This window comes from Microchirus variegatus, assembly GCF_963457635.1.
Source record: "Microchirus variegatus genome assembly, chromosome: 18".
Classification (NCBI taxonomy): domain Eukaryota; kingdom Metazoa; phylum Chordata; class Actinopteri; order Pleuronectiformes; family Soleidae; genus Microchirus; species Microchirus variegatus.
This window is the reverse complement of record NC_139819.1, coordinates 17,758,244-17,830,332: the sequence shown is the minus strand read 5'-3', so window position 1 is coordinate 17,830,332 and position 72,089 is coordinate 17,758,244. Positions and strand designations below refer to the sequence as shown.

The window sequence follows — 72,089 nt, the reverse complement described above, 5'->3', positions numbered from 1 at the left end:
AGGAGGGTCAGGGAAGAGGTGGTTAAACAATACAGTTAAAAAAAATGCTCCAGAAAGTGATCCCCCACCCTACCTTTAAAGATCGTAGACATGATACCCAAAATGTTGTTTTTAAATCAGGTTTGACTGCTGCTTCCATATACGTCGTTTTTTAAGACCATTAAAAGTGAAATTATGGCTGACTGAGATGGTTATTGGAAAGTCTGTTAATTTGACAATCTGCATAAAACAGGTATGTATAATATATAATTTCAATAAATAAAGGCAATCAAATGAAAGAAAGAAAACTTTTGAATAAGATTTTAAAACACTGTATGGACTTATTATTACTTTCCCCAGCTATGCTTATGCTGTCGTTCAAAGAAAACATAATACAATTGGAAGAGTGTGGCTTTGCTGCAGATGACCACTAGGTGGAAGTGTTCATCAAAAAACACGTGTTGTGTCTCAGTGTCAGAAATGTATTTGAACAATATTATAGACTCAGTGCAAATGATAACTATGTTAGTGTGTATATCTGCATATATATATATATGTGTGTGTGTGTGTGTGTGTGTGTGTGTGTGTGTGTGTGTGTGTGTGTGTGTGTGTGTGTGTGTGTGTGTGTGTGTGTGTGTATGTGTATGTACTGTATGTGTATATTAGGGTGCATCAAAAAACACAATTATTTCATTTTGATATGTTACAAGGGGTGGGCCCACGGTTGATGTAGTGGTTAGCACTCTTGCCTTTGCAGCAGGAAGACCCGGGTTGCTGGGTTCGAGCCCCGTTTGGAACAACTTCGGAACAATGGCCTTTCTGCAAGGAGTTTGCATGTTCTCCCCGTGTGTGCGTGGGTTTTAGCCGGGTTTACAAAAAACATGCGATATGGGGATTAGGTGAATTGGTCACTCTAAATTGACCGTAGGTGTGAGTGTGTGAGTGAATGGTTGTTTGTCTATATGTGTCCCTGCGATGGACTGGCGAACTGTCCAGGGTGTACCCCGCCTATCGCCCAATGTCTGCTGAGATAGGCACAGCACCCCCCGCGACCCTCTGGTGGAGGATGAAGCGGTAGATAATGGATGGATGGAAGGATTTTTTCCCTGGTAGTTTTTCCTTACCCTGGTCGAAGGTCTAAAGACAGAGGATGTTACCAACCCTGTGATGTCCCGTGAGACAAACTATGTTTTGTAAACTGTGGGCTATACAAATAAAGATTGATTGATTGATTGATATGGCTGCATAATATTTTTCCAATACATGATGATTTAGGGGTGCCAGCTCAAACAAGACTGCAGCTCAAGAAAACTGAGGTGATCTTTCTGTTTTTGTGTATGTATTATTACATACTATCATATCTGTAGTTGTGTCTTTGTATACTTCAGTCATATTTATAGGTATTTGGTGCTCATTATATCTAGGTAACGTTAGCTTGCAACAGTATCTATGTTAGCTATGGTATTAAACTTAACATCAACAGTATTCTACAGTGGACAATGTCATATTCAGAGTCTCATGTGTCTGTTTATTGACAGTGGCATTGTAGTTGTTGGAGTAAATTAACATTTTAAATATAAGTATATATGTGAGCACAGGGTGGCCTACTCTGGTAGTACTGTAACGGTAAGTTATGATGAAGTTAGACTACAGCTAAAATGTGAGGCTTATGTAAGCATGGTTTATCATAATTGAGTGATCATATGCTAAGATATGATTTTAAACTCTATCCTTGTCCTTGTATTAAATCAACATTTTAATCATAGGTATATTTGCGAGCACAACTAAATCCTCTGGTAGTGATGTAACAGTAAGTTATCATTGTAATGATGAAGTTGGACGACGTACAAATTCAATTAAAGTTTATATGAGTGTCCGACATCCATCACTGCTGCACAAATCTCAGGGTAAGGCCACGTGAACATGTCCCATTGACATCCATTCATTTTGTCTACAGGACAAATGAATAGAGAATCTTGAAAGTAGAATTCTGAGAAATGCTGAGAACAGTTTTTACACATTTGTTTTACAAACAACTTTTACTTTGATAACCCTATAGAACATGTTACTGTATAAAAGTTCACTGTACTCAACATTTCCAGGTAAACCTTTTGGCAATTAGACTAAAAATGTAAAATTCCCAATTTCAGGTGGCACCCCTAAATCTGAATGGAATTCCTCAAAACTTTGCAAAAGTCATTGTTATGTTCATTGGACAAACAAATGGCTTCCAAACAAAAATGCAATACCAGCCAAATTTATATTTTGAAATAAAAATTTCCCATTCAAATTTGATGCACCCTAGTGTTTTGACTTTCCCATGATGTTACACAAAGAAGCAGTGTGTTTCAGGTGTGCCTTAAAATACACCCACAGGTGTGCTTCTAATTAACTCAAATGTTGTCATTTAACCTATAACAAGCCTCTAAAGACATGACATCATCATCTGAGCTTTCCCAAATTGTTTAAAGGCATAGTAATCATATTGTATGTAAACTTCTGACTTTCAAGAAAGTAATACAAAATTGTCTAAAAAATTATCTTCCTCATTACTCTGGCATTTAGCAAATATATATATTTTTAGTAATCCTAATTGACCCAAAACGTTTAAAAGTTTAATGTGATTTAATGTCAGACAGTGTGAAAAAAAAGGTTATGTGTATTTTTATACACTGTATGTAAACTTCTGGTTTCCACTGTATATATATATGTATATGTGTGTATATACATATATATGTATGCACATATACATACACACACACACATATACAGTATATATATATATAATTAGAAATGGATAATCTCTACACTCAAATCTAGAAACTGAGTGTATTTGGTGATTTCTGCCATATTGATGAATAAAAAGGCTGTTAGTGAGTTGTTAACAGAACATGAGATGAACCACTTCCACCTGCTTTTATCTCCCGTCCATGCTTTAAAGTTCTGTTGAATTGAATTGAATTGAATTGAATTGAATTGAATTGAATTGAATTGAATTGAATTGAATTGAATTGAATTGAATTGAATTGAATTGAACTGTTAACCCGTTTAATATATGCATTATGCTCCAGTCCACTTATGTATCTGGAGGATTTTTCCTATGAATCCTTATTTTTATTCTTTTTTCATAAATATGTTATACGTTTGGCCTCTGAAAGTGAGGAGGGGCAAAAGTGACCTGCTATTTTCTCACTTTCATTTTGAAATGTAATGAAAAACAAGGCAAAGTTGATCCTGGAGTTATTATTTTATATAACATCCATGATGATTCTTTCCAAAAAGTAATTTTGGCTGTTTGCAAATATCAGTGGCAGGGGCAGGTGAATGAATGCTGGTGTTGACTGTTGATCCCCAGAGCAGGAGATGTTGAACCTGCTGCACAGGTTTGTGTGCTGAAAGGTAAAAAAAAATGTTCTGCTGGTGTGAGGTACGAGTTTTCAATAAGACACCGCCTCATCACTTTCTTTATACCTTTAGCTCCAGGCTCATGTTTTCAGCAGCAGTCTCATGGTCATCTCTTCCATCAGATGCATGAACTTTACAATCACGCTCATGTCAATGCTGTCATTTCTTTATGTCAGAACCACAGAGGCAGAAGCAGGAATCACAACCTCTTTGCTGGCAGCTGTACTGTCGTTGAGTTGATAGCAACACTTCGATGCTTTCTGTAAGTTCAGCATCTCTGCAGATGGCTGAGTGCTATTTTAAACTGTTGTGTCATTTTGACACAATTCAAAGACACAGTGCTCAGAAACGGATTGCCGTAATTTCACTTTGGAGATGAAAAGTTGACATTTAAAGGTGCATTATGTAATAAATCTAAAGCAACTGGCCATAAAATCCTCCTAATATGTGACAGAGAGTCAGGAATAATGTTCATATAACAAACTGAACTCACAAACAACAACAGTACAGCCAAAATATTTGCATTAAAAAACATTTTGCAGACTGCAAATCATGTTTATGTTTTGAAATCATGATTTGGCATGTGGCGCCACCTACCGCCGTCTACCAATCATTGCAGTCAGTAGCGTCTCAGCTGCCAAGCAACCACGGGTTGCCAGTTATGTCAGAAAACGAAACCTAAAAGGCCTCGGTATTTTGAATTTGAATGTAGTAACCGTTTTTGACCACATTCTTACATATGGCACCATTAATATAAATAAATACAGTGAAGATGTATCCTCGGGGACCCCTGACTGATCCAATCAGCTCATCATCAAGCTCTGCAGAAACACACTCATTTGATTCAGGTGTGCTGGATCAGGGAAACATCTAAAACATGCAGGACACGATGATCCACTGCCTTGCTCCAACACACCTGATTCAAATAAAGAGGTCGTCTCAGGCTTTTTGTAGAGCTTGCTGATTATGTGACCATGTGAATCTATAGCATGTGGATTGAGAAACCCTGGTATAAAGGATGGATGTTATAACAACTTTTATGAGTTGTTGAGTTCACTCAAAGCCAAGCAAATGTTGGTCTCACTTTGCCGCTGAAGATCATCATAGTCTTGATATTCAGTCAAGAACAATGGTGTCAACTGATGCTGCAAGGCTGTGAGACTCAGGACGATGTCACTCACTATGTTGCTGGTAAAGAAAGGTAAGTGTAACCATGTTGACTCAATGCAGGTTAAACAAAATGAAACTGGAAATCTGTATGTACAATAATTAGACTAGATTGTGGACTAGAATATTACCTGAGGGACATTGAAACATTTGTTCTTTGTCTCACTGTGAATGAAGGAAACCTTTAAAACCTGAAAGGGGCCAATCTGGAGGAAGAGACTGGGACAAATAAATTTTTAAAGACCAGATCTAAAACCTTTCTAAAACCTAAGAGCAGATCTAAAAACTTTCAGTATAAGTGCTGATGATGAAGCTGTGGAACGGCCACTGGAGGGTGCAAGACTCTACAGCACTCCAGCATTAATTGGAACAAGTCTGTCAACGTGAATGTATGCAATGCATGGTTGTTCTGACTATGAAATGAACTATGGAGCGTCTGTCATGTGAGGCAAGAACTAACAGACACTGAGGTCTAAAAGGAATTTAAGAACATTCAGTGAGGGATATATATGGAGGGAATTGTCTAAAGAAAATTGTGCAATGTTTCAAAGACTGTAAAGAAAGTGTCAAGTTTGTACTCTATTCTATGTCAAAATGCAATTTGGATTCAGTCCAAATGCCTCGCCTCTCAGTAATTTTTCCAAAAGTATTGTCCATGACCCAGCTGCAGATCCACCTCAGAGCAGAAAAAAAGTGAGTGAAAGATAAGAAGAGGCAGAGGGGCTTTGGAATGAGAGTGGGGGTTACAGCAGAGACGGGAGGTTGTGACAGGATTGTGTGGTGATTCTCGTCCTGTCAAGCCCACTAATGTCGAGGTAATGCCACTGGTGGGCTGCAGTAAGGCGGTGATAATGAAAAACACCGGGGAAGACAATATCAAACGGCTCCTCTACATCCTACGGTGGAGATTAGTCGGCAGGAAAAGTAGGAAGGTGGAGGCAGAAGAGGCAGCAGGCAGGCTTTAGTGCTGCTGATTGAGTCTCGTCAAGAGCTCCAGGCTTGCAGCATGAAAAGTTACTGTGACTGACACACACACACACACACACACACACACACACACACACACACACACACACACACACACACACACACACACACACACACACACACACACACACACACACAGTCTGAATGTGACTTAATGTACATCCACATAAGAATTCCCTTAATCATACATCAAAATGACCTTATCCTGATTTGCTGCTTATTTTCCATTACTGTGTTTAAACATAATGTACAGAGGCTATAAGAATGTGTAATATAGAGCGTTTTATATCCTTTCCTCAGCACAACCTTAGCAACAAAATAATAATTTTCACCAATTATATTAACACACCTGAGCAAAAAGGACTCAAGAATGTTTAAAATAGGATTGAATTTGTGAAATTTAGAAATACGTCACAATTTTTGTGACTTCTGCACAATTATTGGTACTTTATATAACTACTAAAAATGCGAAATAAAATGAATCATAACTTTGACTCAACAGCACATAAGACAAACAACAACACATTTTTAAAGCCTGAATATGTGACCTATAAACCCAACAGGGTTTAAACAATAATTTGACTGCACTATCTTGTCATATGTTTGTTGTATGTATCTGGTAAAGGTTGTGAAAGGTCTTGATCCTTGGTCAGTTAATAAATAATTGACCTAATATGCTGCCCCTGTCTTTATGTGGTTGCTGGACACATCTTGTTTCCTGTTTAGCTGTTTTACATCATACATTAGATTCATGTAAATACTATTTGTTTGTCAAGTTGCCATCTAGTGGACACAAGGAGGACTGTTAATCACCTAACAAATTGATACTGTCTTGCTTTATGCACCTATTGAATGGGTCACCTTAATCGTTATCAGAAAAAATTGCCCCCCCTGAAATTTTCTTCAGGAGCCGCCACTGGTTGGGGGTAATGAGTTACAAAGTAACGGATTACAGTAATGATATTACTTTTTTGGGTAACAAAGTAAAGTAACGCATTACAGTAGTAAAGCATCGGTAACTACACTACTTTACTTGACTATAGTAACATGCTTTTCTGTGTTACCCATGCCGTGTTTGCCTGTGTGTAAAGTTCTGATTCGTTTCATTCATGGAGATCGATTTGAGTGACATAGCTTCTGGTGCGAAGGAGGGAAATGGAGATGGATATGGAGACGCCGGAGAACAGGCTTTTAGCCAGCAGGGCGTCCGGGCATCCTGGTGCCCTGTACTGAAAATAATAAGAAATTAGGCGCCCTCGTTTTAGGCAGGACGTCCTAAATGTAAGTCCTGCCTTTTCCTCCCGTTTGCCCCGGTAACTAAAGAGATCAGCTGATCTGATGCATCTGTTATTCCCTTGATTACAGCGCTAAAGGTCTTCTACACAAAGATTGAGACCACGGAGTGAAAACAATAAAAAGTGTGCTCTTAAGAATTTGTCAACACGTTTTACTAAGATCTACTTGGATCACCTGTATTTCATCGCGACTGTACTCGATCCTCGTCATAAAGATCATTATGTATGTGTCATATATGGATGTGGGGATATAACTGCGCATAGAGAAATGATCCAGTCTGCGTTGGATCATATGGTTTTACATGCCATTATGTATACATTATACAATAAACACTATGTGGGCAGGCTAAGTGATGTCTGTCCATATATCTACACGGTAAATTAAGAAACAGGAAAGTAAAGTAATAAGTAGTGAAGTTACTTTTCAAATCCAGTAACTAGTAAAGTAATCTCATTACAATTTACAGCAGTAACTAGTAACTAATTACTTTTGCAACCTCATTAGGCACAACACAAATGTTTTCATTTTCGATTAGCATTAGCGTAGCTAGCTGTTGTGACTGTCAGCCACTGCCGTAATTTTGCTACACTCAAAAATTAGCTAATGCTAATCGTAGTCTCGCTAGCTTACCTTTGGAAACAGGTTAGCTGCAATGTAGTAGCATGCTAATGCAAAATAAATGTGTGCTTGCGTATTGGTGAATGAACACCTCTTTGTTTCAGTATAACACCAGCCTCTTCACTCCCACCTCCCTGCTCCAGACAGCGCAGCTGCTGCTGCTGATGAGCCGCTGCCTGCCTGGTGTAGCATGGTAAATCAGCAAAAATTAAAATTCCTCCAAAAAATTTGAAAATCAAGCATGCACACCATCGGACCATGCTCAACCCATATCAAAAGTCTTAGGGCGATGTTGCAGAGCATAGTACAAGACAAATACATGTCTTATTCATGAAACAAACCTTGGAATAGGCGACTCCACATGTTTTCATCTGATTTATATAATATTTCAGATCAGATAATCAGAGAATTTGGCTTCCATTATTGCCTCAACCTGAGCTGTTGCAAACAGGAAAGGCTTAGCAGGCAAATTCCCCGGGGTCCTAAGCAAAATGTGGTCACAGCAACAGTGAATTTTGTGAGAACCTCTTTAAACTCTACAGTGGGTGATGTACACAGGACCACAACAAACCCCCCAATGTCATTAGCTTGTTACAGTTTGGTACAGTGTGTCAGGAACCACTTAACTTAACTGTTGTTGCTCTGGCTGATGTTGGTGTAAAGGTTAGTTAAGAAACTCTCTGATTATAAGGCGATTACTTGCAAACAAGAAAATAAATGATTCCTTACGGTCAAAGATCTTTACTGATATAAATGTTAGTATTCTTTGACAAAAATATGATGGAAAATCCACCAATGACTGTGATTTGTTTAGCAGTGTATATTTATATTAAAAGGCCAAACATCATATTGAACCAAAGATATGATTGCTTTATTCAACTTCTAAATGTTTCAGACTGTACCTTTAATGGAGCTATTGGGAAATCCTATGTAAGACTGAACTGATTGGTTGCTATACTCTTTAAAATTCCCTCTCAAACACCGTTAGTGAAGACTGTTCTGTTATTATTCACTGAGCTCATGAAAATGAATGTCCTTTATACAGCAGTTCATTTAAAGGCCACTCTGGTGATTCATGCAGGAAAATGGACGAAAATTCTCTTTACTGTCTTCAGTGGTGTTCTCTCTCTTCTCCACATTTCCCTTCTTCTGTCCAATTTCAATTTAATTTCTATGATTTTCTTTTAATTGACTTGTTCTCGTCTTCAATCCTAAGCCTTCAAACATCTTTATCTCATATCATCCTCTTTGCCTTTCCCTGTCTCTAATTGTGTGTCAGTGTCTCTCTCATAAACTCATTACTCTATGAGGCTAATCTTGTTAGCACCAAATACACCATGTTCCGCTGTAGCTCCTCTTAATTGCCGCTGTGTTATTAATGAGCGGGGCGCAGGGAAATCACTCTTAATTAGCTTGTCTCATTCAGCAGGCATCTCGACTGAAGTGGCGGCGGCGGCGCTCAGGCACAAACACACTGGGGATAATTAGAGCACTTCACTTGTCGCAGTATTTATCTAAACTAAGAGCAACAAGCCGTTCCCATAATTAGCCTTGTCATTCATTAGAAGCTGAGTGCCATTGATTTGAGTGTTGCTTTGTCATTTTGCCACTCGTTCATGCGGCACTGCTCTGGAACCAGCTTGTGTGGCGAGCAATCACTGCACATTTGTAACGGTTTTGCTGAGTCACTGACCGCATTTAGGATTCAGTATAGATTAGATCAGATCTGACAAACAAATCAGATTATGCATTTTTAGTCCTTCGTTTTTCTGTAAATAATCAACAGATATCTACAAGGATTCTTAAAGGAGTCATATTATAGCCTATTTCTCCAAGTGAACCTAGTTCCCTGGTGTCCTAATGAACATGTCTGTGACATGCTTTGGTCAAAATACCATAAGGATGAAGCACCACAGCAGTTCAATCACCCTGCCAAAACAGCCCTGTTCAGAACGCTCTGTTTAGTAGTATCTCTTTAGGTCCACCTTAAAAAATGTAAAACGAAACTTAAGGGACAGGAAATGACATCAGCCACAGAGGCTACTGGGAGCTAACAGCAGTTAGCATTTGGAAAAGTGATCATTTGCTCTAGCAGTCACATTGCCATCATATATAGCATGTATCCACTGGAGAGATAAATCCTCTGAGGCTGGAAGTTTGTGTAGGACTCTGTTCTGCACTGTGGAGCCAAGAATAGAGCTTTTCGGGGACTTCCGGTTTTCAGAGACCGTTGCCCTCGCCAGCACTCTCGCATGTTTTACGGACAAAGCGGAGCTCCGCAAGATAACAATTCCAGGAATTTAGCGCAATGTGACGTCCCAATGAGTGCGGAAGTCAACAGTGTGCGTTTTATCTCCTGCACTTAGACTGAGGAGGACCACAAAAACATGAGTGAGTTATCTTTTTTTACACTTTGCCAACTGATGGGGCCTCCACAGTCCCAAATATAAGGATTTAAATTATTAAAAATTTTATTTTGCATAATATGGGACCTATAAAATCCGTGGGAGCTACAGCTTCTGTAAGTTGGGAAAACCTAATGAACGCAAGCTTCACTTTCAAAATAATTGTGCAACCGATACACCCCCATTCACACCCTTTGACCCTGTTGTCAAAGCTCCACCCAAGTCACAACACATGAAAAAATCAAGTTAGGTTGTTAGTCTGACAAAAACCGAACTTTTAGTTTTAGTTGTGAGTTTGACTGAGATTCAGAGTTAGGGGACTCGAGTCACTTAAGTCGAAAATTTGAGGACTTGCTTGATTTATGTTGGTAAAAGACTCCTTGACTTAAAGGTCACATAGAGTGGTCCTGTTGCACATAAATGTTAGTAATGGGGGTCTACTTACATATATTAACTTGTTTTTATGGTCAAAAACCTCCTAGTTTCTGTAAACGAGCTGATAGAAATCCTCTTTTCTGACGCTGTTTTTCTGCTGCGAGATTTCAGAGTGAACTTTCACCCCCAGAAGACAGAGTCTTGTGATTGGCCAGTACTATCCAGCACATCCGTTCTCAGAAGCGCAGCGCCCCTTCTGGAACGGTGGATGCACTGCTCCTCATTATCAAAACATTGTTTTAACAGTGTTTAAAAATAGCTTCGTCAAGACTCCCCGCCGCAGTCCCTTTTATGACTTTAAACCGGAGTCAGACCCAGAGTCAGAAGATACTGTTGCTCGTGAAACACCTCCACAACGGACGTTATTCTTCTTCTGCGGTTCAATGTACGCACCCGGATGTGCCCGGACTACCGCCCGGAGCAGGACGATTGGTTGTTCAGGAGAACCGCTGCTTACGTAACTATTACGGGATTTTCAGTGATCTCGTTGAGCCCCGAGATTGCAATAAAACACAACGTTCTCAGTAGTGGCTGAACTGTTTGTTACGAACCGTCAGGGCTTCATAAACAAGGTAATGACGCAGATACACACTAAAAAACAGCGTTAATAGGAACTTCAGGTCTAGTTCCGCTTTAACACTTGTGACTTTAGACTCGAAAACAGTGGGTGTCTGCTTTTGCAGCCTTGCGTACAAACCTGGCAACCGAGTGACAAAAACACCACAATCAAAGGTAAGACAGGAAGTCACTTGGTTTCTATGTTAAAGCTATACTTACCTTTCTTGCATTTTTCCACTTTTCTTTTGTAATCTTAAATTGCTCCTAAGCGTATGGCACTCTAAACGTTAAGATAAACCCACCAGGTTTTGAAACTCATTATTTAATTACCATATTATTATGATAAAAGTATGACCAATTAAAAAATTCGGACCGAATAAACTTATTCGCCGAGCTACCTGTCTGTCATCTGTCGCACGCCACGCCGATCGCTGTCACAGCTTGCGAGTTGCGAGCATCTCTGACAGAGCAGTGTTGCCAACGTGGTGACTTTGTTGCTAAATCTGACGACTTTTTATGGTGTTTGGAGACTCTCACGTAGAAGCACAACACTCTGCAGTTACTGTGTTCAACAAGCTGCGTGTGTTGCCGGGATCACCTCCCAAAGCACGGTAACCTCCGCAGTCCCAGCCTACAGTCAGAGCAGAGACAGACAACCTGAGCACTCTGCCAGTGCCTCCAGGCTGCTAATGAATCACACATGCGCATAGCCGCTGCTGTTCCGCCCTGGAGGGTGGGACTTTGAGGGAGGCGGAGGTGTTCATGTTCAAATTTTAAAGTGCTGTGAGACATGCAAGAAAGGTAAGTATAGCGTTAAGCTAACACTAGTTAATGTCTTGGTGGGTGAAAAGCCGGTTATGATTTGTATGTGATACTTGACATTTTTTAGACTCATATTAGAAATTAATATCCTGTGATGTAATTGGTCAATGGGCAAACACACAATACTAACAAGGGCCATATCGCCACCTAGTGTAACACAGGTGAACGTACTTTACTCCCTGCTCGTGCTTGTACAATATATTGGGGACAAGGACCAAAAGGCGAATTAAATGATAAAAATTGTGCAACAACTTTAGCTCAAAGGATCTGTGCATGGAAAAGGACTCAATGTTTGTCGTGGAGCTAGACATCTAACAAGAAGAGGAACAATTAAAGGGTCAACAGAGGCTGAATTAAATAAGGCTGTTAGTGAATTTGCTCAGGTAACCTGGTGAGTTTCAGAAGTTGTAAAGGAGGCCTGAAATGCTCATTTTCAGCTCTATAACTGCACTCAAGAAACTTGATAATAACGCCTTAATAAAAGAGGCAGTATAATCTCATTAAAAATGCCATCTTTCTTCTGGTGCGGTCACCTTTGGTCTACATGCATACGTGTCCCTGGGCAAGACGCACTGTCTGCAATGTGTGAATGGTTCTTACCAATGTGTGATAGATGTGTTTTATGAATGGGTGAATAGGGGGGGTATGGCTGATTGATCATCAAGACTAGTAAAAGCTTTTATATAGACCTTCCTACTGAGGGTGACTTTGAGAGCAAATCTTAAAGTTGAGTAACAGAACTTAGAAACCATGAAAAGAGCATTCACAGCTGCAAAAATCACTGAAAAATGCCTCTATTTGATAATACTGTGCCCATTTTCTGCTTATTATATTGTGTTACGGCGTAACAATCTAAACCTAAGTTTAGATTTCTAAGTACATAAGGTCTAAGTACATCACTGTCGGCACAAAACGCAGTATAAAAAGTAAGACATTCACAATGCGGAATTTAAAGAAGAAAAAACACATGATTATACAGTAAACATCTTCTAGGATAATTCTTTAAATCTATCTGCTGACAAGCAAATGACAGCTTTATGTTAAACGCAGCTTTGGTCCTGATTGCCGTTTACATCAGGAAACATTGCTGTGATGATGTGATTTCAGTGTGTGCGATGTGCACGCGAGTGAATGCACCTGTCTCTGTCTCTGTCTCTGCCTGTGTCTGTGTGGCCCTGACATGTTCTATGATGAGAAACCATTAAGACACATTTAATTTGCACCCGAAGCAAAGTGAGAACAGGGAAGAGACTTTTTAGGGCAGGACTAATTGATGCCTGGGGATATGTGTGTGTTTGTGTGTGTGTGGGTGTGTGTGTTGTTTCCCTCTCTGCCAACATAAACGAGTGAATATTTAATGCACATGTTTATCTGCATGTGTCTGTCACTGTGTGATAACAGAATGTCAGCAAAGACAGAGGAGTTAATGAGGCCTTTCTTTGCACCCAGGTGTGGACTGAGCAGGGTGCATCCAGCTCTGTCGCCACTATATAATCACAACTGTCATGTGTGTAATCTCTGCTGTCATAGTGCAGAGCATCAGAGCAGACACTCAAATTCATAATCAGCACAGTACAACCGCACGTAACAATCCACTTGCCAAAAATAACACTGAATTCACCTTCTTTTGTGGCGCTACAAAAGGCTTTCTTTGCTGTCACTCCATTTACGCATCAAACAGTCGCTAAATGTTGTCCCAGTTCTCCCGTCTCCCTCTCCAAACACTGTGCCAGATATAATGATCTCCCTACTTCAAAAAAAATCTATCCTGTTAAGCATCGCCTTCATTTCTTAAGTGTGTTAGTCTACATTTATTGGATGTAACCATCTGCCTATTCATTTCTTTATTATATATATTAATATTAGGAGCAAATTATTATTGATTTTTGTATCCTAGGAAATGAAAGGCATTTGTAACTGAACTCCAATCTTGAATAAGAATAAAACATTGTAAGGTGTTTGGAGACTACAATGGGAAGTATTTGTTCCAATACCTAATTTACTGACATTTATTTATGTATTTATGCACAATTAAATCACAGCGTTAGGTGTTTTGGGGTGAAGTACATATACTACTTGTTGTCCAATTCTTAAGATTCAGCCCTGCAAAGCTGCAAATGGTAATTAAATCCCCATTTCTGAAGCCAAGTCTGCCAAACGGCTGATTTTAAAAATGCCAAGCAGTGGGCTGAGAGTGGAGTGAGGGAGAATGGTGGAGCAGTGCAGGGGGCTTGGTCTGTTCTCAGTGAGATTTGACCCAACTGTGAAGATTTGCACCTGGATCACCACATAACATTACCAGATACCCATATACACTGGTTTTAACTGGTTTAGTTACACTTTAAGGATAAAATTGCACGTTTTAATATATTGGAGAATGTTAACTTGCATACCAAACAGATACAATCAGACAATAAATATGAGATTCCTGAGGTCTTAGTATATTAGGTCCCTGTCACACATCGGCACATTTAGTTAGTTGTGTTTTGTTTTGGGAGTCACGTTTTTGTCATTTCCTGTTTTATTTTGGTTCTGTTTTTGTCTGCACTGTCGCTGTCTTTACCGTGGTGCTGTCTGATTTCTCTGATTGACAGCACCTGGTCCCGGTTCCCTCTTCCCTTCTGAAGTCGTTTGTCTCCTTGTGTTTTTCGTCAGTCTGTTGTATGTCTTCACAAAATTTGTATCCGGTATCCATGCCTAGAATTAGTTTCTAGAAGATCAAGTTCTCGTTTTTTTTGTCATAGTTTAGTTTAGAGCCTTTTTACTTGCATTCTTTTTTGTTCTTGTCATTTTTTGAGCGTAATAAAGACTCTATTTATTTAACATCTCTGACTCTGTCTCGTGCCTTTGGATCCATGCCCTGTTGTGACCACCCGGACGGTCTCCTTTTGTGTCTTCATCTACATTTGTGAATACAAATGTCCCATATTATGCAAAATCAACTTTTTAATCATTTAAATCCTTATATTTGGGACTCTGGAGGTCCTATCAGTGGGCAAAGTGTGAAAAAAGATGACCCACTCATGTTTTTGTGGTCCTCCTCAGTCTAAGTAGAGGAGATAAACGGACGATGTTGACTTCAGCACTCATTGGGACTTCACAATGCGCTTAATTCCTGGAATTGTTGTCTCGTGGAGCTCCGCTTTATCCGTAAAATACGCTGGCAAGGGCAACGGTATCCGAAAAAAACAGAAGTCCGCAAAGTCCGCAAAAAGTTCTATTCTTGGCTCCACAGTGCAGCACAGAGTTCTACACGAACTTCCAGCCTCAGAAGATTTATCTGTCCATGGATACATGTTATATATTACGACAATGTGCCTGCTAGAGCCTGTAAATGATCACTTTTCCAAATGCTAACTGCTGTTAGCTCCCAGTAGCCTCTGTGGCTGATGTCATTTCCTGTCCCTTAAGTTTCATTTTACTTTTTTTTAAGGTGGACCTAAAGAGATTCTACTAAACAGAGTGTTCTGAACACAGCTGTTTTGGCAGGGTGATTGAACTGCTGTGCAGTGACTTGCAGTCAGGGTGTCTACCCTATGCTGTCAGGGGAAATTTGAGGTTGAGTTCATGTAAGGTTTGATTTTTTTTTTCAATTTGTATTTTTTAATTTCAGATAACCTTACCACAGTTTTGAATGTGTCTGCATTTGGTGATTTTCATAGTCTAATAAAAGCAACTCAACATCGCTGTTTTCTGGTCAGGCAGCGGCTGCACAAGCCGTTCACCATATCGTTCTATTACAGAGCAAAGGCACAGACCTCCTCTGCCTTTCTGTCTCATAAGCGTGTATGTGACTGTTTATATGTATAGTTAAAAATGTACGTCAAATCACTACGCTGCCTATTGACGTTACTGTATGTTTGTGCTGCATTTACGTTCACATTGTTTTTTTACATCCAGCAATTTAGCAGGAGGTGTAATGATGGTTCTACAAGAGAGGCTTAAACATTTCTTAAGGCTGGCATTTGATGAAAAACAGCAGCTATTATTAGAGGGGAAACCCTCGTCTGAGCTACCGGACCTTCTCCAAAAGAAGGGACAGAAAATTATACATACTTTTCAAAAGGAGTGGTATAAGAAAAAGGACAGAGCAACTGTGAACTCTGTAGACTGTAAACTGAAGGCCAAGTCAGGAGACTTTTATAACTCTGTCATCGACAAATTTGTGAGGAACGAACAGCTCATGGACTTCATCTTCAAATGAATGAAGCAAGTTTTAACGCACACACACAGTTTCTGTTATAGTACAGTACTACAATCTTGATATTTTCAGATTGCATGGTGCACTGTCTGCAACATATGAAATACTAATTTAGTGTGTGTATGTCTTGCTCACCGCACATCACTGCTGTTGTGGTGCTTCATCCTTATGTCATGTTAACTAGGTTAACCTGGAGAAATAGGATATATATGGGACCTTTAAAACTCAAATAATTGATTTATTCTCTCTATCAAAGGAATGTTTCACATTAAAATATTTTAGTGGAGTTTGACTCAGTAAGTGAGTAAGGTAATATGATTCCTTCCCCTGTGAGAACAGCCCAACACACTGTATAATGTTAACATTTCTGTATAGTGTGTGAGGAAAGAAAACACACTGTCTTCTGTGTAGAACTTTTTCTTCTGTGTAATCTCATCTGATGCAGTGCTGTGATGTTTCCTCTCTCTCTCTCTCTCTCTCTCTCATGTCCTCAGCAAGCAGGTTCATAAATTGGACAGCTAAGCCTTTCATAAAGTTTAATAAAGCGCTGTTTTGTGGCTCAGGGGAGCTGGTATTAGTGATGGGAGCTACTGCTGCCATTCTAGCGAATCACATCATCATAATGAGGCTGTACTGTGGGAGAAAGACACCTCCCTCACTGCCCACGCATCAACCCCCCTCCCCCATTTGTTTTCTTTATCATTCCTCTGGCACAATAAGTTGTCTTCACTTCACAGTTTTCATAAGGGAATTTGATGTGGATTGCGTTGTTCAAACGTCGCAGCCAACATGCACAGGCTGGGGTTATTTCACATTAAGTAAAGATCACAGGCGCCGTAAATGCTCCAGCGACGTGTAGTGAATGCCAACGCTGCCGTGATTGGCAGCCTGACGGCAGCAGCAGCATTTGCATGGCATTTAGCTGGGAGGGCAGTGGCCACCCCTAACACCAAGGTGGGTAAATAAGATGATTTCTCTGTTCACACAATGCCCCCCCCCACACCCACCACTCACCACTCACCACTCACCCACACATCCCCGTACACACACACACACACACATGCGCGCGCACGCTAATGTGCTTTCACATGCAATCACACTCCTCAGTAACCCCAAGCCATCATGGTCAGCCAAACCTGGAGCCACTCATAATTGTGTGGCATTTAGTCAGAAGTGAGGGACGTATAGTTGTGTAGTTGTGTGGGTGAGTAGACGATGAAAAGTCTGAGCTTCACAGTTCCACATGTCAGCCTGTTATTTGGGAATAAATAAGCACACTTGCATTTTTTTTCCCTAAGCTTAATTAAGTTGACTGCTGGTGTTAATTCAAGCTTGTGTGTTTTCAGATTAAGAGAACAACGTTTCATATGCGACATGTTAACGCAAACTATGTGTACATTTCAAATTTAATTTAATTTAAAAGTGCATTATGTAATAAATCTAAAGCAACTGGCCGTAAAATCCTCCTAATATGTCACAGAGACTCAGGAATAATGTTCATATAACAAACTGAACTCACAAACAACAACAGTACAGCCAAAATATTTGCATTAATAAAAAATAAAAATATTTTTCAGACCGCTTTTCATGTTTATGTTTTGAAATAATGTTTTGGCATGTGGGGCCACCTACCGCCGTCTACTGATCATTGCAGTCAGTAGAGTCTCAGCTTGCCAGTTACGTCGGAGCTATAATGGCAGAGAAAACGAAAGCTATTTTGAATTTGAGTGTAGTAACTGTTTTTGGCCACATTCTTACATATGAAGCCTTTAACGGTGAAGTAAGTAGTTTATAGTGCCATCTAGAGGAGAATTTACAACAAAGAACTGCTCCTCTGCTCACCCCCTCCCTTCCCTGAGCACTACTGTATCCTCAGCCAGTCAAATGTCGTCCTCGTCGTCTTTCTCCGTGTCAGCAGATGAGGTTCGTGAGGCGAGGGAGAGGGCGAGCTACAGCGGCCGTAGCAGACGAAGCGGAGAGAGTGGAGGCGGGACTTCCGCTACAAGTAAAGCGACGCTTGATTTGTTCTCTCGCGATTGTCCTTACAGGCTCCCATAGAAACATGGCGTCGTGGCAATGCAGTAGCGGCCTGCGACCATGTTATTTTACATGACTTTTTGAAACACTACGAAAATTAAACAAAGAATATTATACAGCAACTAGACAATGCAGGAGCACATAATATGTATACAAAAGTGGATTTTGGGTCATATAAACCCATAAATACTACACAGTGTCCCTTTAAAGGCACCAAAACGAGTCAAATTCCTTGTATGTGTTAATGATGTAGAAATATGTAAAAAAAAATGGCAAAGCATAGATGTCTTATGATGTGTATAATCATGTCTAAATGATGTCTAAATGTAGTAACCCACCATTACATGTCTCCTTGTACGCCCTCAGCCGAGAAACTATAGCTGAATGGTGTGAGCTGCCAATCACACAGTACTCATGCCCCAATACATGCCCGGCTTATCCAACTAATGTTAATTAAACTAATGAATTAGACCATGAACCTCTGATATTTTTTTTTACTGATTTTATAAATGATACATGATCTAGATATACATGCACACATTCACCCTCTTATGGTTGTTTATGAAAATACAGCTTTCAGGCACTTTTGCATTGGCTTCAGTCTCCAGAACCTGTAACTACGTCCACTGGGATTATATATTTTTCTTATTATATATATCCGGCTCAGATTACCACCCCTGTGATTCTGTGCTGTTTAAGAGTGACTTATGGTTGGAAATAATTTAGGTAATTTACCATCTAATTAAATAGCCTATTTTTGATGTTCCGTTTAATTATTCACTCCTTTGCCTGTGAAATCTTTACATACATCATTAATCTCTCCACTCCCAGAACAGTTTAGATGTCAGGAGACTTTTTTACCTCTCCAAGTCATCTTACTTTCTAATATCGCACATTTACACATTGTCCCTCAACTTTTATTCAGCTGAAATGATCGTGAAATGACATTACCGTTGACAGCCAGGCAATAACAAAAGTACCGAAGCTTCCTTGAAAAACAATAAATCAATAAGCCTCGGCAACATATCCTGTTCCATTCCCGACTCCTTGACACCTGAAGCTCATTAAACACAGCCTAACGTCAACTTAGAGGAAGGAGAGTACACAGAGGCTCGCCTTTTCACAGCCTATCACAATAACAGCTACTGAGCAACCTTGATATATTGTATATAGAAATAAATATGATTGTCCTTTAATCTGATTTTATTATACTGGGGACTCCCGCTGGCAAATCTACTGAGGGCTGATGGCCTGTAATCTTATTGCAGGGGAGCGCTGTGTGTTTCATATCCCGTGCTTGATCATGTCAGGACTATCATTGTTCCTATTGTATATGTGTTTCTGAATTTAAATGTGTTGGTGTATGCTAATAAATCGACATATTGCGCATTCTTGTATCTGTGTCTGTGTGTTTGTATGTGGCCGTGTTTTACATGCAGCCACATCTCCCTGCAGCTTGGATGTGGGTGCTAATTCTGCCCTGCAGCATCCTGGGCAGCTCCGAGGGTTCGGCTCAGTTTATGAACCGACCGTATTGACCCAATTTTTGGCCTTGGCCCCCTGTCGCCTCACCACCCCTCCATCTTTGTGTGTGTGTGTGTGTGTGTGTGTGTGTGTGTGTGTGTGTGTGTGTGTGTGTGTGTGTGTGTGTGTGTGTGTGTGTATGTGTGTGTGTACCACCCGGGGCATATTGGCAGCCTGCATGGATGGTGGAATGGGTGCACTCAGACTGAACTAAACGCCCTACACATCATTGAGCAGCATTACCAACCTCTCCGCACTCATCACTCTTCATGGTTGCTGCAGGTGTGTGTGTGTGTGTGTGTGTGTGTGTGTAGAGGACTCTGTTAAGTAGAGGGTCTAATAAATCAACCTGTCTGTCTACAACCTCCTGCCTTTCTTCACTCATACCTATTTGCTCATTACCCTCCTCCCTCCCTCCCTCTCTCTCCTTTATGTCGTGTAATTCTTCTTTTAAAGCTCAGGGGGTGGTGTTGGAGGCATTACGTGCCTCCTGATAAATCACTGTCTGGGACCAGAGCAGAGTAACATGGTCTCCAGATCAACTTACCGTGCGTGTGTGTGTGTGTGTGCTTTCTCTGGATTTTACACTTGCTAAAATGGTGTGCACACGTACATGTGTCTCAGGTTTTCATGACTGTGTATTACAAGCAGTGTGTGTGTGTGTGTGTGTGTGTGTGTGTGTGTGTGCATGAAAGTGAGTGCAGTTTTTGGCCAGTACTGATCTGCCTGTCCTGCTGAATGGTGGCTGATTGAGACACATGGACTGCCTTTGTGCCCTGATCTAGTTGCCATTGATTACCTATCAGGGTTTTTGATTGCATCCTGGAAGTAATTCTTTTAAATAGGCCCTAATGGCCCCCAATCTGGGCTGATGACGACCTCAGAGAGTCCAATCGCAGATCCATTTAGGCCCTTTCAGACCCTTTATGTCCACTCTGAAAATCTGGCTCATTGCTCATGCCCTCCCTCTGCCACTACCGCCATCACTGCATCTTTGCTCCGTTTCATGTCAACGCCACATGTCTACGCCATCTTACTTACATGCAAAAAGTGAAAAAACTAGAGGTCTCTGCAGCACAGACAGACCAAGACCTGGTAAAGAGAGGAAGAGGCTCGGTGATGGTGGGAGGCGAGCGCTGGTAATTGAGAATGACGGCAAGAAAGTGGAGTCAAGACAGACACGAACGGAGTGTAATCCTGCTTTTAACTGAAAGAGACAAAAAGTGAGAGCGAGAAAGTCCAGGTTTTTAGATCGGCAAAAGAGAGGAGGAAAATGAAGCGAGGAGGAAAAAAGAGGTTTGACAGATCTATTAGGGATAAGGACGAGAGAGGCGGGGGGCTGGTCGTCAGTATGTCAGGCTGTGTGATTATAGTCTGAAGGCTGGATGGAGGCATGAGAAGCAGGAGGGAGAGGAGGAAGAGGAGGTGGGTGGGGGGATTGCAGCAGACAGGAAGAGGGCTCGCCGTCTAATCCTCCAATTTTCTTACATTACTGCCCCCCCTCCTCCTCTCCTCCTCCCTCGCTCCCTTGCTGCCAGGGCCTGTCGACAAATGAAACTGGAGGTAGTGGCAGCTTCTGAGAGATGGACTTGAAGGAGTAAAACACACACACACACACACACACACACACACACACTCACACACAAACGCACACACAGACGTAAATCTCCTGCACCTCTATCTCTATTGTTCTGTGCTGAAAACAACAACCGTGTCGGACACATGATGAACCGCAGTGACATGAGCAGGTATATGGCTTAATGCGCCGAAAACGCAGTTGTTATCGTGTGAAAGCAGCGCTGCAGGAGCATGATCAATAAGGACCTGCTGATGAAGAGAAAAACCTGATGACAGAATATTACATTAAAGAGATTGTTTTACACTGGGAATGTATTAATGACTCACTTAGCGGAATTATGAAGCCATGATGACAAACAAGGTTTCCTCTGCCAGGCAGTACTACTTGTTCCTGTACTGAACCTTGTTTATTTATTGACCGTTTTTCTTTCCCTGCAGGACTTTATTAAGCACAGAGATATACTGTACCTGATGGTTGGCAGAGTGAGGTGATGTATGGCTGCTGAAGATCACATCTGAGCGTTTGGTGTGACGGTGCTGAAGCTGAGCTTTTAGGAGAATTAAACTCACAAAATCAAAGTAATCTTACTTAAATAGAACTGTTTTAAGCCTGAAATGGAGCGGACGAGCTGTGAGATGAATCATGAGCGTTTTAATTTGAGCAAATAAGATAAATCATAAAAAGACCAAATCCCTTTCCAAACGGGTTGTGCATGTTTATGAGAGGAGTCCATATAAATAGAGTGCATCCATCCATCCATCCATCCATTATCTACCGCTTTATCCTCCACAGGAGGGTCACTGGGGGTGCTGTGCCTATCTCAGCTGACATAGGCCGATAGGCGGGGTACACCCTGGACAGTTCACCAGACCATCACAGGGCCACATATAGAGAAAAAAACAACCATTCACTCACACGTCTACACTCTTAGAAATAAGGGTTCCAAAAGGGTTCTTCTACAAGGGCTGAGGTTCTACCTGGAACCATTTGCTTCTGAAAAAGGGTTCTTGGTAACACTAATGGTTCCAGTAAGAACTATTTTGATCCAGAGAACCCTTTAAAACCCCTTTCCTGAAAAAAAAGATTTTAAAAAGGATTCTTGGTGGGACCCTACAAAAGGGTTCCAGAACATGCAACCCTCCAAAAGGGTTCCAGGTGGAACCTTTATAAAAAGGTTCTACCTGGAGCCAAAAAGGGTTCTCCTATGAGGACAAGCCGAAGAACCTTATATGGTTCTACTTAGCACATTTATTCATATATAAGAGTGTACGGTCATTTTAGAGTGAACAATTTACTTTATCCCCAAATCTGCATGTTTTTGGACTGTGGGAGGAAGCCAGCGAACCCGGAGAAAACCCACACACACATGGGGAGAACATGCAAACTCCCTGCAGAAAGGCCCTTGTTCCAACCGAGGCATGAACCCAGGAACCTGAGTCTTCTTGCTGCAAAGACGAGAGAGCTAACCACTACACCAACCGTCGGCCCGAGCTCAATTCTCTGTTGCTGAAAATGATCACATGTGACAGTGGAAGGTTTTGCAATATTGTGGCTCATGTGAAGCCAAATGATCACGATAACACTCTTGAGAAAGGTGATTCCTCCACGAGGAACAAACCCACCACCACCACCTGCCTCAATATTGGCCCCAAAAGTCTTTTGTCTGTAATTTTTCATTTCAAAAGACACGACCTCCTCACAATGCTCAGTTCTTCCCTCTCACCATTTCCCCTCCCTTTTAAGTGATTTACATTCCGCTCATTTCTCATTGGGCGAGGCAGAACCCTGACTGAGTGGGACTAATTTGCCATGCTAATGAGATGGCTCCTACAAACAGAGCCAGCTGGAGACCAGAGTAAATGATCCTGTCATCAGTCAAGAACACAAACACGGCTAACAGCTAATTAGCTCACGGCAGTTTGTAGAGGTGACATTCTATCTGATGTGCTCCACGGTGGAAAAAGAAGAAGAGGGAAAAAAAGGGAGGGGGGACAATGAAGGAGAATGACAAGGAGGGGAGGGAGGAGGTCTGCATGGTGATTAATGTGCGTGTTTTGTTTTCCAAACACGCTCCTGCACCACGCAACTTACAGTCAAACGCTTTCAAACTCAACTTCCACCGTTTCCTATGCATCGAGGATGAGAGCGAATGTGCAGTGAGAATGAGGGGGAGAAAATATGCTAAGCAGACAATCAGAGGTGTACCCCCTGGTGCTAAACAGCCAATCATAGCTGTCTCAGTGTATGTCACCAGCCAGCAGGAGGCAGAATTAGTCCTGGTTAGCAGCCAGAGCCCTGCAGAGTGGCTGATTAGTCTTTTAGACTGAAGAGGAGACTGAATGTTAAAAGTCCAACTGGATGTCTGAGAGGCTTCTGCACACCAGACACAAAAACGTTTTGTATGAAAAAGACGTTAGCATGCAGCCTCATGGCTGCTTTGTAAATGAGCTACACTAAACTGAACCGTAATTACATTTATCTGTGCCACACACGAGGCTTTTAGCATGTGTTTAAGAACCTGATCTGGTTTTTCAAGGCAAACATGGATGAGCTGAGGAGGACTCAGGTTCTGTCACCACTTTCCTGGTAATTAATTAATGACTCCCCATCTCTGTCTTTCTCTGCTTTCAGCTTCTCGGCCTGTTTGTCATCTAGACGCTCCAGGCTGTTTAGTACAAATGCTCATATTCATCCATTAGTAATCTAATAAAGAAATGGCAGCAATCTGTATGTTCCTTTCAGGCGGGACTGGATGACTTTGAGCACCAGATGCTGATGTTCCCCAGAGTCGTTACCATGATGGAGCCAATCCTTAACTGTCTCCTATAAAGACACATACTCTCCCGCACACCTCCACACCACCTCCTCTTGGCTCACTTGCTTAGTGTGGTGGCAGGATTGACCTATCCATATTTCTCTGTTTTCCTTTATACATGTAGAATTTCTGTTCTGTGCCCCGGCATTTTAGAGCCACAAAACTGGACGCAGGCTCCATTTTCGTTTAAGACCTTTCAAAGCAACGTCGCAGTTACCCACATTAAATTAGACTGCCTTTATTGGCCCGAGGGAAAAGCTCATTTACAGCATCTACGTTCACCTCCTCATTGGTTATTATCGTCCGTACCTCGACGACCAGCTGTGAACCAAACAATATCAGTTTCAGCTTCACCTCGATGGTTTAAGAAATCCCTGCTCCTACTTTTCATCGCTGTTGTGCGACACCACCATGTGACGTTTCAGGTGTTTGATCTAAATATACAAAGTATATGTAAATGAAAGTGCCCAACTAACATAATGCTTTAAGTCCTTGCAAGGTTAATAATGTTTTGTGTGTTTTGCCGATGTCTAAAAGCTTTACATAAAGCAGGCTACTGTGATTTTGATGTATGTGACATGGGACTTTAAACCTAGTGACTTCAGAGGACAAGGGGAGGAGCTATGGACAGGTACCAGGAAACAGGTAGTAAACAAAGAAGAAGCGTTTGGTGTGTTTGGTGAATGGAATAATCTTGGAATTTTAAAGCCCCATTAAAATCCTGAGAAGGACACACTATACAGTTAAGACAAACGTTAAGCGTTAACCTGGGAGTAAAAGGAATTACTTAATGAAGAAATCCTGGTGGATTATATTTGTTTGAGCCTGCCTTGCTGGTGAGATCTCACCATTTTTCTACTTTTTGTGCAATGCATTGCTAAGGACCATTTTTGCGTGTTTTTGGCATTATACTTTTTTGGTGTTTTTTGGTGCTGGACTTTGTGAGACTTGGCTTAGTGACAATCTAATTGAAGGAGAAACCGTGTGATTGTTTCAGTTGTTTCTTGTGAGGAAGGAATATTAACGCATATTTCATTAATATGGACGCCAATTACTTCTGACGTTCTGACACTACTTTTATAATAAAACACAGCAGTAAGGATGGAGCCCGAATCCATTACAGTGTTATATGGGCTTCTCCCTCCCTGCGTCTGCTGAGGCTTGCTTATTTCCTCACTCAAGCTCCCTGTTCAAAGTGGCGGCCGCTGGGTATTAATGATGTGTTAAAGGGGGCGACCATGGGGGATTCAGAGGCAGTTTGCTGTAAGGACATGAGCTTTAGGAGCATGGACATGTGGTTAGTGCTCCATGAACACTGAACCCCTGACAGACACACACACACACATGCTAGTTCTGTATGTTATTGTTTACACCCAGAGGATGACAGGATGGTGAAACAACAATACCTCTGTAAGCCTGCTGACCTATAGGACAACAGAGGTTAAGCCCTGAGGGTCATTGTCACAGCAGAGGTGTTTATCGAGTTTTTTTTTTCATTTCTAAATTTCTGACCAAGAGGATTTGTTCTTTAATGATGAACTAGTGCAGTGCCCGTAGTATGTATTCCTATAGTGGGAGCTGTAGACGATTTTTCAGTTATGGTAATACCTGTGGCTGACAGTCACAAAACGGCTAGTTATGCTAATGCTAATGGAAAATTTAAAAAATTGTGTTGTGCCTAATGAGGTTGCACAGTGTTTGTATTATATTAGCCCTACATTAATGCCAATCGTAGCCTCACTAGCTTACCTTTGGAAACAGGTTCGCCAAGTTTCCAAGGGAAATGAGCCGCTGCCTAACCGTTGTTGACACTCTGATAATCCTGACACACCTTCAGACGCACTGCTAGGTGTAGCGTGCTGGTGTAGCATGATAAATCAGCGAAAATTTTAATAACTCTAAACCTGAAAATCAAGGATGCACACCATTGGGCCAGTAGGTTGTATACTCTAACCTTCACACAGAATATGTGATCGTCTGCTACATAGCATTTATTTTGGTGATTGTTGTTTGGTCCTCGTGAACAGAAAAGATGCAACTTCCTTTGAAAATGGGATCTGTCAATACCAGGAGATGCAGTCATGCAAGATTATGGGTGCAAGCTGCTGTTAAACACCATAGAAGGAGAAGAGGAGGAGGAGGAGGAAGGAAGTAATATCCACTATGGGTAATCTGCTGGTTGAATGAGTCTACAATGATGATAAGCAAGGTAAGCCTGATTTGGTATTAATATAAATACAGAACGTAAACAATTACATCCAAAACAAAACCCTTTTAGTCTTTGTTACAATCCCAAACAATCTCTTTTGCACATTTTTACCTCCATCATTTATGGTTTGGCACCAGCTTCACTTTCAATTGGTGCATCATTTCATTGGTTAGTGAGGGTAAGTATAGGGTTAAGCAACAGCTGCATTGTGAGACGGCCCTCAAACTGAATCAGGTTTATTTTTATTACCCAAATTCAAAAAATCACTGTTTACCTCGGTGGACTTTACAATCTGTGCATGATGTGACAAACACTGTGCTAGGTAAGAAATTACTGACCCCAGTAAAACATTTTTAACAGTAACAAAATAGAGGATGTGGGCCTTCAGTTGGTGTAGTGGTTAGTGCTCTCTTTGCAGCAAGAAGACCCAGGTTCCCGGGTTCGAGCCCCGGGTTGGAACAAGGGCCTTTCTGCAAGGAGTTTGCATGTTCTCCCCGTGGGTTCTTCAGCTTCCTCCCACAGTCCAAAAACACGCAATATGGGGATTAGGTGAATTGGTCACTCTAAATTGACCGTAAGTGTGAGAGTAATTGTTTGTCTCTATATGTGGCCCTGTGATGGACTGGCGAACTGTACAGGGTGTACCCCGCCTATCGCCCTATGTCAGCTGTGATAGGCACAGCACCCCACGCAACCCTCTGGTGGAGGATAAAGCGGTAGATAATGGATGGGAAATGGAGGATGCATCAGGAATAGTCACAGAGAAGTGATTGCTCTTCCAGGATGCAGACAGAAGGGTTAGCGGTTTGCATGGTACAACATTTCTTTCCCACTTGATCTTTGGTCACAGGAGTGTGACGGTGGTCGTCTTTTAACCTCTCACAGTGTGATGTAGGACCATTTTCATTCACATTGGTTGACCTTCTTTGTGGACATTGCAGTTTTTACCAGTCTGTGTTTATATGAGATGTTCAGTGAACAAATGCGATCACCTTCTCCGAGCAAAAGAGGAAGCGATGATCGAGAAGCAGAGACAGAGAGAGCTGCAGTGAGATTAGGAGGCATATGTACAGGTGGTGATAGGTAGTCGGGATCAGAGCACTGAGCATGATGTTAAGGCTGGGTTTTTTCGCCTCCCACTCATGACCACAAGCCTACCTCCTCCCCCTTAATCCCCCCTCCCTCAACACACACACACACACATGCACGTACAACCTGCAAGCCATCTACCCTCAAAATACGTTCCTGCAATCTCCTGTGCATCAGCTGCCAAATGAAGTTCCTCTTTAGAGGGAAAAAAACATGGCTGTGGAGTCGTCTGAGGCGTTGTGGTTGGCGGCAAAAGCAGCCCTCGCGTTGAAGCCAATAATCCAGCGTCAGGGCTTCAGGCGCGCAGAGGGTCGAGATTGACAGGGCTCGATATGAGGCTCTCGCCTCACTTGACATTTGGGTTTCATAAGGTCTGGAACAAAAGGCAGGGGCAAAATAATCAGAGAGGGGCACAGGCAAATAAATCTGTTTATTCCTCCTTACCTGCCCCCCCCCCCTCCCCCCTCAACCCTTGGAGGGAAAAGAGGGAGGGCACGATATTACCTTTTCTGAGCCTTAGTGGATTCATGCAACTGCAACAGCAGGTCACTTTAGGCCCATGTGCTTACCTGAGATATTAGTTTGTGTGTGTGGTAGATAGAAATGTGTATTTGAGTGGCTGAGGCGCAGTGTATGTGTGCACAATCCTGTGTATGAATGAGCGAGAGGCAGAGACAACAGGGCAGCAGGAAAGATGGAGACAGACAGAGCGACGAGGGGAGGGGATTGATGTGGTGTCAGATTGTGGATAACCTGTGTGTGTTTGTGCAAGACCAGAAAAATACAGAGGGCAACATGTAATGATGACAGATGCTCTACTGTCCATGTGTATATGCAGCTATAAGATATGATAAAGTCAGAGAAAGAGGGGGAATATAAAGACGCAGCACGAGATGATTAAGATTTCATTACTTTGTGAGTTAGTGCTGCTAAATGACTGAACACAGCGTTTTGCTGAGCTGCTGACCCAGCAACAGTGAGTTCCATCTACCCACACTAAACATCCACTCAGTGGTGAATGTAGGTTGTATACACTCTAACCTTCACACAGCATATGTGTCTGCTACAAAAGCATTTATTTTGGCGATTGTTGTTTGGTCCTCGTGAACAGAAAAGATGCAACTTCATTTGAAAATGGGATCTGTCAAGCAGTACTATCAGACCTGACAGAGGGAGTGTGTGTCTGTATACAGCAGCAGGGCGGGTGAGGGTTGGAATTTACTTGTGCAGAGCAACATAACATTTAAACACACCAGAGTCATGTGGAGAAAAATTCTTTAGAACCACGGTTCTCAAACTGTGGTACGTGTACCACCAGTGTTTTTGCTAGGTCTATTTACACCACTGTGTTTTAATTTAAGATTTTTTTTTTAAGATTAAGATTCCCTTATTAGTCCCGCAATGGGGAAATTCCAATTACTGCAACCGTGAATTAGTGAACACACACAGCACACAGTGAGGTGAAGTACAAACTAACCCGGAGCAGTGAGCTGCCTGCATTCAGCGGCGCTCGGGGAGCAGTGAGGGGGTTAGGTGCCTTGCTCAGGGGCACTTCAGCCACGGACAGGGGATCAAACCGGCTACCTTGCTGTCGCAAGCTCGAAGCCCTAACCACTAGGCCACAGCTGCCCATTAATGTTGGCAATAATGGTGTTACTTCGAGAGCTCAATATTTCCCCCCAGACGGTGCTCGGTATAAAAACTTTGAGAACCACTGCTTTAGACAATGGCTTGAATGTAACAGAGAATATTACAGGAAATCATCAACGTATATGAATGCATATTAGAATTAGTCATTTTTGCACACACACCAATTAGTGATAGTGGATTTGACCTCTGAATGTAACCCTAATTGGGTGCCTTGTCCCGGGATTAAACCAGGAATTTGGGATTAAGCCCAATTCCTTTCCTCTTGGCCATGGACTGCCCATATCCATTGTGCACAGCAAGTGTGAACAAACACGGCATGTGGTGGCTAAACAGCTATGTATCTCTGACCTTAGACAAAACACTGACGAAGATTGTAATTATTACTGCATCAAATGAATATGTGAATGTATACTAACAGTCTTTTTCGCTTTGATTAACTAACAAATGAAGCCACACTGGAATCCATTCTGAGGAAATGTTGCGCTGCAGCAATGTCTGTACAAATATAATAGAGTTTCTGCAAGTGTCTGCAACTTAGTAAGTAGATTTTGACCATTCCATTTGTTTGCAATGACTCTATTTCAAGACATATGCTTGTGTTAATATGATAACTGATTGCCAAAGATAGTCTGTCATGATTAAAGAAATGCCCAAGACTCCAGAAGGCTATAGAAATTGAATTAAGTATTAAAAGTGTTTATATCTCTATAAGTAGATTCTTTGGAAAGCCCTGCAATTTATTTTCAAACGCATTCAAACATAATCAAAAGGGCCTGAATCTGAGCAGGTTGAGCATCCATCTCCTGTTCATGATGGTGGTCAATTGGATCATTTGTGTTTTATTGGCAGGTTGGAGTTTGTGTAAGAGGCTCCAGATGAGATGGTGCAGTGTTTTGGTTCTCTGTGATACTAAAAGGAAAATGAGGGTGTTCTGTTTTCATCACTGACTATTTTTTGTCCAGCGTAAACACGGTTTAACATAATCCACATTTGCAGCAGTATATAATCTAAACGGAATGAACAATTTACATTTAAAGTGTCAACCTGCTGTATAATTAACATCCTTATAGGCTGAGGTGAATATGTGTGAGGTGAATGAGATTTTAATTGCAGGGTTCTAAGTGCTATCTGTGGACATAATAACAGATTGTTTTAATGGGCAATTCAATTAAAAATCGGGAAAAACATGAGACACCAAAGGGGGCATATGTTCGCCTCTGCCTGGAAGTCTCCATAAAAAAAACACATAAGTCAACAGATAGTTTCCAGATGAATCCCTGTGACATCTTTTAGTGCCAGAGCGAGTGCCCACGTGGGGAGTGTGCATAAATGTGCTCCTGATGGAGATGATTGGACAGTATGTGGATGATAGGCAGGAGGGTGGAGACTTCCCTGTTCTCATTGGTGTCCTTTAATGGACGCTCCTCCCCCTGACCGCACACCATTGGCTTTTGGAGCTCCGCGGAGGAGCCGGGAAGTTGTAGTTCTTTCCAGCAGACGCACATCTGTAGTGCTTGTTATCGACTAAAACGAATTAAACTACACGTCCCAACGTCACGGTACGGGCTCTTATAATTGATGTGAATATGCAATTGCGCTCCTGTGACTGGTTGCTTGTAAATTTGCCTTCGCCGGATCAGACTGCCACAGTCACTGAGGTGGTCTCTCCTCCGTTGCCGCGCGGGGATGTTAACGTCAACGGAGGCTGCGGGAATCAACTGTTAACTGCGTGACGGAAGACACCGTGGAGTCTGACATGGAGGAGTGGGGTCATGATTTGACTGAAGTTAAGGGTCAGTAGGTGGAATTCAACGGAAACAGTGGATTCGTTATTAGCGCACAGGGAGAACTGCAAGCTTCGTGCGTACTGAAGGAGGCATTTTTGGACAACTCCTGCTTCCACCATCACGCCGAATGGTCCTCTGAAATACTGTAGTGTTGTGTGTGACCCACAGAAGACCCGAGAATGTTTTCGCTCTTCATGAAACCTGCGCAAACCCCGCAAACTGGGCACTGAGTGACCTTTTACGCACGGGAAACGATCTGTGCCTACGCATTTGGTTTTCACGTGGATGAACTTTGCACGACATTTTTAATGATTCGTGATTTGAGCAAGATGTACCCCTCCGCCCGGCACCAGGTAAGCGCTGAGCAGCAGCAGCAGCAGAGCCAGTGAGTGTGTCCAAAACCAAAAGCGTGCGGATTAACAGCCGCGCGCCCTAGTGCGTAATCAGTTGAGATCAAGTTTCCACGCCACTGCGTGCTCACTCGGACAATTGCGCTCATTGTCAAATTGCTGCAGCTGTGTGTGTGTGTGTAAAACCATAAGACCATCCTCCTTATCACAGAAGCTCATTGTCATCTATAGTCTCGCCCCTGTGTGTGTGTGTCTCGTGACCCTTTGGAGACTTTGGTGGCTCAGTTCTTCCTCTCTTTCCCTCGAATGTTCTCTGGTGTCGGTTGAGGTCCCACACCAGCCGGGCCAGCCGTTCAAGTTTACCGTCACCGAGTCCTGCGACCGGATCAAGGAGGAGTTCCAGTTCCTTCAAGCCCAGTATCACAGGTGAGAGTTGGGAAGGAACACAACATTAATGCTTTGTGGCAACATCCCCTCATTAGCCACATATTCACTGATCCAACTTTCAAATCTGGTTTCTGTAAACTTTGTCTTTCGGCTTTGGACCACTGGTCAGACAAAAGATATCCTAAAAAGTCACCATGGACACTGATAATGTGTGTGTGAAGGCCAAAAAAGGTCCTAAATATAATCAGTATATTAGATCATCTAGTTAATTTATGTGACATTGACCTGTCAGGTATAAGTCATAAGCCATGGCCAAAATATTTGTCAAATGCATCATTAATATGATTTTTACAACAAGAAATCTTAATATATGATTCCCTTCACATGATGTGGAGAGAGCGAACAAACTGTGAGTCCATGTTTGTATCAGGTCTGTCTAACTCACCGGTGAACAAACGGTAAAACTCCATCAACCTTGGTCTGCACGTATCGCTCGGCAAGTGCAAGTGGTGTGAAATGCTTCTTTACCTCACATGATGAAGTGTGAAATACATTGCTCGGGAAAAGCACCGTAAGCACGATGCCAATGCATAATAATTGCTGACCTCAGGCCCCCCCAACTTGTAATTATTCTCCAATCATCTTGTGAGATGAAGCGGTGGTGCAGTTTGCTGGAAAATCCAGAGACTGGAGGAGATGAACCGTGGATAGCATCATCTGCTGCGTGTGATCAAACAGCTCCATATTCCTGAGGTCCTTTAAGAACATGGGTGGATCAGATACGTCCAACACTTAGTCTGAAGGCTCTGGGCTTGATTTAGAAGAAATTAAACATCTGCTTTTAAGTGATTCTGACCACGACACTGACAATTAATCATGTAATGTGCTGTTTTATCAGCTGATATTTACCTTGTTGACTGTCGGAGAGTCTACCAGCACGTTATAATATAAGATAGCTTTATTTTATCCCACAGTGGGGAGAGTACAGGGTTCTAGCAGCTCAATAAACAGAAAAAAATTACAAAATATTATAAAAACTGTACATGGAAAGAAAGAAGATAAAATGTACACACACACACATGTATTATACACAATATTATGTACTGACAGAAAAAAATAAGGTGCAGAGAAGGGTAAAAAAAAAAGTAGGACAATTTAGGCAATACAATACTATCGAGGCTATACTGAAAAATATAGGCAATTCTAAATAATTAAGTCAAGAGGCTAAAAAGGCTCTAAAACTGTTATATTTGTTGGTTTGGATCCTTGTATCCAGGGTGCATAAGATAAAACTAAACAGTACAAATAAATTTTTTATATATAAAGCGTCATCTCAAAAGTATTTCACGGCACAGAAAATGTATATGAGCATAAATGGCACAGATTCATAGTGACTGAAAGTACTTCCTTATAAGTATCTGTTTCATAAATGTGTCATTAAATATATAAATATAATAGGGTGAAGGGCTGAAAGACTATACCGTGAAATAATGTATAATGTAGTGACAACACATTGACAGGCATCTTAAATTAAAGCAGATGACCAAATTAAAAGAAATGAATGTATTTGACATGTCAACATTTACCTGTAACCTTTTGAAAAAAACTAATAATGCACATAAATAAATAAAGCGCTAAACCACATCAGCTTCCTTGTCCGTAAGAGTTCAGCTTTAGTGTAACCATAGTTGTAAAATGGATCCTCATTATATGGTTGCCTTTGTGTTGATGGTGCAGTTTTGCAGTTTCCACTCACACTGTAAGAATATATGATGAGGTTCGCGTGGGCGTCCATTGATCCGTTAATTACTCTACCTGCTGAGTAAGTGTCTGCGTCTGCAGGGAAACCGCTGCGATCCGAGCATCTCTTTTCTGCCGTTTAGAAATGGAACAAAACAAGGATGATATTTATATTTCAGGAATTTATTTAATCGTGTAGTACACATTTAATCATTTTGTTTTCCTGCTCTCTCACAGTTTGAAACTGGAGTGTGAAAAACTGGCCAGTGAGAAAACTGAGATGCAGAGACACTACGTCATGGTGAGTTACACTGTGTGTGTGTGTGTGGGTGTGTGTTTGTCCTCTGAATGCACATTATTGGTTTGATATCATTTGAATTTGTTTTTTCAGTACTATGAAATGTCATATGGACTCAACATTGAGATGCACAAGCAGGTAGGAAAACATTTTTTGTGACACTTCTTGATGTGAAAACATATTAGACATGTTAGGTAAGACACTAACCTTGCATGACACTCACTGTTGTATTTGTGGAACTTTTCTTTTATTTGTGAAAATGTTAGGGGAGATTTCACCATTCTATCTAGATCCTCATTAGACCAGGTCCTGGTCCAAAACTGATTTGTGAAACCTTTATTCTATTTATGAAAATTCATAAAAGTATAATTTCAGTAAATTGTATGCATTTAAAAAAAAAAAAAATGTGTAAAAGGAAGGTTGCACAGTGGTGGTGTGTAGCAACAGCAGATTGGCTCTGGATGAATGAATGAATGAATGTGAAATTGAAAACTGAACTGATTCTGCACTATCAGAGGTTTTATTAGTCCTATATTTTGTGTGTTTATACTTAGACACTGACACTCGAGTAGAAGAGTACATACAGAGTTCATATGTCACTATCCTGAGCAAGACAGGGATGTTTATTCTGCCTCACTGTTCTGTAAAAAAAAACGGGACATAAACACAGAGTAGAGGCGTTGTTTCTGACTTCAGGTCACCAGCTCTGACCTATTCTACATGAGAGTGCAGTTTTTCTGAGAAACTTTCCTTTACCTGTGTTTGTCCTGCCTGAAAACACAGGGAACTGGTTTAATTTTGTTCATGCTCACAGAGAGCTGATGCCCTGTAGGCCCATGTTTCCCGAGCGTGGTCCTCAGGGAACTCTGCCCTGCCATGTTTTAGATGTTACCCTGCTCCAAAAAAGTAACCCTCATCGTTTTTTTCAAATAATTTGAAATTTTTCAAAAAAAATCTAACATTTTATTTAAACTTTTGTAAAATTCTTTCCAAAAAAAGTAATGTTTCAACTTTTGTCCTCGTAAATAATAATAATGATGATATTTTCTTTCAAAAATGTAATGTAATGTTTCAACTTTTGTAAAAAAAAAAAAAAAAAGTGAATCAGGTGTTTTTGGAGCAGGGCAACATGTAAAACATGGCAGGGCAGTGTTTCCCGAGGACCAGGGTCGGAGGTCATCTACAGTGAAGTGGTTTGAGTCTGGCTTGTGGTTCTTTGCAGCTTGTTTGCCTTCATGCTCATTTGTCCTATAGAAATAAGGCTTAAAATGCCCAAGAGATTGTTTTAACCCTTAAACGCAGAACTTTAACGCAGGTGACACCGTAATTGCGCGACGGTTTGTGCTATTGGAAAAATCCCAACTGTTTCTCAAAGCTGAGAAGTTGCACTTCAGCGCCAATGTCATGTGGTTATTACGGTAGTTTTTGGACATTGAGACAAAAACTCAAGCAAATGTTCCTTTAAATATGTTTTATACTGTTCAAATTTCAAATTTGACACGCAAAATCAGGTGTTCATGTACAACTACAGTGTTTTTTAAATACAACTTTTTTTCTCCTTCATTTTAAATTGTTAATACACTATTTTAACATGCAGTAAACCTATAAATAATTGCCAGATATTGAAAGTTATTCTGAAAAATTGGGCAAAAGCAGTTACTCTCAGGACATTTTCTGGCTCTTTTCTGGTTAAAATAAGCAACAACGTCCAGACTGACCTCATTGTGAGGCTTTGGTGTTAAAGGGTTAAAAAAGAAAAAAGATGAGTTGGAACAACAGGATATAACCAACATGAACAGAAGATCAATTTAATGTATTCATTGAGATAAATCTATAAGCTCCATCAGATTGATGTTATTTTGCAGGTTTGTGTTTTGTCACTGCGTTAATAATAAGGATCTCTCCCAGTTTCAGGGTGATTTGTTGCGGTGCGAGTTTGAGCGCTAACTTGATCATTTGCGTCAGTTTAATTGGCAGAGAAAAATTGCCTGAAAAATGACTGGAGTGAACGAGGATTTGGCTTTTAACGAGCCTTTACATCTGAAACGCCGAGGGTCATTAGCATAAATGTCTGTATTAACCACACATCAGCTGCCAGGCTAAATGAGCCACGGCTAAGCAGCTACACACTCATTTCCTGACAAATGGTATATATATGTGCGTGTGTGTGTGTACTTGTATTTGTTACCTCTTTAGGACCTTTTCTGGCATAAACTGACCTTATCAGGACCAGTAGTCCTAATGGAGACCAAAATGTGGTCTTAATGAGGCAGAGACCCATTTCTGAGCAACTGGTTTAGGCCAAGGATTTGTGTGTGTGTGTGTGTGTGTGGGGAGGGGGTGTGTGTGGTGTTTGCCCTTTATATTGTTGTGTGTGTTTTGTGTTCACATGTATCTTATGTGCATGTGTGTGTATAATAGCTGAGCGTACACATTTGTCTGTGTGTATCCGTGCGTGTTTCCTCACCATGCAGGCTCTGTATTTGTTGATTTAGTTTTGTGTGCACTATTTGTGTGTTTATGCACGTAGCCTACGTACGTGTGTACGTGCTTGTATATTTGGATGTTTACGAGTGTGTGCGTTGGTCTAGTGTGTGTGTGTGTGTGCGTGTGTGTGCGCCTGAGTTTTGCACATGCAGCTTTTTTACTGGCACACCAATCAGACTTGTTTGATGAAATACGGGGTGTCTACTATAAATTCTGCTGCTGTGGCTGCTCTCTGTGGTATGTGTGTGTGTGTGTGTGTGTGTGTGTGTGTGTGTGTGTGTGTGTGTGTGTGTGTGTGTGTGTGTGTGTGTGTGTGTGTGTGTTGGCACATGTGTGTGTTTGTGTTTATTGAGCGAGAGGAAGAGAAAATAAAAAGAGATAAAACGTGGACGGCGGCGGCGGCGGCTCAGTGTGGTACCAACACATTTCTGTCAGAAAACAGTTTTGGAAAGGGAATCTCTTATTTCTGCCAGCAGCCTGTGTTTCCTCTGAGTTTTGGAGGCAAATTAATTTGTTTGTGTGTGTGTGTGTGTGTGTGCACCTTCTTATGGTACCATGCACTGATGTTAATGTTTTCTATCCACGGCATTCAGTATGATAAAGCAAAGTGTGTGGCTCTTTTAGCAGACAGAAGAGGGGAGGCCTTAAGGTAGTTGGTCCCCACTACCAAGGGAATTGCTAATATTGCTTGTTTAGCATTTTCTGAGGGTAATAGGCTCATTGATTTTTGGCTCTGCTCTCTGTTTTATTTACACAGAAGGGCTCTGGTTTCTGGGGGAATGAAATGTACCATTGCTCGTTAAAGAGAAATTGACTTGTCGTAGACGGAGGAGAGGATGGGCTGCGGGGAGAGGGGAGAGATAGGAGGGAGTGAGGGGTTGTAGAGCACGGGCCCGAGCTGCCAGAGGACAGATAATCAATTGCAAATTAGCGAGACTGAGAGAGGAATAAAGCAAGCGAAGGATGGGGAGAGAAAGTAGGAGGGAGGAGACGGTGGTGAGAGGAGGAAGCAGAAAAGACATTTTGATATTGAAGAATGACAGTTTCCAGCGAGATCCGACAAACCCTTCCACTGCAGATTAGGAGCCGTTTGCTTCACTCAGTGGTCATGAAATGGAAAAGATTAAAAGCACATTAGAACCTTTACATTATATACATTGTGTTGTGGTGATCTATTATATACACTACCGGTCAAAAGTTGTGTTTTCCATTAAAAGTCAGACTTTTATTCATCAAAAGAGTTGCAAAATGAATAGAAAATATAGTCAAGACATTGACAATATTAGAAATAATGATTGAGTAAAACTGTTTTCAGCTGTGCTAACATCATTGCACAAGGGTTTTCTAATCATCCAATAGCCTCTAACGCCCATGAGCAAACACAATGTACCATTAGAACACTGGAAATGGGCCTCTATACACCTATGTACATATTCCATTAAAACCAGACGTTTGCAGCTAGAATAGTCGTTTACCACATCAACATTGTATAGAGTGTATTTATGATTCATTTAATGTTATATTCATTGAAAAAAGTTTCCTTCAAAAATAAGGACATTTCTAGGTGAGCCCAAAATTTTGAACGGCAGGGTACATTCTATAGGTCTTTCATTTGAATATCACTTCTGTGTGTAACTGTGGCATGAAAATGAGTATTATGTATTTAGGTGATGTCAGGATTCACAAGTGGTCACAAGATTCAAGTCAATGGTCCTAAGATATCTGTAGAAGATAAGAACATTCATCCAAATGTGTAACATATGTCTGCCAACTGTTCTGTTCTGTTCCGTATTTGAAAGATAAAAGACGTGTTCCGTATTGAACAGATACAAAATAAACCTTTGTACCTTATTCTTAAACTAGAAAAGCACTCGGATAGAGCAGACCTCCGCCAAGGCTGCTCAGTGCTTACTAAATACACCCTGCAGGCGCGCCTGGGTCAGAGTGTTGTAACCAGTGATAGCGTCTACAGATCACGCCCAACATTTAATCACTTGTCATTAAATGATTAGCGCACGTTAACGCACGTTAATGCGCCCAGCACTAATACCGAATGATTTGGTTTTGGTCATTTCGTATATTTATTTTCGTATGAACCCCAGTCTCCTCCATAGCACCACATTCCCTTTGTAGCTCAGCAAGGTTGGAAACTAAAAAAGAATAAAAGATGGAGTTGTTGACATGTGTGGTCATGCACAATTTAAGCACAGCACCATTTTAAACGTGTTGCTTTAGCACCATGATCGTGTACTTTGATAATGATTTCATGAGGCGATTAAAAACAACGTGAAAATGTTCATCATGAAATATTAAGCTCTCTTGTCTCTCATACCAATACCACACACACACACACACACGCCATCACAAGAGAATAGAGCCGGTGATGGCGGGCTCCATTAGGTGTATTAGCTGGTGGTGAAAAGTGGTGCTGATATGGTGTTTCCAAAGCTCCACAGGGGAGCTGGACATGTGATCTTCTCCCTGACCCAGTCTGACTCCAGGCTCTAATTTCCTTGTTGGTCAGAGTTGACGTGGGACCATGAAAGATTCTCATTATCATCCTTTTCCATCCCATATTCGTTGGGATATTGCACTTGAGCCTTTTTCTCATCTGTTTGCAGACACCATTTATTGCACATTGTTGATGTGATCACAAAGAGTATTTCTTCAGTGACTCACACATGAGGTCAAAGATAAATTTGCTGCACATGTTCTTACCTCAGAGGCTTTATGTACCCACAGAGTCCTCTAATCTATCAATAAACTCGATGAATCGACCCAGCGTGAGTTCCCAACCTCAGACGACCGTCTGGACGTTTGTTTCTTATTATTTATTCACTGTTCAAACAGTGACAGGTCTGGGTCAGAGTTAAGCTCTGTTCTCCGCAGATTCAAATTCTCCAGGTTTTTCATAAACCTCAGGACATTCTTTGAGAGAATAGGGCTCCTGGGAGCTCTGCCTTTTCACTCTGGTGTCTGCGCTGTGTTTGCCAAATAGGCTGACATCACTGCACTCTGGCCGACAGTCACGATTGTTTGCCACTGATGTAAAATGTCAGCTGAAATTGGTTGTGTTGCCTCGTGGAAAAGCATCTCCATTTCCTTTTCTGCTCCAGTGCTTTTGTTTCCGTCTCCGTGCCAACACTTCAAGGTCAGCTCTTCAAAATAAACTAACTGGTCGTGTGAAGATGGTAGATCTCCATCTCAGTAGCCAAAGAATCTGAATGTTTACTCATGTACTTACTTATTTAATACTTTTCTTTGTGAACAATTAAGTGAGAAACAAGAGTCTTTATCAATCATGAGGTCCTGGTATCAAAGAGGGCTGCCATGATTATTCGATTATTCGATTATTCAATTACTAAATGAATCGTCGACTATTTTCACAGTCGATTAATCGGTTTGAATGTTTTTTCAATAATTAAAACAAGCATTCTGATTTTTCAGCTTTTTTTCTTTGCTTCGTATAACAAATTAATTGTTAAATTGGAATAATTTTTCGAAATATCCTGACATTTTACCGACCACACTAGTACTCAATTAATCGAGAAAATAATGGACGGATGAATAGATTAAGAAAGTAATCATTATTTGCAGCCCTAATCACATCTCAAATATGGATATTATGGCTTTTATTACCATGATCAATAAGATTGTTCCATCCCTAATTGAATGTCAAATGATTGTACTGTTAGAAATGTGTAAAACAAACAAAAATACAAAAACAGATTTGAGAAGTTGGGGAACTTTTCAGTTAATGAATTTTGGGGATGCATGATATTGGACTTTTTGCTGATGTTCGATATGCCGATGTATTGGAGCCAATAAACGATATATACAGTACTTCCCTCTTGCTCAACTGCAGAGATCCTTTGGTCTCTTCTGTTGTGAAATTAACATAATATTACATATATACATATGTTGCAGCACATGATATAACATGTCTTTATTGTGCCATATAAATAAGCATTACTAATAATAGCTGTAGGGGGCGCCAGCATAGAAGTCAAGAAGGCTTTTTCAGCCATTAATCGTATTTGACCCGCCACGGCAAAACCAGCAACAAGTGACCTAGCGCAAACCGAGTAAACAAAGAAAATAGTAGTAAAACGCACTTCTTGTACTGCTGAAAGAGAGCAGTACATGAGAATAAGTGGACTACTACTAAAGCCCAATTTATACTCCTGCGTAAAGTTCTCTGCGTAGGTTACCCAGAGTCCTCTGCGTCGACGGAGAGCCTTTCGTAGAGCCTCTGTGTCGTCTCCGACTGTACAAAACATTTTTTAAGTGTCCGTCACTCCGTCAAGGGACAACGTAGACGGCAAGAGCTGCGATTGTTCCTCAGGACAGGCCGAGCTAAGCTGCTCTGTGCCGGCTCACAGCGCCCAGAGCGTCCACAGAGGCGGAGCTGATCACCACCGACAATGTCGCTGTCAAACTATAAATACGTCATATCTTAACACACACAGCACATGTTTAGACTCTAAATGGCCAATTTCACGCCTCAAATTATCTTAAAACTGCGTTCCGTGACACAGAAAAGTTCGAAATGGCAACTGTTTCAACTAGGGATGCACCGATTGCCATTTTTGGGGCCGATTCCGATTTTTCAAGAAGTTTGTCTGCCGATACCGATTTTAGCCGATTCCGATTTCAATTTTTTAAACCACTTTTCAGCATACAGAAAGATATATATTTTTGCATCTTTTCTCCTTAATAGAACATTTTAACATAGAAATACAATCAGTTAACATCCAATATCCAACTAAAAATACAAAAACGAATCACTATAAAATAGGAGTACATATAAAAATACAAAACCAATTGTCATGATACATTTGAACATGCTACCATGGAACATAATAACTTAAAGTGTGACTTTTACCACTATAAAATAGAACTAAATAATGTTGTGGAATATTCACACACATCTTAAAAGTGCAGTGTTATGGAACCATGTTGTTCACATCCAATATCCAACTAAAAATACAAAAACGAATCACTACCTGTATGTGTAGTTTATTTAAGTTTAAACATATTTCACAACATAGTACCTACACACAAATAAGTAAATGACCTCTCTCTCTCTCTCTCTCTCTCTCTCTCTCTCTCTCCCTCTCGCTCGCTCGCTCTCCCTCTCTCCCGCCCCGTGCCAACAATGCCTCGCGATCTCTGCGCGCACAGGTTTAAATGGCAAACAAACAAATGCTGAGTGCTGATCAAAAGTTTTGTGCAAGTGATTTAAGGTCCTGACTCTTGTCTTAAAATCTGACAGGCTTCATTCAGTGATTGAAACAAATATATAAAGATGAATGAAACGTTTACATGCAGAGCGTGTAGCGATGCGGCTCCGCGGCCACGCGGATGTTGTGTAATCAAATACACCGGTATGGCCGTATATTAAAAATTCATATCATAACGGAAAAAAAAACTGTATTCAGTGTGAACCGGTATACTGCCCAGCCCTACACTCTACTACATGTGCGTGTAGTCGCATGCACGTGTGTTGTTGATGCTGCGCGATGCGGGTGCATTTGATCGGCTTATTAAAATCGGAATATTCTGACTGATCGGACGGTCACCGATTTTGGCCGATCACGTGAAAATCGGCCAATTCTGATCACTGGCCGATTGATCGGTGCATCCCTAGTTTCAACAACAACAGTCTTTCTCTCTCTTTCTCTCTCGGACGCCATTGCTCACTGTTGCCAGAAGCACAACAACCTTGCACAGCGACCCCTACTGATCGAGCGGGAATTTGCAGCGCGTATCCGTCACCACGACGCAGAAGTATGAAGGCTCGAGGGGTCTCCGTGGTGACGCAGTCGGATAACGCATTACGCAGTCAGAGAAGTATAATGTGGCCTTAAAGGTGAAGTAAGTAGTTTATAGTGCCATCTAGAGGAGAGGCTGAAATTTACAACAAAGAACTGCTGCTCTGCTCACCCCCTCCCTTCCCTGAGCGCTACGGTATCCGCAGCCGGTCAAATGTTGTCCTCGTCGTCTTTCTCCGTGTCAGCAGTTGAGGTTCGTGAGGCGAGGGAGAGGGCGAGCTACCACGGCCGTAGCAGACGAAGCAGAGAGAGTGGAGGCGGGACTTCCGCTACAAGTAAAGAGACGCTTGATTTGTTCTCTCGCGTTTGTCCTTACAGGCTCCGGTAGAAACATGGCATCTCGCTGCTAACAGTGGCAATGCAACCGCGGCCCGCGACCATGTTATTTTACATGACAGAAATACTACACATTGTCCCTTTAAGACCACTGTTACTGTCTCTGTAAACAGAGTAACAGAGTAGCTACTTCTGAGATGATGACATGATGCCAGCAATGAAAATAAAGCACCCAGAACCACTTATTAACCTTCTATCTTCTGGGTCAGTTTTCATTAACGTTGTTAATCTACATTACGTTAGTATTCAGTCAAAGTCAATTTCATATTTTCAATATAAACTTAGAATGGAGTGGTGTTGTCGTCATAATTGGGCCGTTGTCTGACACCATGTGACACCATGGACCTCACCACTGTGTCCGTCTGTGCTGTCCTTTCACTGTCTCTTAGAATATCTTTGCCAGATCCTTCAGGCTCAGGGTTTAGTGTTTAGAAGGACGATCACTGACTGATTCCCCAGCTGTAAAATACTCAGTTTGTCCTCTTTTCCCCTCAACACCCAAACACTAACATTGCTTCAGTGGCGTTTCTCTGAGGCTAATATGCACTGGGCAGCTGAAAAAGGGCATGTGTGCACAGCAGGTCTTCCATGGATAAACATTAAATAAATACTGTATAAGAAGAAAATGTCAGTTTTTTAGATTGTGTGTGTGTGTGTGTGTGTGTGTGTGTGTGTGTTTGTGTGTGTGTGTGTGTGTGTGTGTGTGTGTGTGTGTGTGTGTGTGTGTCTGCAGCTGCAGCCCTGACTTAATCACAGGTAAGACTAACTGCAGCCTTCCCTTGTGTCTGACACTAAATGGCTGCTTAACTTCTGATAGTCAGTGCTCACGTGTCTTCTGTCTCACAAGTGTTTTCTTTAAGTTTACAGCTCCAAGAAGAAAGAAAGTATTTGTTTAAAATATCAATAGAATAATTGATTTTCTGAAAGTATCACAAAAAAACAAGATTGAAGGTTGAATGAAGCATCATTTCTTACTCATATTTCTGTATATTAATTGTAGTATTTTCATGTCTAGAGATGTGCATATTAACTTTTTTGGGGGAAATTAGGAAATTAGAGTGATGCTATTATCAATTTCCTTGGGGTCAGAAAAGATTATGTTTTATCTTCAGAGCCCCAAAAACACAAAGGCCTAACATTTTGGTCTCAACCTGTTGTCTTCTGCTTGATGGACTTTTTATTCTGACTCTATGTAAAATGTCACCACAGGCACTTTCATACAGTGGCCCTGCGGTGCAAAACACAAACAAGAATCAGAAAACACAAATCAGAAAACACAAATCAGAAAACACAAACACAAATCAGAAAAAACAAATGCAAATCAAAAAACACAAACGCGAATCACAAAAAGCAAAACACAAACGCGAATCAAAAAAAGCAAAACCAAAAACACAAATGCAAAACAAAACACACAAATGCAAATCAAAAAACACAAACGCGAATCACAAAACACAAATCACAAATGTGAATCAAAAATTCATGTGGCTTAAAAATTCCCCTCAAACATTTTGTCAAAATGTCACATGTAAACTTTGTTTTCTGTCAGACTAGACAGTGTGATAAAATGTCTGAATAGTTTTCTGTTGTGCTTTATATGGCAACAGTCCTACACATGTTAATCACCTGCAGATAGTCATACCATAATGTTCAACACAGTTTAAAACAAATGGAAGAAAGTATTATTTGGCTTCTACAAAGATGATATGTGTCCCTGTGCACCCATTCCTCTGCGTTTCTCTGTGAGTTTGACTCTTTTATCTTTGTTGGTGTTTGTGTTCCAGTTGCACTGCAAGCACACTCCCTGTGGGACAGTGGATCAGGCAATTTCCTGTTTCAAAAAAAAACTCCTGTCTGATGTGAGAGAGAGAGAGAAAGAGAAAGAGAGAGATTGCTGTATAATCTTTAAAGCCAACCCTTGGGTTCAGTAAAAACATCTGATGAATACAGAGAAGGCTGTGTGTGTGTGTGTGTGTGTGTGTGTGTGTGTGTGTGTGTGTTCTTGTACTTGCGTCATAATGAGGACCAGTGAGGGTTTTTAACCAACAGAGTGAGGTCATTTTTACGGAGTGAGGACATTTTGGCCGGTCCTCACTTTGTTTTCATTGAAATCACTTCCTTAGGTTGCTATAACATGCTATACTCAATTTGTCAAAAAGAAAAACAAAAAATCTAATTATGGACCAAAAAATTGTTTCAATTTTTTTTTCAAATTTTGGATGACATAGTATAGTATGGCGGTTTTTTTTAATTTTGGACCAAAAAATTTTTCAAATTATTTTTTTTTTCAATTTTGGATTGACATTTTTTTCAATTTTTTTTTTTCAAATTTTGGATTACATAGTATAGTATGACGATTTTGTCAAATTTTGGACCAAAAAATTTTTTCAATTTTTTTTTTCAAATTTTGGACTACATAGTATAGTATGACGTTTTTGTCAAATTTTGGACCAAAACATTTTTTCAATTTTTTTTTCCAAATTTTGGACTACATAGTATAGTATGACGTTTTTGTTAAATTTTGGACCAACATTTTTTTTCAATTTTTTTTTTTCAAATTTTGGACGACATAGTATAGTATGACGTTTTTGTCAAATTTTGGACCAACATTTTCTTTCAATTTTTTTTTTTTCAAATTTTGGACGACAGTATAGTATGACGTTTTTGTCAAATTTTGGACCAAAATTTATTTTCTTCAAATTTTGGACGACATAGTATAGTATGACGTTTTTGTCAAATTTTGGACCATTTTCTTTTCAAAAATGTTTTTTTTTTTTTTTTTGCTCTGGGGCTCCACCTGCAGACATGTTATGGTACTGCAACCAGTAGTTCTTTGTCGATGTCATTCATGAAGTAGATATTTGTAATTGTGTTGATTTATAAAGTGGAAATGATGGTCCTCAGTATGCAGCAAGTACAAGAATGTGTGTGTGTGTGTGTGTGTGTGTGTGTGTGTGTGTGTGTGTGTGTGTGTGTGTGTGTGTGTGTGTGTGTGTGTGTGTGTGAGTGCGTGAGTGCGTGCGTGCACCACAAACCTGCCACAGTCTTGACAGGTTTGTATCAGTGGGTTTGCTCTCATAGCCTGTAGGGCCTCATGTGACCACTGATACCAGAGCAAAGTTCACCTCAGCGCTGCTTATATACTGTAAATCAAGGTTTTAACATTCACAGATTATCCATTAGGCAGGAAAAGCAGCTGTAAGTTAATTAAACAGGCCTCTTTCTTTACAAGCACAATGTTGCTGTTGTGCTTATCTGATGGTAGGGGCTTAGGGCAGATAACATCATGTAGTGAGAAACATCATGTAGTTCTGTTCATATTTAAGATTTCAAAAAATTGAATTTAATTAAAGGTGCAATTTTAAGGTCAATTTTGTCGAAGCACTGAGGCCACGCCTTTTGAGGTACAGAAAATTAAATAAAACAACTTTTAATCATTAACTTGTCTAGAACATATGTACTAAGTTTAGTGGGGCTAGTACAAACATGCTAAGACGAGTTCCTTCAAATGCATAGACTAGTCATTTTCGTTTTTCCAAAATGGCTGACTTCTGGATGGGCGGAGCTAATGGAAGTACATTAGAAATTTGTTTGGAATCATGAGAACAAAAACTGTTGGTTCAAATTGGAACAACTATGAGCGACTTAGACACAAAAGAAAAAAGAAAAAAATTAGCATTTAATGCAATTTTGACTACTTTATCTCACATCAAAGATTCCCAAAATATTCGGACTAAGCCTAACACACTCAACCAAATTTCGTCCTGATCGGACCACATTTCTCTGACCATAACCCAACTTACTTCTGGGGGCGCTATAGAGCCCTGGGGCTATAAACGGGTTCGGGCCCTATGCCACTATCTAATTTTTTCTCCATGCCAAATTTCAAGAGTTTTTATTCATGGTAACCCCTCAAAAATGAGCGCAACGTCGGAGAGCATAATATAATCTCAACAGGAACAATAGTACAGTAATAATATAATCAATAATATAATCTCAATAGCTGTGCTTGGGCCCTAATGATGTGTGGTTGTGTGTGGAGGATGACTTTATGATCTTTGTTTGTTGGTTAAATTTGAAGCTGAATATATATTTTCCTGCTGTTTCTTGCAGGCGGAGATCGTCAAACGGCTGAACGCAATCTGCGCCCAAGTCATTCCCTTCCTCTCTCAAGAGGTAAGACTCAAACATCTCTGTGAGTGTGAGTAAAGACTTAGGTGGAGGTTGAGACACGAGAGAGAGAGAGGTAACAAAAAGGTGGAAGAGAGAGCTGATCATTCCACAGAATTAACTCAAATTGGGGAGACAAATTCTGAGGCAAAACAGTAGATTACCCTGGGCTAATCCTCCCTGCTCAGGACAGGCAGATATGCTCTGAACTTATTAAATGCCTCCCACTAACTATGCATACGCTGGTGGCTGTGTGTGTGTGTGTGTGTGTGTGTGTGTGTGTGTGTGTGTGTGTGTTTGTATTCATGTGAATGCACATTGTATTGATGTTCAAATGTAAGCATGTGCGTACACTAGTGAGTGTAAGAAGTGTGTGTTCAGCTGATAAACCATTCTCTGCTGGAATTAGAAGTGTGTGTGTTTGTGTGTGTAAGGGTGGGAACAGCAGGAAGGAGTGAGTGTGGACACCAAAGCTCTCCTCCAGATTAGCCATGGATTAAGAGGGTTTAGCGTGGATTAGGAATAATGGCATTAGACAGCGGTGCTTCTACACATCACTGAGGCTCACAGAGAGGAGGCAGATTTCACCGCTTTGTTCTAAAACACAGCCTCGTTATAGTGACAGCACATATTGTCAAAAATACCGACTAACGATGAAAAAGAGGAAATACATGGAGCTGGACCAGGGACCATAAACGGGATAGACTGACAAAGATTTTTTCTGAATGAATAATAAAAGCAAAAAAATTAATTAAATGAATCAAAAAGTCAAAGAGTGTTTCATTATTGTTCTGTATCAGCAGACTATTGGTGAATTGATATTATATCGTGATAGATAATTATAGAGAGGTTTCATTCTTGTTGAAGCTGTTTTAACATTAACATGTTGACAAAAAAAGGTCAAATATAAGGTTTAACTTGAAACCGTCCCTGGACCTCCACCTGTTTGGATTTCAAATCCTGCCCCTAAAGAACCAAGAAACCTTTCTTTTGTGTACATTACACATTTCAAGGACATTTACTGCAATACATTTTTGAGTTTACAGAGTTTACAGAGTTCCATCAACTAATATTATTTTGTTAGACAAACTTGTCTTGTAATACGCATTATGTCAGGGTTTGTGTGCCAGTTTGACTGTGGGAACAATTACAGGCAGATATATATCATCAGTATGTGAATCCATTTTTGTTATTTTGTAGGGGAAATATGTTTGTAGGATGTGTTGCAGTGTCTTTTGTTTGTCCATACCTTCTTATTATTTCTGCGTCTCACTGTGTCTCTCTCAGCACCAGCAGCAGGTGGTGCAGGCAGTGGAGAGGGCCAAGCAGGTCACCATGGCTGAACTCAATGCCATTATAGGAGTGGGTGCAATACACACACACACACACACACACACACACACACACACACACAGACACACACACACACACACACACACACACACACACACACACACACACACACACACACACACACACACACACACACACACACACACACAAACACATTCTTGAGACCCTATTAGTCATTGCCAAAACCCAAGTCTAACTAACCCTAATCCGGAAACCCTTAATCCTAATGAGGACGTATTATGCAAAATCAACTTTTTAATCATTTAAATCCTTATATTTGGGACTCTGGAGGCCCTATCAGTCGGCAAAGTGTGAAAAAAGATGACTCACTCATGTTTTTGTGGTCCTCCTCAGTCTAAGTACAGGAGATGAAACACACGATGCTGACTTCCACACTCACTGGGACGTCACAATGCCCTAAATTCCTGGAATTGTTGTCCCGTGGAGCTCCGTTTTTTTCCTTAAAAAAAACGCCAGAGTGCTGGCGAGGGCAACGGTATCTGAAAACAGGAAGTCCGCGAAAAGTTCTATTCTTGGCTCCACAGTGCAGCACAGAGTCCTACACAAACTTCCAGCCTCAGAGGATTTATCTGTCCAGTGGATACATGTTATATATGAGGGCAATGTGCCTGCTAGAGCCTGCAAATTATAATTTTTCCAAATGCTGTTAGCTCCCAGTAGCTTCTGTGGCTGATGTCATTTCCTGTCCCTTAAGTCTCTTTTTACTTTTTTTTTTTTTTTAAGGTGGACCTAAAGAGATACTACTAAACAGAGCTTTTGAACAGGGCTGTTTTGGTAGGGTGATTGAACTGCTGTGGTGCTTCATCCTTATGGTATTTTGACCAAAGCATGTCACAGACATGTTCATTAGGACACCAGGGAACTAGGTTCACTTGGAGAAATAGGGTATGATATGACTCCTTTAACCACTTAAAAGCCATATAAAGTTGGGAGGATCTGCTCAAATGTCCTTACAAGGTCAAGATGTAATCAGTTTGATAGTTTTGAATCAAAATTTGTTCTCACACTAGTCCTAACCCTTAGAACACAGAGCATTTGGCTGCTTTTTCCATTACTATGTTTAAACATACAGTAGTAGTATATACAGAGGTTATAGTTATATTCTATTTTCAGCACAACCTATAGACAATCTGATGAAAAATGCCATTCATTTTCAGCAACTATATAAACACATCTGAGTAAAAGGTCCCGAAAATGATTAAATTCAGATTGAATTTGTGAAATTTGATTCAAAGTTCACTTGGCTCCTTTTAAAAATGTCTATTTTGTGACTTCTGCACAATTATTGCTACTTTATATCACTACTAAATGCGATGTAAAGTGAATATGTGACCTATAAACACTCACCCCCAGGATGTCCATATAAGGAGTTGTGTATTATTCCCATGCGAGGAAGAACTAGCAGTGCTTTGAGGCATGCTTTGAAAGACATTACATGGATTACAGGCTTTTACCACAGGTAGTGAAGAGACAGAAGGTCATTCTTTGCTCCTCCATTCCATGTGTTGAAGTGTGTAAAAAGGCAGCATTATGTGAATAATGTGAAACAGAAAAGCATTTAGGCACATAGACACATAGATGTGTGTCTTCTGTGCTTCAGTGCTTTAAGTGTTTTTTTCTACTAAAATGGAGGTTTAGTGAATGTTTCATGTGGGATATGAAGATCTATTTATTTTTTTGACATAAACATGACAGGTACTGTAGATGCAAGCTAGGGATACAAGTACAACAATTGACTTTGGTAGAAGCTGAAGTCACATTTTACTGTACTTGAGTATCAAAATGTAATTTTCTGACATTAGCTAGAAGTCAAAGTAAGGAGTGAGCAGTTAGAATTGAGTGATGTGGTAGAGTGAATTGTCTTTCTACTTGAATGTTGTGGGTTCGTTTCCCTCTCCACCAGACTGTGTCCTTGGGCAAGACACCATAAGGCACCATATTTAAGAAAGTGGCCAAAAACGGTTACCACACTCATATTCAAAATACAGCGGCGAGTCATATCTGCCTCCTACACCACCCCCTCCCCTCCAGTACCAGGACAGTGCTAATGTTGCTAGCGTTAGCTGTGCTGCTAACGTTTGTTTCTATGATCGACAAGAATAACGTTATTACTCGACAGTTCAAAGTATTCCAAATGTCCATCCCAGTCGAGCTATGATGCTAACTTAGTTAGCCAAGCTTAACTTACCTGTCTAGGAGAAGAGTAGCCAATTCTGCATCCGTTTTGAAATTCCTCTCAGCTTTCAGCTCTCTTCACTGTTCAAAAGCATGTCCTATATGGACCCTCGCTTTGCCTCTGCCATTGTAGCTACATGCCAGAACATGATTTCAAAACATAAACATGATTTGCGGTCGGGCAAAATATTTTTTTTTAATGCAAATATTTTGGCTGTACTGTTGTTGTTGGTGAGTTCAGTATGTATGAACATTATTCCTAAGTCTCAGTGACATATTAGTAGGATTTCATGGCCAGTTGCTTTAGATTTATTACAGAATGCACCTTTAATGTGTAAAGCAGCTATAAATACTGAACATTTACCAACATTTCTTCTTCTGGTGTTGTTTGGTCGTAACAAAGATAATTCGGGGAAGTCCATTGGTGTAAAAGGACACAATTTATTTCAGAAAAGTAGTGGAGTCATTTTGTACTTAAGTACTGTAAGGAAGTAGTTGTGCTTCTTTACATTACAACACTGCACAATTCACACAAATGGGTGTATCACATTGAGTGTGGGCTGATGAGTGGCAGGAACAACATCTGTGTTCAAAAATACAAAATTCTTCAAAAATACGGCCATTGTTGTTGCAAAACCAGAGATACTTTAACAAGTTTTAAGGAGACTTTTAAAACAGACCAGGCCAATTGATTGGTTATTACACTACCATTCAAAAGTTTGGGGTCACCTATACAACTTGCTTGTGTTTTCCATTAAAAGTCACACTTTTATTCATCAAAAGAGTTGCAAAATGAATTGAAAATATAGGCTCGACATTGACAAGATCAGAAAGAATAATTTTTTATTCAAAATAATAATTTTGCCCTTTTGTCAAAGAACCAGCAAAACTGTTTTCAGCTGTGCTCACATCATTGCACAAGGGTTTTCTAATCATCCAATAGCCTTACGTGATTGGCAAACACAATGTACCATTAGAACACTGGAAATGGGCCTCTTTACACCTATGTACATATTCCATTAAAAACCAGACATTTGCAGCTAGAATAGTCGTTTACCACGTTAACAATGTATAGAGTGTATTTCTGATTCATTTAATGTTATTCATTGAGAAAAAGTGATTTTCCTTAAAAAATAAGGACATTTCTAAGTGAGCCCAAACTTTTGAACGGTAGTGTGATATATTACCTTTATATCACAACAAATGTTCTGTGTCAATCCACAGAAGCAGCTCCAGCTGGCATCATGTCAACACTATGCTCTGTAGCCGTGAAAAAAATCATATCACACCCAATTTTTTTATATATATTTTTTTTAAATTGAAGATATTGCTGTCAGAGTCTGTTATGCAGCACTGGCCAGGAAGTCGCTGAGGTTATTTCTACCCTCATCCCTGCTGCTTGTTTTGTCTTCTACCAACTTGAAAACGTATATCTTTGAACAGTGTTTCTGTGATTCAGCAGCAGCAGCTCCAGGCCCAGCACCTCACACACGGCCACGCCATCCCCGTGCCCCTCACACCGCACCCAGCCGGCCTCCAGCCCTCGCTGCCCCCTGGCACCAGTACTGCCAGTCTGCTGGCTCTGTCCTCCGCTCTGAGTCACCAGCTGCCGCTGAAGGACGAGAGGAAACACCACGATAACAACAGTGAACATGTGAGAGGTGAGGCCTGCTCTGTGTGTACAGACAGTGTTTGGCGTCTCCGTGTCTAGAACAGGTCTTACCATGCATCACTGATTTAGATTATTTTTTCTTTCTCCTGCATTTTTATTGAATAAAACTATTAACTTAAATTAATAAGATGGCAATGCACACTGGAGTCTCAAAGTCTGAAACCAGTCCCAGACTTCTGACCTGACTGTTGCGTCATACATCATTTTATCTTTTGTTTTTCATCATTCAAATTTGTGTCATATTAAAATGACAGCAACTGATAGATTATGTATGGAGATAAAAGCTCTGATATACAGTAAACAAGCCTGTTTTTTACAGTGCTGTTTTATTTTACTCATGCAGATACCAAATATGTTAAATAGAAATAAATGCTAATGCTTTGTTCACTAGTTAAAGGTGTGAATTATAGCCTCACTTGCACTGTTTGTAAGTGCTCTGAATGAACAGCTGTTCAAATCTGATTCGTTATTCTGCCATTTGAATTGGTCAAACAGGGATTATAATTTGCGAGTGAAGCAGAACATAGAACGACAGTGATTCTTCTGTCCTTTGAGGAGCAACATTAAATTACTACACAGAGATTATGTGCGTGTGTGTCTAGCAGAGGACTTAACAATGCCCTGGAGCTGAAGTAAAGCTAACAAATTCTAGCTCAGGTAATGCTCATACCTTTTAGGAGCTCAGCTGGTAACAGTTCCATCTCCAGCTGAGGAAAATGCATTTCTTTACTGTTGGAAATGCTGCAATTTTACTGCAAACTCCTGATCACAAACCCTGTGATATAAACAGGTCAGAAAATCACACCACTCACACCTTAAAGTGTTAGTTCTGCTTTTTTGATGCGGTGATTAGGGATGCACGATGTTGGACGATAACCGATATACTGACATATCAGAAGTGCTTGGGCCAACATACCGATATAAACGTTTTTCCCAACTCCAGAGGTCATTTGGTCTCTTCTGTAGAGAAATTGACATAGTGTTTTGCCTACTCATGTAGATATACATTTTCTTAATTGAGCTAAATTAAATAAACGTTAAAAAATAACAGTTGTAGAGGGTTGTAGAGAAGGTACCCTACTGTTGTAGGCATTAGTCATATTGGCAGATCTTGGTGTGTTTGCCGATATCCAATAATCAGAGGTGGAAAGAGGACTCAAATATTTTACTCAAGTAAAAGTACCACTATTTTGATCAAATTGTACTCAAGTACAAGTACTGGTCTAAAAATGTACTCAAGTAAAAGTGATAAAAGTAGCTTGTTTAAAATTTACCCTGAGTAAAAGTTACTTAGTTACTTTTTAACAAGGTTGGAGTTCTTTCTTGTGTTGAGGACACACATCTCACATTCATTATTTTGAATTCAAGTCTGATATCAGACAAAAGAAAATCAAATAAAAATCTATGACACTGTCTCTGAAGATGATGTGTGCACGCAAACTTACTATACAGTTTATACATGGGCAGCAGGCTTTGTTGTCTCAGAATATTTGTCACATTTTAAGTATTTGCAAAAGTTTTTGTGGGTTTTATTTTGATACTGCAATTAATACTGTAAAATATTCACCAGTTAGTTATAGTAGAGCTTACACATGATGCATCAGTCTTATATGATGATAAATATTAGTCAACTGTTTATATGCAGTACATGTACAATGCACGAGATGCATTAATTGAGTCATACAGAGATGAGAACAGACTTGAAATCATTCTCCAAAGAGACTCAAATGTTTAGGAAATCTGAGAATGATTCTATTGATGACATCTCCTTTAAAACTTAAAAAATAAATTTTTTGTGACCTTGTAGGTTTTTTTTTTGTTCTGGAGAAACAGAAAAAACAAAGCTACAGCCAGAGCTGGTTTCTAAATATCCTTTCCTCTGGCTCAGCATCGTACGTACAGCTGACAGCGCTTTGCAGCAGCCTACACACACAGGAAAAGCCCTTTTTATTCCCTGAACAAAAGACTTATCTGTGTGATACATTGTCCTAAGAATATGTTTGTACACAAAGTAGCAGAGTAGTAGTCACTGATTTATCATTGTTGGATTCAGTGGCCTATTTCATTAATACATTACCCACAAGCCACATGGCCACCAACGAGTTTGTACTTTTGCAAAAGTTTTCTTAATATATTATATGCTTTAATCCTTTCCTTTTTCTCTATCCTATCGCATCCTCAGACAGAGACTCAGTCAAGGTAAGTGACCAACAAAAACGTCGATCAGTGTTAGCCAAAATGATTCTGTTTTAAGGATTTCTTTGTTATGTGGAGCAAAGAAACGAAGAAAAAAATCACATTTAAGAAGCTGAAACATCAAACATCATCAAAAATCTTGTTTTAGTCATCAAATAATCAAAATAGTTGACGATAAATGTATTAATCAATTAATCGTTTCAGCTCTAAACTCATTTTAAGTTGATATTGTGGCAGGCCAAAAGCAAGTTTGAGACCCCTGCTGTAAACTATAAAACCTGGTATGATATGATTCCATTGTTATAGCCTGTGTGTTAAATTCATTTGTAAGGCTGTATGAATGATGCTCCATTTTTTTAATGGTTTATAATATCAAAGATGAAGTAATGTATTAAATATGGAATTTTCTTTTTTCCGGGTTTTCATATTCATATATATTCATATTCACATTTATTATCAATTTTTAAAAAAAATGTTAGCGTTTATTTGAAAAGCTAATTTTTACTTACTCTGTTAAGCAATGCTAATACTTTTAATGCATTTCTTAGAAATCCCTGTGTAAAAGTGCACATGCTCCGATCCACTTGTGTATTTATGTATTCCGCAGTTGTCCCGTTGCAGCATAATCATGTATTTTAAATATCTGATTTGTGGAAAATATGCCCAATAGGAAGAAAAAAAGTGTGATGATAGAGAAACCCCAAGATGAGTAAAAAAAATAAAAAAATAAATGAATACAAGCGCGAGACTGGTTAGTGAAAGAAGGAGGGAGTGAAAAAGAGGCAGTGAAACAGATCAATGGAACAACCAGAGCTTGCCATAATTAGTCCCTTAAGCTGAGCTTTTTTTCCCAGGGCAAGCATTTGGTTTGTTGAATACTCAATGAGCAGATTAGCATTTCTTTATTCAAGCAGCACACACACACACACACACACACACATACACACACACTGTTCTCTGGTGTTTTGGAGAAGGTTCAGAGAGGAGGAATGTTTTAATATGTTATCTTCTGCCCCCCATGTAGTATATATATATCCTCCCCCACAAACTCACACTCAGAGCTGTAGGCTTCATGATAACGGTGATAAGCTGTGTGTGTATGCATGTTTGTTTGTTTGTGTGTGTGTGTGTGTGTGTGTGTGTGTTGCATTGTCAGAAATCAGTGGTAAAGATAGATAGAGCAGAATGATAAATGCCCCTTCATTAGCACACGGTGAACACACACCCACACGTGCACATGCTGCTCTTTGACATGGCGGGCAACAGTCGCTTCATGAAACCAATATGCCCCTATCAGTGGTCTGCAGTTGCCTTGGCAACAGTCCACAGGTTACAGTATGTGTGTGTGTGTGTGTGTGCGGGAACATCCGAAAACATCTGTGTCTTATGTCGCTGGCGTTAGTTCCTCACACACTGACATATGAGAGACTGCATTGCTGCAGAAGGAACTTAAGTTTGATTATTAATTATTTATCGAGATTTTGTGTTTTAATCTGCGCTCCTCACATTAAGCTGGTGGGAATCTGTGCACCAATGAACGAGAACAATGGCGCATTTTAACGGATGTAAGCTAACCAGTTATGTATGTCGTCATAACGTGTTCTTAGACTGCGCCTCCTCAGGCCTGTTGTTGTTGTCAAGTGGGATTGAGTGCACTAATCAAATTACTCTATTCCAGTTCATTATTGGTTCAGTTACTAAATCAATGCCATTGACTTTGTCCTCATGAATCTGTGTTGCTCCCTTTCAGTCCATTTGATGAGTTACTGACAAATGAAAAGAGATGCTGACTTTTTAAATGACCTTAAGTCTAATCACTCAAGAGATGTCACCCTCTAACAGAGTCTACATCTTTGATTATATACTGTAGAAAAGCTGGAGAAATTAATTCTTAATGAGGCCTCTTTCAGGTTCAGATTGACCTTTACAGTGGTTTGCCCATCGCTGTAAACACGCTGCAGCTTAATCACTGCAGTTGATGCTGTTTTTAAAGGTCCCATATTATGCAAAATCTACTTTTTAATCATTTAAATCCTTATATTTGTGACTCTGGAGGTCCTATCACGGCAACGTGTGAAAAAAGATGACTCACTCATGTTTTTGTGGTCCTCCTCAGTCTAAGTACAGGAGATGAAACACGCAATGTTGACTTCCGCACTCATTGGGACGTCACAATGCGCTAAATTCCTGGAATTGTTGTCTCGCTCTGCTTTGTCCGTAAAACTGGCAAGGGCAACGGTATCCGAAAACCGGAAGTATGCGAAAAGTTATATTGTCTATTGTTATTATTGCTCCACAGTGCAGCACAGTGTCCTACACAAACTTCCAGACTCAGAGGATTTATCTGTCCAGTGGATACATGTTATATATGACGGCAATGTGCCTGCTAGAGCCTGCAAATGATCACTTTTCCAAATGCTAACTGTTGTTAGCTCCCAGTAGCCTCTGTGGCTGATGTCATTTCCTGTCCCTTAAGATTTGTTTTACTTTTTTTTAAGGTGGACCTAAAGAAATACTACTAAACAGAGCGTTCTGAACAGGGCTGTTTTGGGAGGTGATTGAACTGCTGTGGTGCTTCATCCTTATGGTATTTTGACCAAAGCATGTCACAGACATGTTCATTAGGACACCAGGGAACTAGGTTAACTTGGAGAAATAGGGTATAATATGACTCCAATTGGGTTGAACCAAGTGGCAACCCGATGTGACCCCATCCGTTGGTGAAATTGTTTGCTTGTTTGTTTGTTTGTTTTTTTTTAAACTGGAAGGAGACCAAAAGTAGATGAGAGGGTGAAAATAGGGGTGGATCGTACTAAAAACTTTGCAGGTCACTGTGATTGACATCCATTATCAGTCGCAGCAAAGTCGGCAAAGTGTTCCTTTAAATGAGACTACATTCACATTATGGACATTGTAGTGAGTTAAAGAAGAACTGAGTCACTGTGACCATAAACTCCTCATGATTTGTAAATCATATGAGTGGTCTTACATACAATCCAGTGGAGGCCTCTACTGACCATTCAAGAGAATATGGGTGTCAGGCACTTCCACATTAGCAACAGCTATTATTCATACCAATCTATTTTTTTTGATACAAAACAAACAAAAAAATACACATCATAATTATTAATAGTGCATATTTGGTCCAAAAAGGACAATGGTAGAGGTTGCACGAACATTATCAGGACTTGCAGAATCCATTAGGAATAGGAGGCGGATACAATTATGACATACTTTTAAATGAATAGCTTCATCCAGCAACACTGCACAGTTCTTTACACTCACAGTGCCTGTGCTGCCGGCGCGGCCTTCATTTGTCTCCATTGCAAAATTAATTTGCCTCGATGTTTTTGAAAGAACCAATTTGCAGGCTAATTAATCTAATCAGTCTGGAAATAGAGAGAGCGAGAGGGGGGTTGGAGGGTAGGGGAGGGGGTGTTCAACTGAGTCTCTGTCAAGAATCAACCTGTCATGTAAACTCTGACACTTGTTCAGCCCCAAAGTGCATATCACTAAAATGCATAAATACATATGCTGTCCAACTGCATGCAAGCACACACACACACACACACACACACACACACACACACACACACACACACACACACACACACACACACACACACACACACACACACACACACACACACACACACACACACACACACACCACACACACCACACACAAACAAACGTTACTACTCCCCCACAGAATCATTGTCATCAACACTTGCAGCACGCCAAAGGGCAGCGGAAAGGTTACAAGCGTGAGTTAGAGGAAAGGTCGAGGTAAAGGTCCCGCTTTATTTTTCTTCCCTGTGTTCGTCGTGCACCGTGTGAGGAGCGCCTCCCAATGAGAGCGAGAGATCAGCAGGGACGGGCCGAGCAAGAGAGGAAATGTTCCGCTGACCTTATTTTGATCTTTGCTGCTCAGACGATTAAAATCCTTCAGTAATGCTATTCAAAGGATGCCAGATTTGATTAAGAAAACAGAGACATCGGTGGGCCAGCTCCTCCGTCTCGGCTTTCAAAAATAATGCAGCTGAGCTCAAGCCATGATGGCACAGTCAAACTGTCAAGGACGCAGCACTGCCTTCACAGTTGTGAATACAGTGAGAACAAAATGGTTTTGACAAGCGGAGGAGTTTTTAAAGTGATGCCGTGGATTGGATCACACTTTCACTGCGCTCTTAGTCCCAGATTTGTCCTTATTTAGCAATGCTGGAGGAAGTCTTAGGGTGCTTTCACACCAACAGTAGTTGGTGCGCACTAAACGATCCATTCGAACCAAAAACTCTAGTTCGTTTAATTTTCGTTGGTGTGAAAGCATCAATCGCACTCGGGTCCGCACCAAATCAAGCAGACCGAGATCGCCAAAAAGAGGTGGTCTCGGTCCGCTTGACTCCGCACCAAATGTCAGACTCTGGTGCGGTCCCTCTGGTGAGAAAGCGAACTCGGGTCCAAACCATATTCTGCAGTAAATGCCATGGACATAAACTACCTTGTAGGTCTTTGGAGCAATCTTCGTCTCATAGTTAGCACGACCACATTCATGAAAATAGCGCGTCTCCTCTGCCTGAAATGACGCGCTATACGTCTTCGCCGACTCCAGTGCATCAGCTGATTGTTCTCCAGACGCAGCCGCGACTCATTCTCAAATTGGATATTTTGCCAAAAATGGCCAATACAGAGAATGTAATACACGAAGATCAGAATTTTGATCCAGAGAACACTTTAAAACCAATTTCCTGAATAAAGGGGTTTAAGAGGGTTCATGGTAACACTGAAGCCTGGTTTATACTCGCCGCAGTGTAGTTTATAATCCCCATAGCGCCAACTGTGGCTGGCTGAGCAGGTCTGCTTGTCCAAGCATTTGTATGACTCTTCTGACGATGGTTTTTGCCGTAGGACATGAAAAAAAAGAGGGATCGCTTTGTGAAGGGTAAAAGACGAGCCCATGGAAAGAGTGGTGATCCAGGGGGAAAAGCCCTCCCTGTGATTCTGGTGGATTATGGGATGTTTGTCCGAATACTTGAAACACAGAGAGATGGACAGTCATTTTGAGACCAATGTAAGCGATATGCAGAAAGTTGTAGTTTACTACTGTTGCTAGGCAGCGGACGTTTACCGGCAGTACAAGTTGAATATTTTGGTTGTACGCCCCCTGCCGTTGTGGCAAAGACTGCAACGAACAACGCACGAGGATAAGGCCTCCGTACATACTTGTATGGTCGTGCGCCGTCTGCGGAGCCCCACGCCACGGCGTTGCGCGCAGGTATAAACGAGTCTTAAGGGTTCAAGGTTCCACCTGGAACCAAAACGGGTTCTCCTATGAGGACAAGCCGAAGAACTTTATATGGTTCAACTTAGCACTTTTATTTCTAAGAGTGTACACAACAACAAATGTTTCAGAAACAAATCACAAACCTCAGCTATAAGAAGACCAATATACAGTATCCTACTACCCTTTCAGCATTAAAGGGACACTGTGTAGTATTTATGGGTTTATATAAACCAAAATCCACTTTTTTATACATATTATGTGCTCCTGCATTGTCTAGTCGCTGTATAATACTTTTTGTTTCATTTTCGTAGTGTTTCAAATAGTCATGTAAAATAACATGGTCGCGGGCCGCGGTTGCATTGCCACTGTTAGCAGCGAGACGCCATGTTTCTACCGGAGCCTGTAAGGACAAACACGAGAGAACAAATCAAGCGTCGCTTTACTTGTAGCGGGAGTCCCGCCTCCACTCTCTCCGCTTCGTCTGCTACGGCCGCGGTAGCTCGCCCTCTCCCTCGCCTCACGAACCTCATCTGCTGACACGGAGAAAGACGACGAGGACGAAATTTGACCGGCTGAGGATACCGTAGCGCTCAGGGAAGGGAGGGGGTGAGCAGAGGAGCAGTTCTTTGTTGTAAATTTCAGCCTCTCCTCTAGATGGCCCTATAAACTACTTACTTCACCTTTAAGTGGTGAATTGTCAATCTTGCACTCAGTTTCTGGTTTATTGATGCAGGTGTGGAGACATTCACGTCTTAGTTTTCTGGCTTCAGCCCATCCAGAGGTTTGCAGAAGTTTTGTGGTGTTCACTGCATAAAAGATGAGGAAACTAATAACAATATGTATATGTTTTTTTTTCATCTTCTCTGATGTACGTGTTTCTTATTTCTTGCAGAGCTCGTCCGTGTCTCCCTCATCCAGTTTACGGCCCACAGAGAAGCACCGCAGCTCAAACGATTACTCCTCCGACAGCAAGAAACAGAAGACAGATGACAAAGATTTAGCCTCCACGCGCTATGTGAGTAAAGATGTTTGAGTCGCATTTTAGTAGAAGAGAGGATTTATTTATGTTAAGAAAAAGTTAATGGTCCATTTTTGTTACCCTAATTAATTCCTTGATTTCATGTTAACCCTGTTTCATTATCACATGCAGAATTCTTGTCACAATAACAAACGAGTGAAGTGTGAGTTTTCACACTCATTGTGTTTTTAGGGAAAATTATGTTGCCTTGTAATTTAATTACATATGGTTTTAAGACCTGAAACCATTCTGTTTTATACAAATTAAAAAAAAACGAATTGATTGAGGTCAGAGTCATTGTTTCTCTTTGTTTCCATGGCAGGAAAGTGATGGAGAGAAGAGCGATGACAACTTGGTGGTGGATGTCTCCAACGAGGTACTGAACACTTAAAGAATATAACTTTTATTTATTTATTTATTTATTTTTTAAATGCGCATCTCTGTCTGTACTCGCCCATCACAGGATCCCGTCTCTCCTCGAGGAAGCCCCGCCCACTCTCCTCGAGAGAACGGATTAGACAAAAGTCGCCTGTTGAAGAAGGATGCTCCCCTGAGCCCTTCCTCCGTTGCCTCTTCCAGCAGCACACCTTCATCCAAGTCCAAAGAGATTAATCTGGTGAGTCATTTGGATTTTTATAGCCTTCTGATCTTCTGATTCACCAGTTGTCAGGGTAGTTGTTGGTAGATGTTGAGGCTTTAAGAAAAAATTCAAAATATAATAGATGAGAGGATGGAGGGGGAACAACTTCCAGCCCCGGTTGGAACAACGGCCTTTCTGAAAGGAGTTTGCATGTTCTCCCCGTGTGTGCATGGGTTTTCTCCGGGTTCTCCAGCTTCCTCCCACAGTCCAAAAACATGCATTATGGGGATTAGGTGAATTGGTCACTCTAAATTGACAGTAGATGTGAGTGAATGGTTGTTCGTCTCTATATGTGGCCCTGTGATGGCCGCCTGTCGCCCTATGTCAGCTGAGATAGGCACAGCACCCCCCACAACCCTCCGCGAGGATCATGCGGTAGATAATAGATGGATGGATGGAGAGGGTGTCAAATCGGGAGAGCATGGCGATGAAACACGTGATGTTGACTTCTGCGCTAATTTCCTGGAATTGTTGTCTCGCGGAGCTCCGCTTTGTCCATAAAACACTGGCGAGGGCAACAGTATCTGGAAGTCTGCGAAGTTGCCGATAAGTTCTATTCTTGGCTCCAAAGTGCAGCACAGAGTCCTACACAATTTTCAAATTCAACTTCTCTTCCAAGTTGTTGTCTTAGAGCTGGAGGACCCTTATGGAAGTAAATCTGTGCCATCTGAGTTTGAATTCGAATTTCTAACACTGAATTTTTTTGCAACGAAATTAGACTGAATTTTAAAAAACATCAAATTTCAAGCACTGTTTTTTTTTTGCCATTCATTTTTTTTGAAAAAATTCAGTTGCAAAAAATTTTATGTCTCAAAAAATTCAGTTGCAAAAAATTTGATGTCTCAAAAAAATTCAGTTGCAAAAAATTCGATGTCTCAAAAAATTCAGTTGCAAAAAATTCAATGTCTCAAAAAATTCAGTCTCAAAAAATTAACTTGCAAAAATTCAGTCACAAAAAATTAACTTGCAAAAATTCAGTCGCAAAAAATTCACTTGCAAAAACATCAGTTAATATCCGGGTCACCAGAGAGAAGCAATTGATCCCTGTCTCAATTCATCCAAGTATAATTTAAGTATCTCGAAGCAGAGCCAAGTGGCCTCCTTTCTAAATATGGTCATCCTAATTAAAGTCCAGTAACTTTTATCTGTTTAAAACATCATCTTTCTGCTACTGGTTTGTACTATCCTAATTTTTCTATGCTGTTTGTGATGACAGGGTAGTCAGCATGATGACATTTTCCAGTTAGCCAGGCGCTTATTGCATTTACTCAGTTCGTCTGATAGACAACAAGGAGCAGCCAGTGGTGGCGCCACAAATCAAGTTATGAGGTTTAGTATTAAACTGTAATTCATGTATGGCCAATGGAGCGTACGTTGATTGGTGTTGGATGAATTGAGACAGGGATCGATTGCTTCTCTCTAGTGACCCGGATATTAACTGATGTTTTTGCAAGTGAATTTTTTGCGACTGAATTTTTGCAAGTGAATTTTTTGAGACATTGAATTTTTTGCAAGTGAATTTTTTGAGACATCAAATTTTTTGCAACTGAATTTTTTGAGACATTGAATTTTTTGCAACTGAATTTTTTGAGACATCGAATTTTTTGCAACTGAATTTTTTGAGACATCGAATTTTTTTAGACTGAATTTATTTCAACATTGAAAAAAAAAATGAATGGCAAAAAAACAGTGCTTGAAATTTGATGGTTTTTAAAATTCAAAGTCTAATTTCGATGCAAAAAAATTCAGTGTTAGAAATTTGAATTCAAACTCAGATTTACTTCCATAGACGCTGCAGGTGCATGAGTTCCATACACAACTTACACTGTGATATTCTGAAAATACTGCTTGTTCTCCCCGTGTGAGTGTGTGTTTTCTCTGGGTTCTCTGGTTTCCTCCCACAGTCCAAAAACATGCAGATTTAGGCCAAGGGATTAGGCGAATTAAACACTCTAAGTAGATCATAGTGTGATAGTGGATGGGTGTCTCTATGTGGCTCTGTGATGGAGTGGTGACCTGTCCAAGTATCATGTGGAGGATAAAGCCGTAGAAGATGAATGAATGAATAAATAAATACAAAATATAAATACCTTCAGGCAGGGAATGATATCTGTTTTATAATTTCACCCCCGCGACCCTCCTGTGGGAGGATAAAGCAGTAGAAAGTGGATGGATAGATTACTTATTACATCAAAATAGACATGTTACTTTGTAACATAATCCTGGATTATTTAATAGAATATCCATTTCATCGATCATATATTCAGTCAAAGCATGAATCCTTCTGCTGGATCTGATTTATTTTTATTTTTAAACATTTCATTCAGATTATTTTGCTCTTTCTGTTTTTTTGGATGACAAGAATGAGAAGTCCACTACTCCTGTGTCCAAGTCCAGCACCCCCACATCCCGCTCTGATGCTCCGACACCCAGCAGTACCATCACACCGGGTCTGAGGTCTGGACCGGTAAAACCGACAGGTGTCGAGACGCTACGTGAGCATTAAATTTTTCGACCTAAACACAAATAGATAATATAATATATCGCAAACTGTGTCAACTCTATGAAAGCTGCCATTTTGGACCACCATGTTGTAACGATGGCCCAAAAGGAGCTAAACATCTTTTGTGTTTTATTGCTAAGTGAGCGTTACATAGATTGAAAAGCTGAAGCTAAAGGTGATGTGAGGGATATTCGACTGCAAAATTTGACGTACTGTACCTTTAAAATAGATGTTATAGATGCTGTGTGTCCTGTTGATCTGACTGTACCCAGAAGAACAATGGGAGTAAAAAGTGTTTTGTCTCACAGCTCCTGGTCTTCGTACACCGCTGGCATTGCCCTGCTCGTATCCTGGGCCATTCGGTATGGTTCCTCACCCAGGTTTGAACGGAGAGCTGAGTGGCGCTGGAGCAGCCTACACGGGCCTGCATAACATCTCTCCACAAATGAGCGCAGTGGCGGCTGCTGCAGTGGCGGCTTACGGACGCACGCAAGTGGTACATGAGCACAAACGGACACACATAAACATTAAAGGGGACATATGCAAAATCAACTTTTTAATCATTTCAACATTTGGGACTCTGGAAGTCCTAACAGTCGGAAGAAGTGAGCGTTTGATTTAAGTCCTAAGGAGTTCAAAATGGGACCTTAAATTACAAATTAGTGATTGAGAGCATAAACACCTCTGGAAAATGTTTACTGACATGATTAAAGTTAGACGTGGGATCATTTTCACTTGGACAATAACTTGGACATTAACTGAAGATGATACGAGGGAGGATCTCCCCAGCGACTTCATCTCTGCACAATCTCCAGAGAATCAAACTGACTTTTCGCCCTCTAATAGCCATTCAGGACAATACAGGTTTCAGGAACTTCCATATTGGCTTTACCTTAACTTGCCACATCCATTATTTAAATATATTCTAAATATATTCTATGATATGATGAGAACAGATCAACAGATGACATCAAAAAATGTACTATAGTTTCAGGTCGAGTTGTTCAATTATTTTTACCTTCATATTTTGTAGGTGGGATTTGATCCTCACCACCACATCCGTGTCCCTGGCCTTCCTCCCAATCTGTCTGGCATTCCTGGTGGAAAACCGTATGTTTCTGCCCTCCTCATTCTCAAACACCACACTGCTTTCCCCTCATCTCACCTTCCTTTATCACTCCTCAAACTATTTTTCTTCTCGTCAGGGCCTACTCCTTTCATGTGAGTGCTGATGGACAAATGCAGCCCGTGCCTTTTCCTCCAGACGCGCTGATTGGCCCAGGCATCCCACGCCATGCACGGCAAATCAACACCCTCAGCCACGGGGAAGTGGTGTGTGCTGTCACTATCAGTAATCCGACACGTCACGTCTACACCGGCGGCAAGGGCTGCGTCAAGGTGTGGGACATCAGTCACCCGGGCAACAAGACCCCTGTATCCCAGCTGGACTGCCTTGTGAGTTGGCTACAGTAACCCCTACATTGTAACTTATGGATAATATTCTTAGAGTTTATACATTTCTCCCTTTGAATGACAGTAAACACCACTTGTGTGTCTGTCACATCAGAACAGAGACAACTACATTCGCTCTTGTCGACTTCTTCCTGACGGGCGGACTCTCATAGTCGGTGGTGAGGCGAGTACTTTGTCCATCTGGGATTTGGCCACTCCGACTCCTCGAATAAAAGCTGAACTAACATCATCGGCACCTGCATGTTACGCTCTGGCCATCAGTCCTGACTCAAAGGTCTGCTTCTCCTGCTGCTCAGATGGAAACATAGCTGTCTGGGATCTTCACAACCAGACACTGGTCAGGTATGGAGCTCTGAAGCTTGGCAGCTGAGGGTGGGAGATCATTGATGATTCAACATCTCAAAGCTGCCTCTGCAACAAGACTCAAATCATAATTGTTAGTTTTTTATGTGTTTTACTGTGGTCCTTGCAGATTTACACCAGTGTTTCTTTCTCGTGTATGACGTAGAGTGTGTAGGCTTTAAATTCTGCCAGTCACATTATCATCCCACATTGTGACTAATAAGTTCACCTGCTGCTGGCAGAAGGTGTGATAATTATTCAGACGCTGCTCATCAGTCTGTGTTCTGTATCTAAGATGTATTCCTGTCTCTTGTGCCGTCATAAAACCTAAGATATGAATAATGAAACTGTAAAGATGCTTTCTCACCTTCAATTAAGATGGAGATGTGACAATGACTGTTTTGTTGCTTGTGGGTTTTTTATGCAGGCAGTTCCAGGGCCACACTGATGGGGCCAGTTGTATCGACATTTCTAATGATGGGACCAAGCTGTGGACTGGAGGCCTGGACAACACCGTCCGGTCGTGGGACCTGAGGGAGGGACGGCAGCTGCAGCAGCATGATTTCACCTCCCAGGTATACAGCACGCAAATACTATTAAATGCACATTCATTTGCACAGCTATTTGCAGTGTGTCTTATTACACTTTCTGGCTTTGCGTTATTGCAATAATTTAGGAACACAGATCAGAACATTTAACCAACATTAAAGGCTAAACGGAGCTCTGCTTTTTCTGGCCTGCATTCCCCCTCAAATGCCTTTTAGCATTTAACAATTAAGTATTTTCTCAGGTGAAGGGAAGGGCAGCAATAATAGATCATTACTGCAATTTCCTGAAAAGATGGTGATGGTGGTGAGTGTGCATTAAAGCGAGCAGGCCAGACAGAGAGTGACACCTTCCAGTAGTATATATTATTTTCTAACCTCCAAAAGCGGCTACGCACCATCAAAGGCTTGAATGTAAACAAGCATAGATCACTGTAGGGAAAAAAAAGATTTGACTCAGGCCACGCCCAGACGGAAACGGCACTTTTCATATGGTGTTGTACATATGTCAGCACTGTAGCTGCGCTGTAAGATTACATTAAAAAACAGAGAAGAAGTCATTGTAAACATTACAGATATAATAACAGAAATAGAGACAGAATGAACTGAGTTTCCGTGTGAATATTTAATTAATTTACACCCCCCCCCCCTCCAACTTTTTTTCATTAAAAGGGGGCATATTATGCAAAATCAGCTTTTTAATCATTTAAATCCTTATATTTGGGACTCTGGAGGCCCTATCAGTCGCCAAAGTGTGAAAAAAGATGACTCACTCATTTTTTTGTGGTCCTCCTCAGTCTAAGTACAGGAGATGAAACGCGATGTTGACTTCCGCACTCATTGGGACGTCACAATGCGCTAATTTCCTGGAGTCGATGTTTCGCGGAGCTCCGCTTTGTCCGTAAAACATTGACGAGGGCAACAGTATCAAAAAAACAGAAGTCTGTGAATTCCGCTAGTTCTATTCTAGGCTCCACAGTGCAGCACAGAGTCCTACACAAACGTCCAGCCTCAGAGGATTTATCTGTCCAGTGGATACATGTTATATATGACAGCAATGTGCCTGCTAGAGCCTGCAAATGATCACTTTTCCAAATGCTAACTGCTGTTATCTCCCAGTAGCCTCTGTGGCTGATGTCATTTTCAGTCCCTTAAGTTTTGTTTTACTTTTTTTTAAGGTGGACCTAAAGAGATACTACTACACAGAGCGTTCTGAACAGGGCTGTTTTGGCAGGGTGATTGAACTGCTATGGTGCTTCATCCTTATGGTATTTTGACCAAAGCATGTCACAGACATGTTCATTAGGACACCAGGGAACTAGGTTAACTTGGAGAAATAGGGTATAATATGACTCCTTTAAAAAAGAAAGAAAAGAAAAACAATGAGCGACAAATCTTGTGACTTTCTGTCATAAACCTAAGTAGTTAATGAGAAAACACAGTTGTGCCACACAAGTGAGATCCATCCAACTGTTTACAACACGCATGCACGCACACACTGGCTCTGGCAGCTTCTTGTTACCGGCGGTAGCCATGTTTTGGTTTTCGCGGCACAGATAAGAGAAGAAGGAAGATTCTCCGCAAGTGCTCAGACATGGCGGTGTTGTTGTGTGATAGTGTATCACAGCGCCACCTAGCCGCCTGGCATGCATACCCAATCGAATTCCACATACTTTTGCGTCACTGTATGCACACAGATTTCCTCCCCCGAAAACGCTCTTCCAAACGCGAACTGAAGACGTGATGCCACTTTTGCGTCTTCTGTTCAGATCGTCAAGATGTAAACGTAGCCTCAGGTCCCCTAAAGCGCCGTTTCCGTTTGCACTGAACGCCTCTGCGACAAAAAAAGTATGCATATTCACCTAAACCCGTTTCCGTGTGGGCGGTACAATCGGCAAACATGGAGGACATTGGGGTCTATGACCAATTCTGCAGCCAGACACCAGATGTTTTGGCTTCAATACTGAGGAGCTGTCATGTTATCCATCTTTATACGGTCTAAAATTGTCATCATGTGGGATATGACGGCGTATGTCTTTGGAAAGTGAAGCAGCCATCTGTTGTGACAGCTCAGAATAACACAATCCAACATTCTCAGTGTCCACCACCCACAGACAAGCACCATCTTTTCAGGGTCACTATTGGAACATAGTGAGCTGTGAGATGATGTATTATATCTATATAATCCATAAGAGCAAACTGCTGAAACTGTTTGGGTTTTGGATGCAGATCTTCTCACTGGGATACTGTCCAACGGGCGAGTGGCTGGCAGTGGGAATGGAGAACAGTAATGTGGAGGTGCTGCATGTCACCAAACCTGACAAGTACCAGCTGCACCTGCATGAAAGCTGCGTGCTCTCACTCAGATTCGCTCACTGTGGTAAGGATTTACACATTTATTGAGATCTTACAGGAATTAAATTATGCAAATGTGCCAGGTGTTGAAGAAAATGCTTGTTGATCAAACTGGTGTGTCTTTGAAGTGATGAGAATGTTGCTGTAACAGTGATTTAACTTTGTCAAGAGAAAAGAAGAAAAAAACACATTTACAGTGCTCATGTGAAAGGTTTGTGTGGGAGACTGAATAAAAGATAAGAAACATGAGAAAACAATCCATTCAATGTAATCAATTACACTGTCGTTTTCAAAAGAAGGTATGAAGTAAAAGCAGGAACCAATAAGACATAAGAACACAAACATTCTAACTATGACCCAGTATATAAAAGTCAGTTTTCAGATGTGCTTTAACCATGTGTCACCAGCAAGATGTGCCAAAGCAGCCGAGACGCGTGTCACACGAGTGTTCACTCAAAAACTCAGTTTGAGCCCATTTTCACACCAAAACCTCCTCATTTACTCATCATATATGACAGAAAGCCACAACATGACAATCTGACCCAGTTTAAAATGTACACAGTAACTGTATGAATGTGAATGTGAACATGAAATTTAACTAAATTGGAACTGGACTGTTTACCACTTCACTCCATCAATGTAAAGGACATAAATATGTTTCCTTTCCCCTGCAGGCAAGTGGTTTGTGAGCACAGGGAAAGACAATCTGCTCAATGCCTGGAGAACCCCGTATGGAGCCAGTATATTTCAGGTATGTGAGAAACAAGGAATTCAACATTATTATTATTATTCATTACATTTAACAGCCCCTCTAACCACCACCATGATCATACATACACATATTGAGAGACAAACAACCAATCAACCCTCATTCTCATACCTATGGTCAATTTAGAGTGTCCAATTTACCCAATCCCCATATTGCACGTTTTTTTTTAAAACATGCAGTACAGCGTATTAAAGGCACCATATTTAAGAATGTGGCCAAAAACAGTTACTACAATCAAATTCAAAATACCTAGGTCTTTTAGGTTTCGTTTTATCCGCCATTGTAGCTCAGACGTAACTGGCAACCCGTGGTTGCTCGGCAGCTGAGACTCTACTGACTGCAATGATTGGTAGACAGCGGTAGGTGGCGCCACATGCCAAAACATGATTTGCGGTCCGCAAAATATATTTTTTAATGCAAATGTTTTGGCTGTACTGTTTGTTATATGAACATTATTCCTGAGAAAATTGTGTTGACCAACATTATTTCCGTTACAGTCCAAGGAGTCGTCCTCAGTGCTGAGCTGCGACATCTCCATAGATGATAAGTACATTGTGACGGGCTCAGGAGATAAGAAAGCAACAGTCTATGAGGTCATCTATTAGAAGGGACACAGTCTTAAACAACACTATCCCTCCATTTGGACGCTCTGTGACGTCTCCGTCAGCCATGTACAAATGTCCATGTGTATGGGAGGATGTGGATTTGAAGAGAAAAAGACTTTTGACTTCCTGGATGAAAAGGAACAAGGTTTTTAAAGAGTGACTTTGTTTTGCGGTGAGAATGAGTGAATGTCTATGTTCAGTGAATGTGGAATGGATGCTATTGTTACAGCTCTGGCTAGATAACATTCCTCCAAGTCACACTTTTACAAAAGCATCGGACATATTTGTGTTTTTCTATTTTGTGACACATTGTTCACATGCAGTCTGTCTTTGTGCTTTCTGTCTATGTGGAGGCTCGAAAAATTAGAACTTTGTGTCAGATCAGGGCTGAAACATTCCTGACCAACTCCAGACCATATCTGCGCACATCTTGTGTATCTGCAAATTATCTTCAACGGAAATGGGTTTGAAATAGTTAAAATCAATGTCATACAATGTCACCACCAGATTTTGAAGTGGCTCCATGTAGTTGCCTATTTTTCAACACTGCTGGATTTTGGCGGATTCACTGACAATGAGCTGCATTAACCTTTTGTTGATAATGTCTTGTCTACTACACTCTTAGAAATAAAAGTGCTAAGAAGAACCATATAAGGTTCTTCGGCTTGTCCGCATAGGAGAACCCTTTTAGGCGTAGAACCTTTTTATAAAGGTTCCACCTTAAAACCCTTTATTCAGGAAACGGGTTTTAAAGGGTTCTCTGGATCAATATGGTTCTTACTGGAACCATTTTGAAAGTGTTTTTCAGAAGCAAATGGTTCCAGGTAGAACCTCAGCCCTTGTAGAAGGACCGTTTTGGAACCCTTATTTCTAAGAGTGTATGCTCGATCGGTTATTAGCTCATACATAATTCACCTTTTTTTTGCCTTACTGTCTAAACATCAAACTTCAACCATCATGTCTGTTAAGATTGTGTGAGAAACACTTAGGTAACCTTGACAAAAATGTACACTTACGGCACAATATCTTATTATTAGGGAATCCTTTTCACTCTCATGTCTGTCATGAGTGGAAAAGGGCAACACAAAGCTTTGGTCTGTACAAAAATGTGCAGTTTATCATCTTCTCATCTCTGTAAGGTTGCACGGCAAATGGTAGACTCTGAATTTATGCTCAAGTAGACATTTGGTACATTCTTAGAAATAAGGGTTCCAAAAGTGTTCTTCAAGGGCTGAGGTTCTACCTGGAACCATTTGCTTCTGAAAAACACTTTCAAAGTGGTTCCAATAAGAACCATTTTGATCCAGAGAACCCTTTAAAACCCCTTTCCTGAATAAAGGGTTTTAAAAGGGTTCTTGGTGGAACCCTCCAAAAGGGTAATTGGTGGAACCTTTATAAAAAAAAAAGGTTCTACCTGGACCCAAAAGGGGTTCTCCTACGAGGACAAGTCGAAGAACCTTATATGGTTCTTCTTAGCACTTTTATTTCTAAGAGTGTAGTAAACATTTCATCTTCTCGTTGTTGCGTTCACGATTGGTTCAATAGATGCACTGACGATGTTGTCCTCACAGTATAAGTTTAAAATATCCTCCTCAACAGCACAGAACAGAGAGTAGTCGCAGGCAAATGGATGTTTGTATTTACTGTGACGACAACGACTCTTTAGCCAAAGCATAAACTCAAAATGCCGCGCTACTCTTAAAGCTTTTCAAGTGACAATTGTCAAAAATAACAAAGTATAAATTTGGCTTAAGTGTTTCCAGTCTTTCTGCTGAGCTAAGCTGCTTCCTGCGGCTTCATATCTGATTAAAGAAACACTAGATTTCAGACATTTAGATATGTATCGTGTGTCTTTTGAAACGCTGGCCGTTGAACAAATACATTCAAAGATATTGCCCTCTGTGACCTCACCACAGACTTACCTTTGCACTCTGTTCTTCCCCTTCACGTCAGACTCTTCCGTCAAACCGTTCAGCGAAACAGTCGTGATTGTTCTTGGATTTACTTCTGTCAGCTTGTAGAAATAACACAGTGCCTTTATGCTGCTGCCATTCTGACGCCATTTCACTGAAACATGACAAGATTCTGCTTGAGTGGTTTTTAATGATTACTGTTCTTGATCGACGAATTAAAAAGCATAATTCTTTAGCAAAGTAACATAAATGTATCCCCAGATTAACCAGGTTGGTTTGTACCAATTGTCTGTACTCCAGTTGTCCTCATATATAGGCTTTATATAAAAATGGACGTAGACTCCTGTTTGTAAACCTTGAATTTTGCGATTTGGCTGGCACCATGACAACCAGAACATTCACAGGCATCACCTGAAGCCAGGCTCATATTGACATTCCTGCTGTCAGTCACACTATCTTCTACTCACGTGTCTATTTTCCCATCTAAAAATGGGAACATAATTTAATAAATTGACATGAGGGCTGAACAATTAATCTGAATTTTATTGAAATCCCAGTACAACCAATACAGCTTACTGCCAAAATTTGTCAAAATATCGTTTTCGATGAATTATTGTCTTGATCGATACACATCTTATTCTACAGACTGAAGGGGACAACTTTGTTTCTCACAGAGCTCCACAAAGTCACGCATGAAACCTTTTGAATATGTATTTTGAATGAAAATGAGAATAATGATGTAATCGCAATTGCATTTCCTGTCAAAAATAATTGCAATTAGATATTTATTCAACCCTAATTGTCATCATGCTAACCTCCTCAGGAAAATGTTCACTGATAGCTCAACCCCTTATGACTTACTGTTATTTACTTCTACTTCCTGGGCTTTTCAACACTACATCCATTTAACAGTCTACTTTGAAATAGCCAGGACCAAAGTCAAACTTTGTTTTACCTGCTGCAGCTGCATGTGAAATACACTATTTATGACCACTGCTGTTTCAGTCTAATTGGTTAAAGCACGGTGCTGGATTACGGAAATACAGTTTGCTACACTTTTCCT

At 40.8% G+C, this 72,089-nt stretch overlaps 1 protein-coding gene across 12 annotated transcripts; it reads left to right on the top strand.

Moving 5' to 3' along the window:
* Positions 1-30,871: 30,871 nt before the first annotated feature.
* Positions 30,872-69,113, top strand: LOC310940409 (transducin-like enhancer protein 4; the record flags this gene model as incomplete). 12 transcript variants are annotated; one of them, XM_083905370.1, is made up of 20 exons in its annotated part: positions 30,872-30,916; positions 31,254-31,339; positions 33,278-33,341; positions 33,432-33,476; positions 46,106-46,168; positions 47,450-47,524; positions 51,171-51,372; positions 53,566-53,582; positions 59,756-59,878; positions 60,204-60,257; positions 60,345-60,497; positions 62,884-63,016; positions 63,333-63,520; positions 64,058-64,134; positions 64,230-64,479; positions 64,592-64,839; positions 65,267-65,414; positions 67,614-67,764; positions 68,414-68,490; positions 69,006-69,113. In XM_083905370.1, 20 exons carry the CDS (start codon positions 30,872-30,874, stop codon positions 69,111-69,113), a joined length of 2,307 nt encoding a protein of 768 aa, XP_083761496.1. The 12 variants fall into 12 exon arrangements, with proteins under 12 accessions (XP_083761496.1, XP_083761495.1, XP_083761494.1 ...); XM_083905369.1 differs by having other exon boundaries at positions 31,242-31,339; positions 51,174-51,372; XM_083905368.1 differs by having other exon boundaries at positions 31,242-31,339.
* Positions 69,114-72,089: the final 2,976 nt, after the last annotated feature.